General features: G+C 33.7%; 5 protein-coding genes, 1 long non-coding RNA gene and 1 pseudogene across 6 annotated transcripts in view; 4 read left to right on the forward strand and 3 right to left on the reverse strand.

Moving 5' to 3' along the window:
* Positions 1–9,818: 9,818 nt before the first annotated feature.
* Positions 9,819–13,694, forward strand: LOC118036317 (G-type lectin S-receptor-like serine/threonine-protein kinase At4g27290). Its single transcript, XM_035041992.2, has 7 exons — positions 9,819–11,238; positions 11,754–11,879; positions 12,089–12,243; positions 12,342–12,552; positions 12,747–12,984; positions 13,065–13,215; positions 13,304–13,694. Exons 1-7 carry the CDS (start codon positions 9,966–9,968, stop codon positions 13,607–13,609), a joined length of 2,460 nt encoding a protein of 819 aa, XP_034897883.1. The 5' UTR covers positions 9,819–9,965; the 3' UTR covers positions 13,610–13,694.
* A 4,328-nt stretch (positions 13,695–18,022) lies between these two features.
* LOC118036316 (G-type lectin S-receptor-like serine/threonine-protein kinase At4g27290) lies at positions 18,023–22,082 on the forward strand. The gene is made up of 7 exons (XM_035041990.2): positions 18,023–19,411; positions 19,656–19,796; positions 20,154–20,311; positions 20,614–20,824; positions 21,162–21,399; positions 21,480–21,630; positions 21,727–22,082. Exons 1-7 carry the CDS (start codon positions 18,127–18,129, stop codon positions 22,030–22,032), a joined length of 2,490 nt encoding a protein of 829 aa, XP_034897881.1. The 5' UTR covers positions 18,023–18,126; the 3' UTR covers positions 22,033–22,082.
* Positions 22,083–22,853: 771 nt separating this feature from the next.
* Positions 22,854–28,251, reverse strand: LOC118036322 (G-type lectin S-receptor-like serine/threonine-protein kinase At4g27290; annotated as a pseudogene).
* Positions 28,252–42,733: 14,482 nt separating this feature from the next.
* Positions 42,734–43,748, forward strand: LOC140955275 (uncharacterized). Its single transcript, XM_073407511.1, has 3 exons — positions 42,734–43,070; positions 43,167–43,309; positions 43,722–43,748. Exons 1-3 carry the CDS (start codon positions 42,734–42,736, stop codon positions 43,746–43,748), a joined length of 507 nt encoding a protein of 168 aa, XP_073263612.1.
* Positions 43,749–44,531: 783 nt separating this feature from the next.
* LOC140955617 (uncharacterized) lies at positions 44,532–46,397 on the forward strand. Its single transcript, XR_012169919.1, has 3 exons — positions 44,532–44,640; positions 45,569–45,650; positions 46,238–46,397. It is a non-coding gene; the product is annotated as an uncharacterized lncRNA (long non-coding RNA).
* Positions 46,398–46,829: 432 nt separating this feature from the next.
* On the reverse strand, positions 46,830–50,484 carry LOC118036326 (G-type lectin S-receptor-like serine/threonine-protein kinase At4g27290). Its single transcript, XM_035041998.2, has 7 exons — positions 49,122–50,484; positions 48,794–48,925; positions 48,464–48,579; positions 48,176–48,386; positions 47,833–48,070; positions 47,602–47,752; positions 46,830–47,522 (listed from the first exon to the last, which is right to left on the reverse strand). Exons 1-7 carry the CDS (start codon positions 50,410–50,412, stop codon positions 47,217–47,219), a joined length of 2,445 nt encoding a protein of 814 aa, XP_034897889.1. The 5' UTR covers positions 50,413–50,484; the 3' UTR covers positions 46,830–47,216.
* Positions 50,485–69,554: 19,070 nt separating this feature from the next.
* LOC118036325 (G-type lectin S-receptor-like serine/threonine-protein kinase At4g27290) overlaps positions 69,555–72,089 on the reverse strand; it is a 3,916-nt gene continuing 1,381 nt past the window's right edge. The window contains exons 1-7 of the mRNA XM_035041997.2: positions 71,821–72,089; positions 71,521–71,652; positions 71,190–71,305; positions 70,902–71,112; positions 70,559–70,796; positions 70,327–70,477; positions 69,555–70,247 (exon numbers count right to left, since the gene is read on the reverse strand). The exon at positions 71,821–72,089 is cut by the window's right edge and continues 1,381 nt beyond it. Coding sequence (XP_034897888.2) covers positions 69,942–70,247; positions 70,327–70,477; positions 70,559–70,796; positions 70,902–71,112; positions 71,190–71,305; positions 71,521–71,652; positions 71,821–72,089 — 1,423 coding nt within the window. The 3' untranslated portion in view covers positions 69,555–69,941. The remainder of the gene's footprint in view (positions 70,248–70,326; positions 70,478–70,558; positions 70,797–70,901; positions 71,113–71,189; positions 71,306–71,520; positions 71,653–71,820) is intronic.

Consider the following 72,089-nt stretch of genomic DNA (forward strand, 5'->3'; position numbering starts at 1 on the left):
AAGGTTAGTCTATCAAACCTGCAATCTAAGTCGTGAGACCGAGATATCACAACAAAAAACAAATAAAAAATTACGCAACTCAAATCCCAACCAATCCCTTATAGAAAAATGAAAATAAAAAAAGAAAATAATTCAATTATAAAAAGAACAAAAAAAGCCCAATAAAAACACAGATAAACATACCAAACTTAAAACCTATAATTATAAATAATATTATGATGCATGATAATTTTTTTAAAAAAAATATATTAAATAATTTTTAAATTTTCTTTTACTTTTAACATTTACATATCAAAATCATTTAAAAAACATCAACTTTATTTTTTTTTCATGTGAAACTCATTTGTGAGGGTAATACTTGAACAAGCAAACAAACTCATCACCGTTTTCCTCCTTATGAATCGATAAAACACATCACTCGAGTATCAATGAACAGTCCTTTGACCTTTATTGAAATTCAAGAAATCAGAAAAGATGTTTAAGCACTTTAACTTCACAAGATTGGTCAAGACATCAAACCAGCGTAGAATTGGGATGCTCAATGAGTGCACGGTTGGAATTTAGTTCTCTAGCTTAGAAGATCGCCGCAATTTCTCTGTGGGTTTTTACACTGAAAACTGTACCCATTTCTTGGAACCCTACAAAGGGTGATGATTTTGTGACACTTGCTGACATACATCAATAATATATCGCCAATCATATGATGAGACACAGCTTTTTTATAATGAATTACTTGTCCAGATTTTGGGTAGAAAGGCATAACCCTGCACAGGAAATACCCTGTTAAAGCATTGAAATGACGAACACCGTCTAAAAAAAGTCAAATTATCAATACAATTTCTTAAATAGTATATATATAGAAACAACTTTTATTCAATAAGAAAATCATTTTGGCTTTTCCATTAGAGCTACGGAATCAGGGGAATAAAGATAAAAAGAAAATTAGATTATTTATTTTGGCTCTATCTTTATGCTTGTGTGTCTGGGATCTTAGTACAGGTATTTTTATAAATTATACTTAAATTGTAAAGATATTAGATCAAAATTTTTAACAAAATGTAATTAATTACAATATTAAACACTGCCTCAGTCACCTACTTCTCGTGGCCATAAGAAAAAATGCATCTCTTTGGTTAACTTCATATTCACTCAAAAGGGCGTTGGAGTAAAAAAAAAGAAGAAGAAGAAGAAGAAAGCATGCGATGATGGGTGTAAAAGCATTGTGAAAATGTTGACAAATCTATGTTTTTATTTCTAGAAAAATACACAACAGCGCTTCCATGTGTCTATCTACCAATATGATATCAGCAGTTTGGTAGCACTAATTGGGCATATAAACAAATACCATGGCGTGATTAGGATGTGAGTCAATTAGTTGGAGTGGTTATGAGTAATGCTTGCTCTTACGAATTCCTGGAAAAATAGACAAGGACCTGAAGAGACTTTGTTAGGTTTAGGTCTCCTAAAGTGATTTGCTTTAAGGTAATTTCTTGGTGTCTGTGGAAATTAAACAAAGTAATGGGCGTCGTGGAGTCCCAGAAGTCTTCCCTGAAGCTATTTTTAACTTTCAATTTGAGAATATTAGGAGTAAAGAAGGGTGGAGGGCTGGATCGAGACGGGATTTTCAATCCCTTTTCCACCATCTTTCAAAGAGCAATGCTAGAGATCATGCATTCATTTGTATCAAATTAACTTAGGGTTTTCAAAGAATTTTTTTAATATTTAAAGAAAAGGGCAGGTAAATATCATAATCCACTGTCGCTCTCTCTCATTTCCACCTTTTGTTTTTAATATTGCGCGTGGGGTAGGATTGGAATCTTTCTAATTAAGGTTCATGGTAGTCTGTCACTCTTCGTCATTCGTAGGGTCATCTTATTGTCAATCGCCTATCACCTTAGATACGAAAGAAAAGAATTTTGTTTGTTTTTGAGGACGATGATACTGGTTGCTGAACGTGTAGGACCTGTCCAGTTTTTCTTGTTTTGTCACAACACCACCACGAAATTGGAAAAAGTCGATGCAATTTTCCATTAAGGAAAAACTTGTGTCCACAATAATTATACCAACTAAATAGCGGATTATTAGCTGAAATTGGAAAAAGATAAGAAATAAACTAACCACATGAAAATTCCATAAGAAAAGATCATCTATTTTTATAAAAATATTTACATGGCAATTGTGTAAGTGGCCTATAAATTTGATATTATAAAGTTATCTTATATAAATAATGTTATATTTTGATCTTGTTACTTGTTTTCTTAATCGAAGTAACAAAATGACAGACATTATATATATAACATGAACTATATGAAGGTATTTGAGTGATTAAAAAATTATTTATCACCTTGGGTGAATTAGGGGAAATGTTCCTTTTTTTCTCAAATAGGCCAAGGTTGAATGAGATTTGAAAAGAGTTGCAAATCTTATTCAAACAATCAATGAATATTATGTAAAGAAAAAACATGATTTAACATGATAAACATACTTTATTTTTTAATGTTAAATCGAAACATTATTAATAAAAAGGATATTAATTACACTAAAAGATTAAGTCAAACCACTAACAACTTTTCTAATATTTGGAGAATTATAATACACTATTAAACGATGTATATGATCTTTATATATAGATTATTTAATTGTTGAATTGATAATAAATTAAATTATTTAATTTATTTAATTAGAATTATAATTTATATTTGGACCAACATATTAGAAACCTAATAGGTCACACACATTAAGAACAATTAGTCAGAAATTAAATTAAGATGATTTAATTAAATATGACTTAATTAAAATATATTTTAGAAATTAATGACTAGAATTTAATTAATACATTGATTATATTTCTGGACCTAGAAATATCAAGTAAGGACTTGATTGAGTTAATTTCTAAAATTTTCCTGAACTAATATATGAATATTATTCAAGGGATAAATTGATATTTTATCAATTTATAAGGTTTTTTAGATTTTTCTATAAATAGTAAGTTATGATTCTTATTTTAATGGTTGTTTGTTAGATAAAAAAAACTATGTAAGTCACAGAATAGAGAACTAGTACTCTAGGCATAGCAATCCCTCACTCCTAAATAGAGATTTAAGATATTTCTCACTGGTGGTTCTTGTGAATTAATGTTGGAGGCTGGACAATTGAACGACTTGTGGTTTGTAACAACCCAGTTTTAAAAGAATTATTCTAAGCTGAAAAGGTAGAAAGTGATTAAGGTCTTACAAAAATTGAGTTTTTGGATAGGAGCTTGTATAAAGGAAATTATACTGTCAGTTTATTAATGTAATATGATAAATTATTAGAATTATCAAAATGAGTAAAAATGTATTAATTTGTGGGAAATGACAAATTAAGCAAAAAGAAAACAAACTTCTTTTTATAAAATGGATTGTTATGCAATGCGAAGTTTGCATTATAAATTGAATTTGAAATGAGGAAATTTTCCTATTCAAATAATAAAAATTATACCGGTACGTTAGAAATTGGGTAAATTATGATGAAGTTTTAGATACAATTAAATATAGTAAATTTATATAATTGACAATTAAAAGGAAAATAAGAATTTTTATAATATGGATATAAATGCAACGGAATAATTACATCATAAATTAAAAATGGAAATGACGATTCGTAAGAAAAAGTTTGATAAAACAATTGCTCTTTTTTCATGTATATGATATTGTAAGAAGGTTCAAGATTGCATTAAAACTCACGCTGTGTAAAAAAAAAAGTATTAGTATGTTAACAAAATATTTCATTTATCCCGCACTAATTGGTTGAATCTTGGATTGAACTATTGCTCCAAGATTGTTAAATAAAAGTAGTGAAAACATTGGATGGATATGAAAGACCTCATTGTCTTTTTTTTTTTTTTTTACCATGGATTTAGAGAAGGTAAAAGGGAGTTAAAGATTTTTGTAACTCTCTCTTCTTCCTCCGAGAATCTGTTTGATAAAACCAAGTCTGACTTATCGGAAAACAAAAAGATTCAATAAATTCTACCTATAATTATAATATAGATTCAAGGTTTGAATATATATATATATATATATATATATATGAAAGATATATATTTTCAAACCTTGAATCTATATTTATCATTCCCCTCTTTCTTCTTTATCTTCATACCTCTCCAAACAAAGCTACAACTTCCAGGTTTTTCTGGATCGAGTTGTTTGCTTCTTAGCTGAAGTTTCTCTTCTTCTTTTTTTAGCTCCCTTTTCCTCTTTTTCTTCCTTCCCCTTTCTACTCCTTGATCCCTTCCTTTTATAGACAGATTCAGGTCTTTTAGATGGGTTTGCTAGGGTTTTAACAAACTAAAACCTAGATGGTTTTCTCATAGAACCAATGGTTTTAGGTTTAGGTTGATTTGTAGAAAACTTGGAGACCAAGGTGAGGTGTTTTCTACCTTTAAATTTAGAGAAAAAGGTTTTCAAACCCTTTATAGGAACCATTTAGGATTTTCTAAGTGGGAGCATACGAAAAAGTTCAATAGTTTTATGTAAATTGATGTCCTTGTCAATGCTTACTGAGTTAGTCATTTTTATAGCTTTGCCGGAGCAACATTGACATCAACGTTGCTTGAAACCACCTGAACTTTGTAGAATGGATGCACACTTTTCAATCGGATTCATACTTGCTTCATTTGGAGGCTTGTAGCTCTACATTCAAATGTTTGAAAGTGCCTTCTCGAACAATGTCATGGTTGAAACTATAATATTGACCGACTCAGAACAAGATATAATAGAGATTAATGGAGAATATGATATGTAAACGTTTGATTTTAAGGACACAGGATTATAGTGGGGGTGTTTCTCAGTTGAATGGTGGTGGTTGCAACTTTTAGAGTGGTTAGAAACATCACATTCATTCATCTTAAAGTGCCCACCCTTTCAACCAAAAATTGATGAAGAAGATGCATAATACCTTGAACGACATTGTTTTGACTAATTCCTACAAATTAAAGTTTTTTTATTTGAGAACTGGCAATTTTCAATTTGATCCTTCTTCTTCTAATTTTGTTTGATTTTACCTGTAATTTCCCTCTAACTTCTTAATTTCATATAATTGCATTCCTGATAGATTCATTTGTCAGCCCTAATTTTGAGCGCCTTTCACAAGTTGATCATTGGTCTCTGCTTTGTTCAATTAGATCCCTAGATGACCACTAAACTTTCAATTTTTCTCGATTTGACCCCTGATTTCACATGATTCTAATTCCATAAGTTTTGTGTGTTTTGCAAGTTAGTCATTGGTTCATAAATTGTTCAATTAAGTCTCTATTTTGTCACTAGATTTTTAATTTTATTTAATTAAACCCCTGATTTGACCAATTAAACTTTTTGAAATCGAATTTTGGTTCCTAAACTTCATTTGTTTCAATTGACATCAAAATTGACTCTCCAAAGTTGTTTTCCTAGCAATTAAACCATCAATAAATTTAATTAAATCTTATAAAATTTCAATTAAGTCCTTAAACACTTAAACCATTTTATTGATGAGCCCCTTTGTCAATTAAAACCTTGGGTTGCTAATTTGGACATCTTTGTCTATTAGCTTTCACTTGGTGTTCTAGTCTTCCATCATTAAACTTGGAAAATAAATAAAGTTGGATGGACAAACTAACTTTATAAAAAAATTAGATTTAAAAGACCTCATTGCCTTCTTTTTTCTTCTTCTTTTTTGACCATGGATTTTAAAAGTGTAAAAGGGAGTTAAAGATTTTTGTAACTCCATCCTTTCCCCCTACTTTCCTCTAAGAATCTGTATGCTGAAACCAAGTCTGACTTGTCATAAAACAAAAAGATTCAATAAATTCTACCTTTAATTATAATGTAGATTTCATTATACTGTTTTTTTTTCTTAAAAAAAATATAAACATGTGAGTGAGAGGTTTTCCTGATTAATTATTTTTTAGATGATAATGTCAACTCGAATTTTAAGTTTTAAATGAAGTATGATTACTCCTATTAATAAATACATATTCTTTAGATAAAGTCGACGTGACATTAAACACATTGTTTTGATAACTAAAATTGAAAGAATCCGTTTTTAAAAATAAAAATGTTTTTAAAACGCCATATTATGAAAAAAAATATATATAAATCATTATATCAACACTTTTATTTAAAACATTGAAAATATAGTTGTGTTTTTAAGTATTTTTTACTTGAAAATACCTTAAAATATTTTTTTTTATTTTTTTAAATTATTTTTAATATTAGCGAATCAAAATGATTTAAAAATATTAAAAAATATATTAATTTAAAATAAATAATTTTTTTTAAATACTTTTAAAATATTAAAAACAAACATGATATAATATTAATGATACAAATACTTCTATTTTAACTTTTGAGATGCGGTAACTCTTCCATCTATTTTCATGACAGAACTTCATTAGCTTTTCATTTAGCATTGATCAGTCGGGGTGCTCCACGTGGCATGGATTTTTTTAAAATTAAAAAAAAATCAATGGAGATTATTTGTAATAAACGAGGAAAAAAAAGAAAAAAGAAACCAAACTTACTACAGCCCATTATTTGTAATGAACGGGAAATATAATTTTCGAAAGTGGAAAAAAATCAATCAAGATTATTTGTAATATAAGGGGAAACGTCATAAAGTAACCACCATTTCATTATAATAAAAAAGGAAAAAATAGTTTTTAAATTAAAAAAATCAAGATTATTTGTAATAAAAAGAGAAGAAAAAAAAACATACTGTTGAAGCAGTGTTTCTCAAAATAAATTTTTTAACAGGTTCCAAGACCCTGGAGATTCAAAAAATCACAAACAAAGGCAATATATAGTGTTTGGAAAGTGGTTTTTTTAAAAAATTAAATATTTTATTTTAAAAAAATTAATTTTTTTTAATATATTTTTGAATTATTTTGATGGGTTAATCTAAAAAATAAAATTTTTAAAAAATTATTATTTTAATATTAAAATTTATTAAAAAAAACAGTGATATAATCACACTTCAATAAATTCATCCCAGCGCACAACTATCTAGTGCTGGCTGCTTATCACCTACTAGGCTCCTACAACCGACTACGTGTAATATAAGGCGAAAAAAAGAAAAATAATCTTCATGATTAAAAAAGTAAAAGCCTGTTATTTTTTCATGCCACATGGTAGCACTTGATTGGTCAACGTAAAGTGAATTGAAGGTCGTGAAGAGCAGACGTTATTGAAAGTTAATAGTTCAGAGATAGCAGTGATTTATTTATTTATTTTTGCAGTATATAATAGGTTATAGGAAGAGGCCAGCTGTCCAACTGAAGAAGTTAATGAGACATCGCAGGAGCCACCTGTCCCAAATGTCTTATACCAAAAATTAGATTTAGTTACAATAGTTTTTATTTTAAGATTTTTTATAAGTACGTTTTTTTTAAAAAAGTATTAAGTTAAATATTTTGATATATATTTTTATAATTTTGATGTATTTTTTTTAAAAAATTGAAAAATAAATTTATTTCAATATATATTTAAATAAAAAATGCTTTTAAAAAATATCTTATCTTAAACCAGAGGAATACATTCAATGATTTTAGACAAAAGAAAGGTTAACTGTAAATGTCACAAACACCTTTTTGCTTTTTTCTCTCTTCTGATAAATGTGAAGTCTTTTTCAATGCGGAAATAGAAATATGAAAACAATGAAAATAAAGTTGCCAAAATCAGCCGACGTGTAACACATGCAGTTGTGATGCGAATCATCTTTATATTGTAAGGACACCAAGATAATGACACCATTTTCATGTAAAGCTTCGAACAATTTTTTTCTTACCAAAAGTTGACATTATTATGGTTTGTTCCCCAGGTAGCATCATACCGCTTGGATTGGTAAGTACTAAATTGTAGGAGTGATTATTTTTTATTAAAAAAAAATAATTAAATTAATTTTTTTTTTAAATAATCAAATTTATTTTTTTTTAAAAGAAACCGGTTCAAACCGACTGGTTTTGATTCGATTCGGTTTTTTAAACTAGTTTGGCTCGGTTTTTTCTGGTTTGACTTGGTTTTTTCATTTGACTTGGTTTTTTCAGTTTGAGTTTGGTTCGGTTTTTTCAGTTTCAGGCTTATAAAATCAAAACCGAACCGGTTAGTTTTTTAAATTCTAATCAGTTTCATCGGTTTTTTTTACGATTCGGTTTTTTTCAATTTTTTTTTGTTTTTTCAGTTTAAATAATTTTTTAATGTTTTTACTCATCCCTGCTAAACTTTAGATCATGCAATAATGATACTATTCTCTCCTTCCAAGTTCTTTTTACATTATGGAACATTTAATATTGGAATAGTTTTTATTTTGTATTTAGCTTAAAAAAATCATTTTATTAGTCCTTTTTTATATCGTGTGGTTGATGTTATTAGTTTTATAAAAGTTAAAATAATATTTTTTTTCATTCATGATGATATATTTTTTTAATTTATTTTAAATGCAAAACCTCGCAAAAGTTTTAACAAAATATATATTTTAAAATATTTACTACTTTTTAATTTTTTTTAAAATCACAATAGCAAGAAAATAAAATATGTATCTTTATACTTAATGTCTTGATAATATAAAAACTCAATCCAAAATTATTTTAAAGATGTATCTCTATTTTTATTTTTTTTTAACTAAATATATTTTTATTTTACTGTATATTTTTATTTTTTCTAAAATACCAACCAAACAAAGTTTAAGGATTGGGAATTTGAAAATCTGTCCACATGCAGTCGCTAGCAGCTAGTCTTCCATTCCTTATCTCTGGCTCTATTTCTAAACTTGCTGTGGATCCTTAGAGTGTACATATGGGCTGCATTTTTGTTTTTTCCTTTCGATTCTTCTAGCTTGTAATAATTAAAAAAAAACAAATGTCAGATTTATATTCAAAAAAATGATGAAAAACTCAGAGCATGGTGGCCTGGGCTCCGAATTTCCAAACTCCACTCCTCTAGTCCTCCTGCTACTGTAGCTAGTCTTCTTTTAAAGGAAAGAGATATATTTCTTAGAAACTGCTTTAAGTCTTATGAAGGCACCAATTATAAAAGAAATTGTTCAAAGTCGTATTAAAAATGGAGTTAATTTTGATGCATAAGTAATTTTTAAGATATCCTTATTGCTAAAAAAATATATTATGCATTTGGAAACGTAGGCCAACCCACGTTTCCAACAAATTTATTTTTTTTATAAAAAAATATTATTTTTTTTATATTTGGAATCATTTGGATTTGCTGAAAAGTAATAAATAATTATTTTGATATATTTTGATATAAAAATTATTTTAAAAAATAATTATTATTAAAACTCTGAAACTGATGATCAAAACTTAAATAAATACAAGACATGTTTTTTAGACAAGCACTATCTAGAAAACGAATTAATAAATATATGAAAATATAGATGGATTCTTTTCCAAGCATAACAAAAAGTAGTCTTTATTTAATTTGTATATTAAACGTGATGAAATCTATATTCAATGATTTGAAATATAGACAAGCATGCACCATGTAGAAATTAGCTAATTAACATAATGCAATGAAGGTGAATTTTATCTTCTTTTTTTGTGATGGGAAGAATAACAAAAAGTAGCATCAACATGTTCTTTAAGCTCATAATCATAAGCTGCAAAAATGGACATTAATTTGAATATGAGGTATTAGATGAAAGAGACGATTAATAAAGGCTGCAAAATGGTACAAGCAGCCTAAAAGAAGTGTTTAGCTAGTCAAAGAGTTCTAGACCCTTTGGCCCACCTTTCACCCTTTCAAAACTCATCAATTCATTTCTGTTCTCACTTCTCACATGTAAAGCAGGTTGACTAATGTGACCAAGATCTTGGGCAAGAAAGGAAAGAAGAATCAAAATTTGTACTGTAAAGTTAATTTTGGCACCCCTACCACATGAGACTATCTTTAAACTAGAAGCAGAGCAGCTCATTAGTTAGGCAACCAAAGGAAAAAACCATGAAAGGCATTGCTAGACTTTCCTTCTTCTTCTTCTTCTTCTTCTTCTTCTTCTTCTTCACGGTTTCTAATGGTGCAGATATCGTAGCTGTAAACCAGACAATCTCAGATGGTGAGACCATAGTTTCAGCTGGGAACAGCTTTGAACTGGGTTTCTTCAGCCCCAAAAGTTCAAGTTTGCGTTATGTAGGAATATGGTACAAGTTCTCTAATGACACCGTGGTTTGGGTCGCCAACAGAGAAGCACCACTCAATGACACATCTGGAGTTTTGCAAGTTACCAGCAAGGGGATCCTGGTCCTCCATAATTCAACAAATGCTGTTTTATGGTCTACTAACACATCAAGACAGCCCCAGAATCCAGTGGCTCAGCTTTTGGATTCAGGAAATCTTGTTGTTAGGGAAGCAAGCGACACCAACGAGGATCATTACTTATGGGAGAGTTTTGACTACCCAGGTAACGTGTTCTTGCCAGGCATCAATTTTGGCAAGAACTTGGTTACTGGCCTTGACACGTACTTGGTGTCATGGAAAAGCTCTAATGATCCTTCATTGGGTGATTCAACAACTAGGCTTGATCCCGGTGGATATCCACAGATTTATATCAGGGTTGGTGAGAACATAGTCTTCCGATCAGGACCATGGAATGGTGTTAGATTCAGTGGGATGCCTAATTTGAAACCGAACCCGATTTACACTTACGGGTTTGTTTACAACGAGAAGGAGATCTGTTACAGGTATGATCTGACGGACAGCTCAGTTGTTTCGCATATGTTGCTGACCAATGAAGGAATTTTGCAGCGTGTCACGTGGACCAATACCACAAGGACATGGAATCTGTACTTGACAGCCCAGATGGATAATTGTGATAGGTATGCAGTATGTGGTGCTTATGGAAGTTGTAACATCAACAATTCTCCTCCTTGCGCGTGCTTGAAAGGGTTTCAACCAAAATCTCCTCAAGATTGGGAAACTGGGGATTGGTCTGGAGGATGTGTTAGGAAGAATGAATCAATTTGCAGGGTAGGAGAGGGGTTTCAGAAGGTACCAAGTGTGAAATTGCCAGATACAAGGACATCCTCGTTTAATTGGACAATGGACTTTGAAGAATGCCGGAGGGTGTGCTTGATGAATTGTTCTTGTACAGCTTATTCAACTTTGAATATCACAGGTGGATCTGGATGCTTGCTTTGGTTTGAGGAGCTTCTTGATATCAGAGAGTACACTCAAAATGGGCAAGATTTTTACATTAGATTATCTGCCTCTGATTTAGGTATGGACCTTTCATTCTTCTTTTCTTGGCCTGTTAGATTATTGTGTTTCTTTCTTTCACAAGTTAAACAAATGTCCATAGCGGTGCAGATGCTTTAGACCTATGGATACCTTTTGATTTCTGGGATGAAAAGGCCAAAGAACATGGTTGAATGCACATGGGATTTATTTTTTATTTCTTCTTTCTTGTCATTGATGGTTGGAATTAGAACCCGCATCATGTCTAATTCCACCTTCGTTTCTTTACTGATTATGTATTTTCGTAGGAGATACAAACGTCCTGAGAAGACCCATGTAAAATTGTATTAGCAAGAACTCAGTAGTTTATTATTATCTCAAGTAATTACAGTACTTTATACAACCGTCCTGAAAAGACCCATATAAAAGGTTTTTCTCTCTTTCAAATTTGGTAATTAAAATCCTAATTGAGGTAGTAGAAAATCTTATAACATTACAATTGTTTCGTTTTTCTCTGCTTAAAACTGGTTTTACAACTTGTCCACATTGGTTACGCAGAGCCAACCAGCAGACCTAAGAGGAAGACGCGAGTGTGGATTATAGCCATCTGTTCATTGGTTTCTGCAGTTACCATTCTAGGCGTTGGCCTGCTGTTTCTGATGAGGAGGAAGCCTAAGACAGTAGGTAATTTCTATCAAACCCTGTTATTGCAATTCTGATTGTTGATTGATTTAATAGGAAAAGGAATATTGCATTGGATATTCTGCAAAGCAGCTACTCTTTGATATACTTGATGGCTTCCATATCGTTCTGGCCCTTTCCAAAACCAGATGATCATCATGGTGGAATATGTAGAAATGTATGATTCATGCAGTGCATTTCCCATTTCACAGGAAAGATGGTTTCAATGAGAGAAAGAGACATAATTGATAGCACCGATAAAGATCTAGAGCTGCCAGTATTTGACTTCGCAACCATAGCAATTGCCACTAGCAATTTCTCAGATGACAATAAGCTTGGAGAGGGTGGATACGGACCTGTCTACAAGGTAAAGCTTCTATTGACAGAGCTTTCTGTTAGTTCACTCTATCTTCCAGAGTCAATTTTGAAATGAGATTATAATGACGAGTCCAAAAAACCTTTCAGGGTACGCTTAAAGACGGGAAAGAGGTAGCTGTAAAGAGGCTTTCAAAGACTTCCACACAAGGACTTGATGAATTCAAAAACGAAGTTATATGCATTGCGAAACTTCAACATCGAAATCTCGTGAGACTTCTTGGCTGCTGCATTGAATCTGAAGAAAAAATGTTGGTCTATGAATACATGCCCAACGGAAGCTTGGACACCTTCATCTTTGGTATGGCAATCTGAAGACTTCAATCTAACTAGTTTTCACTTGTCTACTAATCGCATATCAAAAGCTGAAATTATCACTTTTCACTGCCAACAGTGCTACAATAAAATTAATTTTGTCATGGTGAGAGATATCGATGCTGTGAAAACATGCTGTTGTTTGCCTTACTGGATTAAAATTGATCAAACTTTTTTCAGATAAAAAGCAGGGCAAGTTATTGGAATGGTCTATGAGGCACAACGTTATCAATGGGATTGCCCGTGGACTTCTTTATCTACATCAAGATTCCAGGCTAAGGATCATCCATAGAGATCTTAAAGCCAGCAATATATTGCTGGACTTTGAAATGAACCCAAAAATCTCAGATTTTGGCATGGCCAGGAGTTTTGGTGGAAATGAAATTCAGGGAAACACAAAAAGAGTGGTTGGAACATAGTAAGCATTTTAGACAGGCTGCATATTATCAATTCTCGCTGCTTGCAACATTAGTAACTTTGTTCAACAATTTCTTGCAGTGGCTACATGTCTCCAGAGTACGCAATCGATGGGCTCTTTTCTATAAAGTCCGATGTATTTAGCTTCGGTGTTTTGGTGCTAGAGATAGTAAACGGGAAGAGAAACAGAGGATTTTTTCATCCAGACCACAAGCACAACCTTCTTGGTCATGTAAGTATCAAATCTTTATACCCCCCCCATATTGAACGCAGGCTAATTTCTTGGTTGAACCTGAAATGAATTTGGTCTTCGAATTCAGGCATGGAGACTTTACAAGGAACAGAAGTCATTCGAGTTGATCGACGAATCCTTAAACAACACCTGCGATTTATCTGAAGTCATGCGAGTGATCCATGTCGGTTTACTGTGTGTGCAACAAGCTCCGGAGGACAGGCCTACCATGTCAACTGTGGTGCTAATGTTAACCAGTAACATTACATTGCCAGAACCAAAAGAGCCTGGATTTTTCACAGAAAGGAAGTTATATGATCAAGAGTCTTCATCTAGCAAGGTTGATACGTGCTCCGCAAATGAGATTACTATTACACTGTTAACTCCTCGATGACAGACAATTTTGTGTTTTATTATTATTATTATTATTATTATTCATGTTTGTATAAATTATATCAATGAGAGGTGTATATTCTTCATTTCCGTGCCAGTCCTTTCTCCCTCAGGAAACGTTTTGGGGCAGAAAATATCACCTTACTGATAAGGAATCCAGCTTCTACAAGGGTTACAAAGACTAGACCCGTCAGAAGAACATAAAATATACTTAATTTGATCTGTAGCGTGCAAGAAGGTCAAGAATCCAGTTGAAGCAAGCTCCACCATCGAAGTCTCTTTCATCAGCCTTTAAGAGTTCACTCACTAACCCTACTATACGTCATTAAGATTGATTTAATTTATCTTTTAGGTGCTCATGCAAGATAGGTCTGGATCACTATAATATAAAGTTGGATTGTGCGTGATTCCTATAATCACGCGGTTTCGTGCTCATCTTCATTTTTGATCGCTTGTTTATTAAGCAAGCATAGAAAAGGGATCATGGAGGCCTCCTGGAAAGTTTGCACAAGACAATTACTAATTTACTCTAAGAATAAAAACAATTGGCTGGCTAACGAGGGGCTTCATGGTCTTTTTCTCCTCTTCGAAACAGTTAAAAGATTAAAATATCCTTGAAAAAACAAAACACGAAACATGAGGCCTTTTCGTATCATAATTGTTTTTGCTATTTTCAGTTTGCATGAGCTGCAAATCATTCTTTCAACAAATAATAAATATTATAAATAAAAAAAGTGGTTGGGAAATGCTATGCATGCGCCAATACCTGTGCCTTTATAGCAATGTGTGTGACGGAGTTTTACGGTAAAAAATAGCCATCTGTAGTGTCTCCTTAGAGTTTTATATATAGCATAATTTTCGAATCTAGTTCGGCTTAGCAAGTTCATCTACAGCTAAAATTGGATCAGATTTCCAAAAAAAAAAAAAAAAAAAAAAATCTGATATAACATGACAAGTTGATTAGGTGATCCGGTTGATTCAGCAAAACTTAATAAAAAAACCGTGTTGCAACTCGTTGATTTTTTTTTACTAAAACATCGTCGTTTTGATTTAAAAAAATAAAATTGACCCTAGCGACCTGATCAAAACTTGAAACCCAGGCCTTGGACCGGACCGGGTTTAAAAACTATGCTATATAGAACACCTTACCTTTTAAAATTCAATTGTCTTTTAGTTTATATTTGTTTTAATTTTAGCTCTCATTATTTTTATTGTTATTTGCATTGGTTTTTATGCTTTTTAAAATGTTTTTTACTCAATTTCATTCTTGGTTATTTTACTTTATTTAATTTTTATATCTAATTCGATCCTTATTCTTTTGATTATAATTTTTTTTTTGAGATTTTTGCTTCGTTATTTTTTCATGTATGTCTTCTACAGATTAATTCTAGTCTCATGATTCAGGTCGTTAGTTTTGAATATTAACCCAATTTAAGTGTGTTCTTAGTTAACTCGGGTTGTCATGGTTTTTTTTTTTTCTCTCTCAACATTTCTTTTAAATTAAACCTTTTTTTCTTTCATTGTTATCATTTAATATTAAATTATTGACACTTAAACTTTATGATTTTTTGATTTTTTTTATGTGGGGCTATCTCGGGTTTGAGTAAATTAAGTTAACCTGAGTAGAATCAATTTTTTCTTTTAAATAAAAAAAATAATTAATCAAGTTGACTCGAATATTTTTTATATTTTTTTAATTTACTGTTTGACATTAAATCATTAGACCCTAAATTTTGTGATTTTCCTGTTTTTAAGGCCGAATTATCTCAATCACTTATCAATTGTTAATCAAATTACACATGATTTAAGTTATTATTGCACCTGTGCTGCTATATTGCATGACACCTGTCTAGTTCTTGTCACTGGGTAAGGGATCATAAGATTATGGTATGATGCGTTTTTTTGAGAGTAACCTGATCTTGCTCTTTAGACACAGCACTAGGAACTGGAAAGGAGGAATTAAAATAAAGCCACTTGTTTTTTATTGCATATCTTAGGCTCTTGTAAATTAGTATATTCATTTGATCCATGTTAACCATGGCCTTCATCCCCACAAGGGACCACTATTTTTTTTTATTTTATTTTAATCTCTGTTGAAATCATGAAATCGTCCCCCCCCCCCCCCCCCCAAAGGAAAAGAAAAAGAAAAGAAAAAGAAAAGAAATAAATCAATAAAGAGGGGAAAAAAGGGTAACAAGCAAAATCGTGTATTTCCCATCCAAGATGAGTAAATACTGTTAACATTATGATTAGTTTTACATTACTATTACTCATGCAAAATATAATTATATTAGTTAGGAATTTTTTATAACAGACCACAAATTATAGGGGTCTTTTCCGTAGAAGTCAAGGAAAGTTTAATCCTCTGCCTACTGCTATACAAAGGCAATTGTATTGATGAGTTACTAACTTGAAATACTGAATACAAACGTTATGAATGAAATCCATACAGTGAAACTCATTTTATCAAATACTTGACGGACTAAGTAGAAATTCTCAAGGAACAATATTCGTTTTCTTTGGATGATTTCGGCATAATTGAATCAAGATCTTATAAATATATATATAATTAAAATTTAAAATGATCAAATAAAAAAACTACAGTTCTAAGAAAATCCTAGTAACCCAAGAGGCTTAAAGCAAGTAGATTGGTTAAGGTTTCAAGTTAAAAGAACCTAAGATCTACATTATGAAAAACGGTGAAGAAAAGGCAATATATAAATTGTAAGAAAGATAGAAAAGTAATAAATAAATAAATGAAGTAAAATATAATTAAAACGCATAAAGATAAGTATAAAATATATAGTGAAAAGGCATAAAATAAAGTAGTAAAGTATAACTGAAAAGTGTATATATATCAAATCATGTGAATTACAAAAAAAAATAGTAAAAATTAAAAGGCATGTGCATGAATAACTGTATATTCTCTTATAATTCACCGCTGATTGAAGTAGTATATTTTTTTAGTAATTTTTATTTTAGTCCTTATCTTTTTATTATGCATGATTTGGCTCCCATGAGCCCAAATCAACCTCTTAATTGCATGTTTTTTAGGAGGGAGTCTTGAATTGAAAGTTAATGGACTTAAGTGAAAACCTCAGATAACATGAAAGACGGGTTGAAAGTTTTGTTGAAATATTCATTTTAATCCATCATATTTTTTAGGTATTAGTGTATTGTTTTTTTTTTCTTTTTGATTTTTATCCTTTTGATAATGTTTTTATTTTTTTCAATTTAATTCTCAAATTTAAAATTTATTATCGCCTTTTGATTTATTTTTTATTGCAATTTTAACATTCATTTTTTATTGTATTTTTTTTTTTGGAATTTTTTATCTTTTGGTCTTATAACCCGGGTTCTGGTTTAAAAAGTTAACAATAATTGATTTTTTTGTCTTATTTTTTTATATTTTTCTTTCTATAAAATTATCCTATTCTTATTTAATTTTTACTTTGTTAAGAAATAAGATCATTGAGTTATTTTTAGAATATTATAAATATATATTTGTTTAATATTAATAAACGTTAATATTTTTGTATTGAATCATTGTTTTTTTTTTCTTGTTTTGTTTATTATTAATATCTTCTTTTTCAATGATATTATTAAATTAACAAAGTTTATTAAACTCATTCAAGCTCAAGCCAATTACCTGAACACAAACAAACACACACATCTTTTTTTGATATATTTTATGCCAAAACAAAAATTGACTCACAATCATTAATAACAATAATAATGCAAACAAGTACACCGTTGATTTTTTCAAATCCATTTTATTTTTATTTTTATCCTGGCGGAAAATCTCCAAAGTCATGTCCACACCAGATGTTAACTGCGAATGATGTTTGATGGTTAACTAGCTTATGACATTGTTTTTACGGCCACTTTTTCTCAATGGCATTGACGTTGTTATCTTACCGATCACACAATGACAAAGACTAGCTCATACTCCCTCCAAGATTGGCCACTGTATTAAGCAGCCCTTTTGTCCATCCAGTTTGCCATTTTATTACAAAAACACAGCATGATCTTGGACATGGTGGCTTCTCTTTTCCCATTGATTGATCTTTGAATGCCTTCATTATGCCTTGATTATCAGCTGCAACCTTCCCTTCAAACTCCTTTTGTTTATTCCAGTGTTGTCTGAAATATCATGTTCTGCAGAGTCAAAGTCTTGAGAAACGATTAAAATTAGATTAGCAGTCTGAAAAACAACCACTTTCTGGTCATAAATGGGGACAGACACAACACATTCAAACACAGAAATTCCAAAAAAGAAGCTTGATTGGTCACAAGTCTCACCAACCAAATAACAAGAACCTTTTTAGCTCCATACGAAAGTCAGGCGTTTACTTTTTATTTAAAATTTTATATCAGTTCCCCCCCATCTTCCTAACCTGACATTAATCAACGCAAGAGGTGAATGCACTATCTTCAGTTTTTAGTTTTCTCATTCTCAATCAATATTATAGAATTATTGGTCCTTGAAGGTGTAGAGAAAAGTTAAATGAAAAGACGATGAATTCTTCATTCATGGAAGGCCAAAGTATTTTGTTCCTTTTGTCTATTGTTTTCTTCTTATCAATCCCCTCTACAGCAAAAGACACCATCGATGCCACTCAATCACTAGAAGACGGGGACACCCTGGTCTCATCAGAAGGCCATTTTGAGCTGGGTTTTTTTAGTCCTGGAAATTCCAGAAATCGGTACGTGGGAATATGGTACAAGAAGATATCTAGCTTTACGGTAGTATGGGTTGCCAACAGAAATACTCCTCTAAATGATTCATCAGGAATGTTGAAGTTTGTTGACCATGGAAATCTTGCCATTATCAATAGTACAAATGGCACTATTTGGTCCTCAAATATATCAAGGGCAGCAATCAATCCAGTTGCACAACTTCTGGACACAGGAAATCTAGTTGTGAGGGCTGAAAATGACAATGACCCTGAGAATTTCTTATGGCAGAGTTTCGATTATCCAGGCGACTCGTTTTTACCAGGCATGAAATATGGTATAAGCTTCGTGACCGGCCTCAATCGATACCTGACATCCTGGAAGAGCCCCAGTGATCCTTCTACAGGTAAATATACAAATAAGCTTGATCCAAATGGATTGCCACAGTACTTTTTATCTCAGGGTTCAGTTGACCAGTTCAGGTCAGGACCCTGGAATGGACTGAGGTTTAGCGGTATGATAAATTTGAAGCCAAACCCAATTTACACATTTGAGTTTGTTTTCAATCAAGAGGAAATATATTACAAGTATCAAATCGCCAACAGTTCAGTTCTTTCGAGGATGGTGTTAAGTCCTGATGGTGTCCTGCAGCGTTTCACTTGGATTGATCGAACTCAAGATTGGAACCTATACTTGACAGCAAATATGGATAACTGTGATAGGTTTGCATTATGTGGTGCACATGGTGTTTGTAACATCAACAACTCCCCAGCCTGTGATTGTTTGAAAGAGTTTGAGCCAAAATCCCTGGAAGATTGGACAGCTGCAGATTGGTCACAAGGATGTGTTCGAAAGGTCCCATTGGATTGCAGCAATGGAGAAGGTTTTATAAAATATACTGGGATTAAAGTGCCAGACACGCGGAAGTCTTGGTATAACAAAACAATAAACCTTGAAGAATGTGAGGAGGTCTGTTTGAAGAATTGTTCTTGTACAGCTTACGCGAATCTGGATGTTAGAGATGGAGGAAGTGGGTGTGTTCTGTGGTTCGGTGACTTGATTGATATCAGGCAATACAACGAAAATGGGCAAGATATCTATGTAAGGATAGCTGCTTCTGTAATAGGTATGAGTTTTTCCTCTGTTCTTGAATCACAGAAAGTTTGCGTTTCCACCAGATTTGAAGTCAGAATCTCTGAAGTGAAACTCAAAAACATAAAAATATGTTAATGCGAGGAAAAGTAGTAACCAAGTATAAATTGAGTCCCTAAGAAGATATGTGTGTGCTATGATTTATGCTGACTTTTGGATTTCATTTTTTATCATGTTAATGCAATTTTCTTTATACTTCTTGATTCTTTTTATGGCAGATAAACTTGTCAAATCCAGAGGGAAGAAACGAGTAAGGATCATTGTTATTCCCGTATCACTAGTGGCATTTTCCCTCCTAGCCCTTTGTCTGTTCTTGCGTTTCCTGAGGAAAAACAAGAAACAGCAGCTAGCAAGAGAAGGTAGCCTATTATAACTATACTACAGTAAACTTTTCTTTAGCTGATAAATTGTAGAATTTGAAGGCTTTAGAGTTAGGCCTTCAAATTTATTCCCTAATGTACTTCTTTTCCCACTTCGTCTTGGCCGTCAAACTTTTGACTACAATCAATTTGCTGTGCTCTGTCTTTAAGCTATTCAATTGGTTCACTGTGGTGAAGTTGGATATATGATTCTTTTTCTACAAAAACTGCTGTATGCTTCGTGCTTACCTTGATTTTCATAATACCTTAGGTTTCTACTACATGTTGGTTCTGCCATGCATGGTCTATGTTTTCAAGGTACTTTTTAGCTCATCTTCAATCTATTTCATCTTGCAGGAAATGTGGTAACCAATCCAGAGCAAGACTGCACCAAGGAAAGCAGAAATGAAGATTTAGAACTACCACTGTTTGATTTGGCTACATTAACAGATGCAACCAATTGCTTTTCGATAAACAACAAGCTTGGACAGGGTGGTTTTGGACCAGTCTACAAGGTATCAACATTAAGACTGCTTTCAGCTCCTCGGATAAATTTGATGCTCTTAGATCAATATCATACATGGCACCAGAACTGAGAACCTGTGGACATGTTTCAGTTACCGGTTTTGCTTACATGGCCTTCACTTACAATTTAAAATCATTAGCCTTCAGATAGTATACTCAATTCTCCGAATTTATTGAGGTGAAATATGTCAGAAATCAAGAACTAGAGGATATGAACATCCACGAATCATGTAATAGAATTCGATCTCTTCTCTTCATATTATTTCGCAACTGATATATAAAATTGTTTCAGGGCATACTGCAAGATGGACAAGAAATAGCAGTGAAGAGGCTATCTAAAAGGTCAAGACAAGGAATAAATGAGTTCAAAAATGAAGTTGTATGCATTGCCAAACTTCAGCATCGCAACCTTGTGAAGCTTTTAGGATGCTGCATTGAATTAGAAGAAAGGATGCTGATATATGAATACATGCCAAACAAAAGCTTGGACTCTTTCATTTTTGGTTTGTTCCCCTCAAACCTTACCCTCTGGTAGTTTACTTACAACCTCTTCTGCATTATTGTAAGAATTTTTAAACGTAAGCACAAAAGTCCTCCCAAATTTTTGACCTATATAGTTCCATTCTAGAACATTAGGACAAAGGTCATAATCAGAATGATGGCACTAGTTGAAAATCTCATCATTTTTCTAGATGGTTCTCTAGCCATTTTGGAATTTTTGTCAACAAGTGCAGCTATATATTACAAGGAAAGTCAACGCTCTATTATACTCTTTAGGTGGATTAATTAGTTGAGAAATGTTTCAACATCAGAGATTAACTGGGATAAATAACTGTGTAGATAAAAGGCGAAACATGTTGCTGGACTGGACTAAGCGCTTCCCCATTATCAATGGGATTGCAAGGGGACTTCTTTACCTTCATCAAGATTCAAGACTCAGAATCATACATAGAGATTTAAAAGCAAGCAATATTTTGCTGGATTATGAGATGAATCCAAAAATTTCAGACTTCGGCATGGCTAGGAGTTTCGGAGGGGATGAAACTAGCGCAAACACAAGCAGAATTGTTGGCACATAGTAAGGATCTTTCTGAATTTTAATTTGCTGTCATTTACAGTGCCCATAAATCTGTAAAACTTATTCAATGGTTTATCTAGCGGTTACATGTCGCCAGAGTACGCAATCGATGGCCTCTTCTCAGTGAAATCGGATGTATTTAGCTTTGGTGTTTTGGTACTAGAGATAGTGAGTGGAAGGAAGAACAGAGGATTCCGTCACGCAGAACACAAGCTCAATCTTCTTGGACATGTAAGTGTTATGCCAGTATTATTTTACATGTTCAAATTACTTAAATGTTTTAGCAACATTCAACCTGACCTGAGGAGATATTTGAATGTTGTTCAGGCATGGATGCTACACAAGGAAGGAAGACCCATGGACTTGATTGATGAATCTATTGTAGACTCATGCATTATATCAGAAGTCTTGCGATCAATCGAAGTAGCACTATTGTGTGTTCAAAAAAGTCCTGAAGATAGGCCTAAAATGTCAAATGTGGTTCTAATGTTGAGCAGTGACATTGTTTTGCCTCAGCCCAAGGAGCCTGGTTTTTTCACTGAAAGGGATCTGTCGAACGATTCTTCGTCAACAATCAAGAATGAAATCTCTTCAGTAAATGAATTAACCTCCACCATGTTAGAGGCTCGGTAAAACTTGTGATAGTTCGGAGATATTCAACATTCTCTCTCTCTCTCTCTCTCTCTCTCTCGCTATTTCTTTCCTGAGTACGGCTACGCACTTTGGATCTAAGAGAAACAAAAGATGGTTGCATAATGATTAACTCTTTTCAACTGCAGGAACCGTCTTCCTTTAATCTTTCATCTAATATGTGAGAACAGGGAAATGTCAAGAAATCATCTCTAGCCTTGTGTTAAATAAATTTCCCAGAATCAAAATGCAAGCACATAAATGGAAATATTGAGAAAAAAATTATTTCATGTGAAATGAAAAAAGCATACCAAGAACACAGAAAGTATGCAAGTCCAACAAATGCAGCAGTTGTTCGAGAAAAAACGATACTGGATTTTTGATCTAGTTAACTGATGAACTTCCAGAGATTAATTTGAATAAATTCTCCCTTCTTTCCAATTACATTTTGTGTAATTTCATTGCAGAATTTTTAATTTAAGAAATCCTATTTCACTACTTATTCGGTACTTGGTAGAACAAAATCTTCTTCGAAACATAGAAACATCAAATTCTGCACTTATCTCTTCTTTCAGGATCTGCCAACCTTGACCTTCCTTTTTCCTTGGGTAAGAAATAACGAAATTGAATCTCAGATATTGTTAATGAAAATGAACACAAACTGATATCTGAAGAATGTAGAAGAAAATTAGCACATCATTTTTCATAGATTACAGACTACATGTCTACATAATATAAATGAATCATCATCCATATGGTCAAGAAATAATCCATAATAAAATCCATCCAGAAAGCTTGCATCACTGATACCCAGAAACATCGCACCTTGTTAAGCTTTTCTCAAATGATCTATGGCAGGAGCAATATATGAGTGTATTTCTGAAGTCATAGCAGGAATAGAAAGTGACACCTTGTCCACTGCTCGTTGGAAGTTGCCCGCAATTGCTTGCTGGATTCATGCAAATGTAACGCATTAATATAATATTGTCTCTGTCACTCTTCAATATTATGTCCACTACACTGAAACTAGAACATTGGGCAGAAAGAACTGTCACCCTTTTAATTGCAGAAGGCTTGGAGTTTTATAGCTTGTTGCTTGATTGAGCAGGCAAAATATCCATTGAATGCCAACTGAAGATAGCCTACCGCGCTTGTAACAGTGTTACTGTATGTAATGTTTTGATTTAAAGGGATAGAAAAAGGCTAGAAAGCCCTTGAAGGCTTAGATGTAGGAATAAATTAAATAAGGGGTATTATGGTAATTAAATAAAACTTGATAAGTATAAATAAGAAGTAAAAAAAAAAACAAAAGAAAAGAGGGATCTGATTTTGAGAGAAAGAGAATCGGCAGGAGAGAGAAAGGAGAAAGAAGAAGAAGAGAAAGGAGGGGAAAATAAGAGAAAAAAGAAAGGAGTTGGAGGAAATAAGTTTAAAGGTAAGATTTAAGTTGTTAAATGTATAATTATGTGTTGATTAAGCTTTAATTTCAGTTTTGATAAATGTTAGGGTTATGAAGTTTGTGTTTTGGGTTTAATTGATGAATTAAATTGAAGGTTAGGGGTTGATTGTTGTGAGTAATTGATTATCAAGTTAAATTTGAGAGATTGTAGATAAAAATGATGATTTTGAGTTATGGTTTTGTTTAATGGTGAATTTGTGTTAGAAATAAGGGGATAACAGTAGGTGATCTGTTGAAATTCTGGGTTTGAGGTTGAAGATGACGAAAATTCAATTTGGTCCCTCAATTAGCGAAAATTACAGTTTAGTCCCCGAACTTTGGAAACTTACAAATTGGTCCCTGGAGCATATTCCGAGATTCTGAACAGAATAACATATGAATTATGGGCAGAATTACTGTATAGATAAGAGAATTTAACACTTTCAATTTAGTCCTCCAATTTGATAAAAAGTACAATTTGACCTTAAAGATTTGGTAAAATTCCAGAATGGTCCCTGTAGCATAATGGTACATCCTGGACAGAATTGAGGATTAATTAAGGTCATAATTTCAGTATATTCATGGATTTATGAAAAATTTTAGTTTGGTCCTCCATTAAACAAAAATTAATATGAATTGGATCATGCTTCTTGATAATATATTGTCTAATTGGAGGACCAAACTGAAATTTATCATAAATCCATGAATATACTGAAATTATGACCTTAATTAATCCTCAATTCTGTCCAGGATGTACCATTATGCTACAGGGACCATTCTAGAATTTTACCAAATTTTTAGGGTCAAAGTGTACTTTTTATCAAATTGGAGGACTAAATTGAAAGTGTTAAATTCTCTTATCTATACAGTAATTCTGCCCATAATTCATATGTTATTCTGTTCAGAATCTCGGAATATGCTCCAGGGACCAATTTGTAAGTTTCCAAAGTTCGGGGACTAAACTGTAATTTTCGCTAATTGAGGGACCAAATTGAATTTTCGTCATCTTCAACCTCAAACCCAGAATTTCAACAGATCACCTACTGTTATCCCCTTATTTCTAACACAAATTCACCATTAAACAAAACCATAACTCAAAATCATCATTTTTATCTACAATCTCTCAAATTTAACTTGATAATCAATTACTCACAACAATCAACCCCTAACCTTCAATTTAATTCATCAATTAAACCCAAAACACAAACTTCATAACCCTAACATTTATCAAAACTGAAATTAAAGCTTAATCAACACATAATTATACATTTAACAACTTAAATCTTACCTTTAAACTTATTAATTTCCTCCAACTCCTTTCCTTTTCACCTTATTTTCCCCTCTTTTCTCTTCTTCTTCTTTCTCCTTTCTCTCTTTTGCCGATTCTCTTTCTCTCAGAATCAGATCCCTCTTTTCTTTTGTTCTTTTTGTTTACTTCTTATTTATACTTATCAAGTTTTATTTAATTACCATAATACCCCTTATTTAATTTATTCCTACATCTAAGCCTTCAAGGGCTTTCTAGCCTTTTCCTATCCCTTTAAATCAAAACATTACAGTAACCTAATTTGCTGAGCAAGATTGGTTCTTGTTTGACGATGTATCCTTTTCAGATGGATTACTTACCATAAAAAAACCAGGCTGTTTAGGCCGAGGCAAAGGATTTTCACTTCGAAGCATTTGAACAACAGATGACATGTCTGGCCTGTCTTCTGGTCGTTGTTGCACGCATAGTAGAGCCACATGAATGAATCTTAAAGCTTCCGAAGGTGTGCATGAATCAGCAAAGCATTCATCAATTAGTTCCAAAGGAATCCCATTAAACCAAAGCATCCATGCCTGGAAAGAATCATGGCAACAGGTCAGTAGTCTGATTTTACCCTAAGGTGCATATGATTATCGCTTCTCAGGACTACTACTAATACATTCCAGAGGGAGGCCAAAAAACTCGTAAAATTAATGCAATATGTCAATTAACCAGATAGTTGAGAGGAACCAAACCAATACATATCACCAGTCTTTTTGTTTCCAAACACTTACATGCCCAAGAAGGTTTTGGTTGTAGTCTGGGTGACAAAATCCTCTGTTTTTCTTTCCACTCACTATCTCTAGGACTAGGACACCGAAGCTGAAGACGTCAGATTTGACAGAGAAGTGTCCATCCAATGCATATTCAGGAGACATATAACCACTGCAAATGTATATTATACCATGAAAGGAATTTCTCCAAATACACAAATGAAAATCAACTAAGGAAGTACAGGACACTTACTATGTTCCTACTACCCTCTTTGTATTGGCCTCAGTTTGATCTCCACCAAACATTCTTGCCAGGCCAAAGTCTGAAATTTTTGGGTTTAACTCATTATCCAGCAAAATGTTGCTGGCTTTGATATCTCTATGAACGATCCTCAGTCTAGAGTCTTGGTGAAGATAAAGAAGCCCTCGAGCTATTCCATCAATGATGTGAGTACGCTTACTCCAATCTAGGAATTTTCTTCTTGCTGGGTCTGGCCAATTTGTCATACATATTAGTCGGGTAACTAGATGAAACCGAAAGAAAATAATAAAAAGGTGATACAACTAAAATGTGTTGATCAGGAAAGTGGACAGGTTCATACCAAAAATAAAGGAGTCTAAGCTTCTATTAGGCATGTATTCATAAATCAACATTTTTTCATCTTCATGAATGCAACAACCGAGCAGCTTGACGAGATTGCGGTGCTGGAGTTTAGCAATTAATAGAACTTCATTTTTGAACTCATTCAATCCTTGGCCAGAACTCTTCGAAAGTCTTTTCACCGCTATTTCCTGTCCTTCTATCAATTCACCCTAAATCAACGTCATTCACATAGCTCAGTTAGTTTTTCCATTAGAAGATAGCTTGATTGCACATGTTGAGTGCTTTTAGCTTACCTTGTATACAGCTCCAAAACCACCTTCTCCCAGCTTCTTGCTGCTAGAAAAGTTATCTGTGGCGTGCTCAACTGTGTTTAAATCAAACATTGGCAACTCCATGTCTTCTTCTTTCCTATCTTCGAAGTTGCCATTCTTGCTGTGCTTTCTCCTTCGGATATAGAAGACAATTCCTAATATTAGAATGCTTGAGCCAAGTATGACAGCGCCACCAATTACTCCTGCGTGGGTCTTCTTCTTTCTTTTCTTTTCCCCGGTTACTCCTGAAATCTAAGACTATTAGTTGGTTGGAATTTTGCCCTGTTCAATACTATAACTTAAACAGAAGTTGAATGATCTTTGAGTTAAATTTTTTAGAATAAAAAAGAAAATGGGAAATCATATCAACCAAGTTCAGACAGGGAAAATGGTGCTGTTTCTTTTTCCATAGTTGATGAACCAGATTTGAAGAGAAATAATGGTTGAATTTCTATCAATGTTGGTGCTATGTCCTTACGATTAATAATTAGTTGCCAACTGAAGCCATACCTGATTGTGAAGCAGCTAGCCGTATATAAATATCTTGCCCACCCTCAGCTAATCTTCTTGTGTCAATCAGGTCACCGAACCATCGCAAGCAGCCACTTCCACCTCCTCTGATATCTAAACTTGCATATGCAAAACAAGAGCAGTTCTGAATACACAGCCCCTCACATTCCACCAGACTAAAGCTATCGTCATACCAGGAAGAAGATGTGTCTGGCAGTTTAACACCTGTATAGTTCTGAAAGCCATCCTTATCGGTGCAATCAAGTGGAGTTCTTCGGATACACCCACCCGTCCAATTTTGTGAATTCCACCCACTTGGAGACTTGGGAATGAATCCATCCAAACAATCACATACAGGAGAGCTATTGCTATAGCAGCGAGCATTTGCACCACACAAGGCATAATTTTCACACTGATCTACCACAGCTGTAGCAAAAATATTCCAATCATTTGTTTGATGACTCCATGTGAAGAGCTGCACAAGACCTGAAGGATTCACCGTAAGCCTGGAGAAAACTGAACTGTTTTGGAGCTCAAACTTGAAATAAACCTCATTCCGATTAAATACAAACTCAAATGTATAAATTGGGTCAGGCTTGAGCTCAGGAAACCCAGTAAAATACTGGCCATTCCATGAACCGACCCGGTACATTATTCTAGTTTCCTTCCTAAGAATTAGCTGTGGATAACCCTGAACATCTATGCCTAAAGTAAATTGACCTGGAGCAGGATTTTCTTTGCCTTTCCAAGATGACAAAAACCTGTTAAGACCAGTAACTAAGTTACTTCCCAGTTTCATTCCAGGCAAAAAGATGTCACAAGGATAATCAAAACTTTGCCACAGAAAATTATCTGCTTTATTATCATTTCCATCTCTCACGACTAGATTTCCAGAGTCCAAGAGCTGTGCAACTGGATTCTGTGCTGTTGTTGATGTATTTGATGACCAAACAATATTGTTTGTGCCATTGAGAAGGACAAAGAATCCCTTGGCTAGTGAGGTTTAGAGTACCAAATTTATTGGAAATTGGAATTCCTCTGTTGGCCACCCACACAACTGTCCGAGGAGACTTCTTGTACCATAAGCCCAAGTATCGACTTGTTGAACCTGCAGGGGTAAAAAATCCAAGTTCAAAGCTTCCACCTGTTGAAACTAGAGTCTCACCATCTCTTAGGGATTGAGTTGTGTTCATGGCGTCTAGTGCAGAGGAGATTTTTAAGATGGAGAAGAAAAGCGAGTACACGAAAATTACTTCCACAACTCCCATTGAACTTCGAGCTTCCATTCCGAGAGAAAAAAAAAAAAACTGAAATCAGTTCTTTAGTTCTTTGCTGACAAAATGTGCAATAATTTTTAGAACAGTGGAGAATAAAAAAAAATGTATTATTAACAAAAAAATGTCAAACAATAGACTAATTTGCTGATTATGATGATGACCTGCTTGTTTCTTATTTGACCAGGCTTCATTGAGGAGCAATGTTTGAGTTGAAATGCAGAGTTAAAAGTCAAGCAAGAAATTGTTGAATAAAAAATAGTCGACGTGAATGATATGATGATAAGTTGACGACAAAATAATTGACTTGTCAACGAAATAACAAGATTGGAAAATAAATATGAAGACTAGTCTAATGTAGGAAGCAAAAGTTCGATTTTGATGAACAGTAAGCTTGGACAGTTCACAAGGCATCTGCTTCAGGGAGGTGCCCTAATTGCCATGTTTTCATTGCCTGATATATATTAGCTCCATTGCTCTTTTGGGGAATTGTGAAATTGTTAGAAAGCAAGAACGGATGCCTGCAATTCAGTAGTTGATAGCATGATATTTTCTAGCCTGCCTCTTCCTAGCGGAAAATCCTAATCGGGGAGAGGCTTGTAACTGTTGATGTTGTTCACGACTCCATTAAAATTGCACGACTTAAATTTCTTTTCTCCAAGAAGAAATTCCAAGACTTAGTATATACGTACACTTAATTACCAAGCAAGAAAAGAGGGGAGCCAACCATAACATTTTCATCAACGAGAGCAATTCGCCAGAAAAAACCAATCAAATGTCATAAAAAACAACCAAAAGCCATGAAAACTAGATGAAACCATTCAAAACTATTACGACCTGAATCTTGGATCCAAGGCTAGTAACGCAGCATTGTAAGAACATGCATGTCATAAAATAAATATATAAAATTTTCACAGTATTTTATAATCATTTAAAATATTATATTTTTCAAAACTAATAAAATTAAATAATACTTTAAAACTCCTTATCATCAAATTAAAAAAAAAACAAATAATCCATAATACTTATTACATTATCAAAATCCAAACTTAATTAAAACAGTGTAATAATAAAGCGTCTAAGATATAAAATTAAAAACTAAAAGCTAAACCTTGCTGAACAAGCAAGGTATATCAATTTAAAACTAAAGAAGTAGGAACACTCAACAAAGTCCACTAGCCAACATAAAACTAAGAACCTGAAATAATATTAAAAATAATATAGGAGTGAGTTCAACCAACTCAATGAGGGAATAACATTTAACATATATATTAAATATTAATAGTTTGTAAGTCGATATATCTTGATATAAATATACATATTAAGCTTATTGACATAAAATATAGTAATATATGTCAGAGATCATATGACACCTGAAGATAACTAGATGATAATTGAAGGTAGCTAAAATATTATTTGAAAACGGGTAAACCTAGGATATCTTACATTAAATAGATAGAAAGATTTTTTCCTCTCTCTCTGAAATAATGGAGAGAGGGATGTTAAGGCTAGGGTTGACAATGAACGGTGAGGATTAGATAAGGAGAATGTGGATGACTTGTGTTCTTTAGTCAATTGAGGGATGACATGGGCAACGAAGGGTATTAAACGGCAGCACTTAGGCTAGTAGAGAAGACTTGGTCCAAGATCATGCTAGATCTTTTACAACTTATCAGAATCAGTCCATTCCAAATTCAAGTTTGATGTTTGTTTTATTTATAGGACCAGGAATAAATCATGATATTCTTAAAGCACAACCAAATTTAAATATATACTAGAAACAAGTCCCGCGCTACATAAACTAAGAACCTGGAATAATATTAAGAATAATAGATATTCGTATAATTATCAAAGTAATGTATATCATATCAAATGGAATCTAGTTCAATAAAATGCGAGTGCAAATTCAAGAACAGATGAGTATTTGGAAAATAAAATAGCATATATAAATATTTAAGAAATTAACTAGTTGTATTCATCAAATAATCAACATATATACTTATTTATATTATATGCATTTTAAAGATTATCTCACTCACCCGAAAAACAACAGCAAAAAACAATGGATGCAGAACCAGAGACTATTCAAGATTGTAAGGATGAACGTTATCAGAACCTATAACGGATACGTAAAACACAAAAAAATGACTCAAAGCAAAATATAATTATAAAACCAAACTAAATCACATGATTGATCTCGAACATAACCTAAACTGATTGAACATAATAGACCCGATAAAACTCAACTACCATGTCAACCGGTAGACCACTATCATAGGCCAACCTGTTTCTTTAGTCCAAATCATTGGTCGATCGTCAGAACCTTCAAAATATAATTCTAACTTTTCTATCACAAACAAAATAAATTCGTAGTATGATCATGAAAACCAGGTCAAACACAAGGGAAATTTTTTTTAATCTTCCTACAATATTCTAAGATAATAAAACGGGGGATTTGAATAAAAAATTAAAGAAACAAAATTCTGATTATAAAAATAATAAATTGATATGTCATTAACTCAGTTCAAGGGTCCACACATCCTTTCCTATAAATATGTTGATCATCAAAGTAAAATAAATATTTTTTCATGTCAAGCAAATAAATTCGATATCCCTTAAAGTTTAGGGAAATCAATGAGATTATAAGTAAATTAATTAGACAAAGTTCTGAAATCAATTTCTTACCATCAAGGAAATTTAATATTTAAAGTAATTCTCATTCACTCGATAGTAGCCTTAAGAGTAAAGTCTGTGAAATTATTCTAAACAAACATTCAAAAGCTTGACCATTTAACTTATATTATTCTGCCCTAAAAAAAATCAAGATGAGAGTTTGCAACAATCAAATTAAATTATTTTGCTTCTTACTCTAGTCCCTAACAACATTTACGAATTGAAAGAAACTAGAAAGTTTACATGTTATGTCAAACTTTGGGCTTGAGTTTGATGGGCCACGAATATAATAGGTCTTACAAAAACACACAACCATATATATACACTCCTTAACCCTCACTTTATTTTTTTCTCTCCTTATATTTTTTTTTCTCTACACACATATTGACTTAACCATTGAAGAGTTTTATGCTCCTTAAAGAACTTATTTTGTCACCATCAATCAAACCCATAAACATAGTTATAGAAACTCTATTTTTTTATGTGACGTTTTTTTTTTATGAATGCACCGTGGCAAGTCCAAATCATTGGTCGATCGTCGGAACCTTCAAAAATATAATTCTAACTTTTCTATCACAAACAAAATAAATTCGCAGTATGATCATTAAAACCAGGTCAAACACAAGGGAAATTTTTTTTAATCTTCCTACAATATTCTAAGATAATAAGACGTGGGGATTTGAATAAAAAATTAAAGATAGAAAATTCTGATTATAAAAATAATAAATTGATATGTCATTAACTCAGTTCAAGGGTCCCACACATCCTTTCCTATAAAATATGTTGATCATCAAAGTAAAATAAATATTTTTTGATGTCCAGCAAATAAATTCGATATCCCTTAAAGTTTAGGGAAATCAATGAGATTATAAGTAAATTAATTAGACAAAGTTCTGAAATCAATTTCTTACCATCAAGGAAATTTAATATCTAAAGTAATTCTCATTCACTCGATAGTAGCCTTAAGAGTAAAATCTGTGAAATTATTCTAAACAAACATTCAAAAGCTTTGACCATTTAACTTATATTATTCTTCCCGAAAAAGAAAATCAAGATGAGAGTTGCAACAATCAAATTAATTATTTTGCTTCTTACTCTAGTCCATAACAACATTTACAAATTGAAAGAAACTAGAAAGTTTACATGTTATGTCAAACTTTGGGCTTGAGTTTGATGGGCCACGAATATAATAGGTCTTACAAAAACACAACCATATATACACTCCTTAACCCTCACTTTATTTTTTTCTCTCCTTATATTTTTTTTTCTCTACACACATATTGACTTAACCATTGAAGAGTTTCATGCTCTTTAAAGAACTTATTTTGTCACCATCAATCAAACCCATAAACATAGTTATAGAAACTCTATTTTTTATGTGACGTTTCTTTTTTTATGAATGCACCGTGGCAAGTCCAAATCATTGGTGGATCGTCGGAACCTTCAAAATATAATTCTAACTTTTCTATCACAAACAAAATAAATTCGTAGTATGATCATGAAAACCAGGTCAAACAGAAGGGAAATTTTTTTTAATCTTCCTACAATATTCTAAGATAATAAAACGGGGGATTTGAATAAAAAATTAAAGAAACAAAATTCTGATTATAAAAAAAATAAATTGATATGTCATTAACTCAGTTCAAGGCTCCACACATCCTTTCCTATAAATATGTTGATCATCAAAGTAAAATAAATATTTTTTCATGTCAAGCAAATAAATTCGATATGCCTTGAAGTTTAGGGAAATCAATGAGATTATAAATAAATTAATTAGACAAAGTTCTGAAATCAATTTCTTACCATCAAGGAAATTTAATATTTAAAGTAATTCTCATTCACTCGATAGTAGCCTTAAGAGTAAAGTCTGTGAAATTATTCTAAACAAACATTCCAAAGCTTGACCATTTAACTTACATTATTCTTCCCGAAAAAGAAAATCAAGATGAGAGTTGCACCAATCAAATTAATTATTTTTCTTCTTACTCTAGTCCCTAACAACATTTACGAATTGAAAAGAAACTAGAAAGTTTACATGTTATGTCAAACTTTGGGCTTGAGTTTGATGGGCCACGAATATAATAGGTCTTACAAAAACACAACCATATATACACTCCTTAACCCTCACTTTATTTTTTCTCTTCCTTATATTTTTTTTTTTCTCTACACACATATTGACTTAACCATTGAAGAGTTTTATGCTCCTTAAAGAACTTATTTTGTCACCATCAATCAAACCCATAAACATAGTTATAGAAACTCTATTTTTTATGTGATGTTTTTTTTTATTAATTCACCGCCTTACCGCAATCAACATGTTAGTCTATCTTCTTGTCATTGTTGCACTGATAATAAGGCCACATGAATGCATCCTAAAAGCATACCCGGATTGCTTGAATTAGTCGAACATTCATCAATCAGTCAAAACAATGTTTCTTTAGTCCAAATCATTTGTCGATCGTCGGAACCTTTCAAAATATAATTCTAACTTTTCTATCACAAACAAAATAAATTCGTAGTATGATCATGAAAACCAGGTCAAACACAAGGGAAATTTTTTTTTAATCTTCCTACAATATTCTAAGATAATAAAACGGGGGGATTTGAATAAAAAATTAAAGAAAAAAAAATTCTGATTATAAAAATAATAAATTGATATGTCATTAACTCAGTTCAAGGGTCCACACATCCTTTCCTATAAATATGTTGATCATCAAAGTAAAATAAATATTTTTTCATGTTCAAGCAAATAAATTCGATATGCCTTAAAGTTTAGGGAAATCAATGAGATTATAAGTAAATTAATTAGACAAAGTTCTGAAATCAATTTCTTACCATCAAGGAAATTTAATATTTAAAGTAATTCTCATTCACTCGATAGTAGCCTTAAGAGTAAAGTCTGTGAAATTATTCTAAACAAACATTCAAAAGCTTGACCATTTAACTTATATTATTCTGCCCTAAAAAAAATCAAGATGAGAGTTGCAACAATCAAATTAATTATTTTGCTTCTTACTCTAGTCCCTAACAACATTTACGAATTGAAAGAAACTAGAAAGTTTACATGTTATGTCAAACTTTGGGCTTGAGTTTGATGGGCCACGAATATAATAGGTCTTACAAAAACACAACCATATATACACTCCTTAACCCTCACTTTATTTTTTTCTCTCCTTATATTTTTTTTTCTCTACACACATATTGACTTAACCATTGAAGAGTTTTATGCTCCTTAAAGAACTTATTTTGTCACCATCAATCAAACCCATAAACATAGTTATAGAAACTCTATTTTTTATGTGACGTTTTTTTTTTTTATGAATGCACCGTGGCAAGTCCAAATCATTGGTCGATCGTCGGAACCTTCAAAATATAATTCTAACTTTTCTATCACAAACAAAATAAATTCGCAGTATGATCATTAAAACCAGGTCAAACACAAGGGAAATTTTTTTTAATCTTCCTACAATATTCTAAGATAATAAGACGTGGGGATTTGAATAAAAAATTAAAGATAGAAAATTCTGATTATAAAAATAATAAATTGATATGTCATTAACTCAGTTCAAGGGTCCACACATCCTTTCCTATAAATATGTTGATCATCAAAGTAAAATAAATATTTTTTGATGTCCAGCAAATAAATTCGATATCCCTTAAAGTTTAGGGAAATCAATGAGATTATAAGTAAATTAATTAGACAAAGTTCTGAAATCAATTTCTTACCATCAAGGAAATTTAATATCTAAAGTAATTCTCATTCACTCGATAGTAGCCTTAAGAGTAAAATCTGTGAAATTATTCTAAACAAACATTCAAAAGCTTGACCATTTAACTTATATTATTCTTCCCGAAAAAGAAAATCAAGATGAGAGTTGCAACAATCAAATTAATTATTTTGCTTCTTACTCTAGTCCATAACAACATTTACAAATTGAAAGAAACTAGAAAGTTTACATGTTATGTCAAACTTTGGGCTTGAGTTTGATGGGCCACGAATATAATAGGTCTTACAAAAACACAACCATATATACACTCCTTAACCCTCACTTTATTTTTTTCTCTCCTTATATTTTTTTTTCTCTACACACATATTGACTTAACCATTGAAGAGTTTCATGCTCTTTAAAGAACTTATTTTGTCACCATCAATCAAACCCATAAACATAGTTATAGAAACTCTATTTTTTATGTGACGTTTCTTTTTTTATGAATGCACCGTGGCAAGTCCAAATCATTGGTGGATCGTCGGAACCTTCAAAATATAATTCTAACTTTTCTATCACAAACAAAATAAATTCGTAGTATGATCATGAAAACCAGGTCAAACAGAAGGGAAATTTTTTTAATCTTCCTACAATATTCTAAGATAATAAAACGGGGGATTTTGAATAAAAAATTAAAGAAACAAAATTCTGATTATAAAAAAAATAAATTGATATGTCATTAACTCAGTTCAAGGCTCCACACATCCTTTCCTATAAATATGTTGATCATCAAAGTAAAATAAATATTTTTTCATGTCAAGCAAATAAATTCGATATGCCTTTGAAGTTTAGGGAAATCAATGAGATTATAAATAAATTAATTAGACAAAGTTCTGAAATCAATTTCTTACCATCAAGGAAATTTAATATTTAAAGTAATTCTCATTTCACTCGATAGTAGCCTTAAGAGTAAAGTCTGTGAAATTATTTCTAAACAAACATTCCAAAGCTTGACCATTTAACTTACATTATTCTTCCCGAAAAAGAAAATCAAGATGAGAGTTGCACCAATCAAATTAATTATTTTTCTTCTTACTCTAGTCCCTAACAACATTTACGAATTGAAAGAAACTAGAAAGTTTACATGTTATGTCAAACTTTGGGCTTGAGTTTGATGGGCCACGAATATAATAGGTCTTACAAAAACACAACCATATATACACTCCTTAACCCTCACTTTATTTTTTTCTCTCCTTATATTTTTTTTTTCTCTACACACATATTGACTTAACCATTGAAGAGTTTTATGCTCCTTAAAGAACTTATTTTGTCACCATCAATCAAACCCATAAACATAGTTATAGAAACTCTATTTTTTATGTGATGTTTTTTTTTATTAATTCACCGCCTTACCGCAATCAACATGTTAGTCTATCTTCTTGTCATTGTTGCACTGATAATAAGGCCACATGAATGCATCCTAAAAGCATACCCGGATTGCTTGAATTAGTCGAACATTCATCAATCAGTCAAACAATGTTTCTTTAGTCCAAATCATTTGTCGATCGTCGGAACCTTCAAAATATAATTCTAACTTTTCTATCACAAACAAAATAAATTCGTAGTATGATCATGAAAACCAGGTCAAACACAAGGGAAATTTTTTTTTAATCTTCCTACAATATTCTAAGATAATAAAACGGGGGGATTTGAATAAAAAATTAAAGAAAAAAAATTCTGATTATAAAAATAATAAATTGATATGTCATTAACTCAGTTCAAGGGTCCACACATCCTTTCCTATAAATATGTTGATCATCAAAGTAAAATAAATATTTTTTCATGTCAAGCAAATAAATTCGATATGCCTTAAAGTTTAGGGAAATCAATGAGATTATAAGTAAATTAATTAGACAAAGTTCTGAAATCAATTTCTTACCATCAAGGAAATTTAATATTTAAAGTAATTCTCATTCACTCGATAGTAGCCTTAAGAGTAAAGTCTGTGAAATTATTCTAAACAAACATTCAAAAGCTTGACCATTTAACTTATATTATTCTTCCCTAAAAAAAATCAAGATGAGAGTTGCACCAATTAAATTAATTATTTTGCTTCTTACTCTAGTCCCTAACAACATTTACGAATTGAAAGAAACTAGAAAGTTTACATGTTATGTCAAACTTTGGGCTTGAGTTTGATGGGCCACGAATATAATAGGTCTTACAAAAACACAACCATATATACACTCCTTAACCCTCACTTTATTTTTTTCTCTCCTTATATTTTTTTTTCTCTACACACATATTGACTTAACCATTGAAGAGTTTTATGCTCCTTAAAGAACTTATTTTGTCACCATCAATCAAACCCATAAACATAGTTATAGAAACTCTATTTTTTATGTGACGTTTATTTTTTTTTTATGAATTCACCGCCTTACCACAATCAACATGTTAGTCTATCTTCTTGTCATTGTTGCACTCATAATAAGGCCACATGAATGCATCCTAAAAGCATACCCGGATTGCTTGAATTAGTCGAACATCATCAATCAGTCAAACAATGTTTCTTTAGTCCAAATCATTGGTCGATCGTCGGAACCTTCAAAATATAATTCTAACTTTTCTATCACAAACAAAATAAATTCGTAGTATGATCATGAAAACCAGGTCAAACACAAGGGAAATTTTTTTTAATCTTCCTACAATATTCTAAGATAATAAAACGGGGGATTTGAATAAAAAATTAAAGAAACAGAATTCTGATTATAAAAATCATAAATTGATATGTCATTAACTCAGTTCAAGGGTCCACACATCCTTTCTTATAAATATGTTGATCATCAAAGTAAAATAAATATTTTTTCATGTCAAGCAAATAAATTCGATATGCCTTAAAGTTTAGGGAAATCAATGAGATTATAAGTAAATTAATTAGACAAAGTTCTGAAATCAATTTCTTACCATCAAGGAAATTGAATATTTAAAGTAATTCTCATTCACTCGATAGTAGCCTTAAGAGTAAAGTCTGTGAAATTATTCTAAACAAACATTCAAAAGCTTGACCATTTAACTTATATTATTCTTCCCGAAAAAGAAAATCAAGATGAGAGTTGCAACAATCAAATTAATTATTTTGCTTCTTACTCTAGTCCCTAACAACATTTACGAATTGAAAGAAACTAGAAAGTTTACATGTTATCTCAAAATAATTCAATAAGCTTGAATAACAATCAATGGCATAATTCTGGATGAGGAAAAATAAATACTTGAATTTGAAAGAATTATAATGATAACGTTACTTCTCACAACTTGCTAATGGAGATGATGTGTATTCCTCTTGAACCAAAATTAGAAATTAATTCATAGTTGCTGAAAAAGTAATAAAAATAAAGAAAAAAAACATTGTAGATAAGAAGAAGAGGGTTATTTCTGTGTGTTTTTTGGCCTTTATTCCCTCCCCTAACTATTGTCTTTCATTAGAATTCTTCTCCTGATTAAGAGTCCTTAATGTTACTTCATTCCTTCCTTGTTTCTCTAGTCCTTAAGATTGGTTAAATCCCTCAGAAGTTATGTTGAAAATAGACTTTACTGCTACCATAACTCTACTGCAACTTAGACCTTTTTTTTTTTACTTGGTTTCTGCAATATCCGACCATCCTAGCTGTATTATTTCATTTATGACATTTTAGAGGCTTGATCTGCACCTTTCATAGGTCATAAGGTCCACTGTTTTTATATTAGACTCTCAGCTGTAGTGGGATGCTCAACATCGTTAGTTTCCTCATCAAATTAGAAGATCAATCTTGTCATTTAGCTTGCATCCAGATTGTCACCTTCAAAACGATTTTATCTGACCTGACATCCTTCATAAACATTGTTTTCCTAGATGTGTGGATGATTTTGGGCTTTTGAGTTGCATGATTTCAATGTCTGAGACTTAATATATGCCGGTTTGAATCTATAGTATGAAAACAGATAATCCTATTACAAGTGGGATTTTGACCCCATTTTTTTATTTAGCCCACATTCATATTCTGAAATTATAATTCGGTGAAAACCTGTCACATGAAGCAAGGTCCAAAATATAAAATGTAGAAATTCTTATCTTTTAACAATTAATTCACAATGTCTCTTAGACATGTCAAACTCATAAAAATAACTTTCAATAAGTTCAAAATACATTTAAAAAATAGTGTAAAAAAAAATAAAAACATATTTATATTTTCAGTCATCCGTGCCTTAAAACAAGGCATTATATCATTTGATTGAGAGTTCTAATTTGAAAGCAAGTTTAGTTAGTACTGTCATAATAACATTAATACTACTCTTACATATTTGAAAATTAAAAGAAATTAATCCGGTTAATTATAGAAGGCTTAGAAGCTTTTTGTTGAGGTGTTTGGAAATGTGATAGTACGTAGTTGTTTTTTAATGTGTTTTTTTACTTGAAAATGCATCAAAATAATGTTTTTTTTAAAAAAAATTAATTTTCACATCAACACATGAAAACGACTGAAAAAACACCAAAAAAAAATATTGATTTGAATCAAAGAACAAAATAAAAATAAAATTCATTTTTTTTTCAAAAACGTTTTTTGAAATGAAAAAATAAACAAGCACTGAGAAGATGTTTTGGAGTATGGTAATGATTGTTTTTAAAGTGTTTTTCGTTCGGAAAAATATTAAAATAATTTTTTTTTATTTTTTTAAATTTATTTTTGATATTAGCATATCAAAACAATTCAAAAACAACAAAAAAATAATTTAAAGAAAAAAAAATTAAATTTTAATAAAAAAACAAGTTAAAACTCACTCTCAAACAATGATTAACGAGGACATGTCTTTGGATGTGCCACTTTACATTGTTTAATATAAACACTCATAATAAGATCATATATTATCATGGTTTTACATAAGCATACTAACTCAAGAAGATCAAGGTTATGGCCTCAGTTACAAAATCCTTTGTTTTTTTCTTCTTCTTATATACATAGTTATCGATCCAAATAGATTTTACTAAGTTAGATTTTGTTTTATTTAATATTTAGCTCACTTCTTAGATAATTGATAATATATGAATATTTTCAAATTCAATTCAAACCTAACACACACATATATATATTATTTGAATATAATATAATATAAACATATTTATATATTAATATGATATGTACACATATTTATAACATCTATAATCTTACCATTTATATTAATGATGATGCACACTTTTTTTTAAAAAAAACAAGAAACAAAAAATCTCTAGGCATGATTGGATAGCATTTGACTAACAATGTTAGTAAAAAATAAGCCACTCTTTGGATCTCATCCCAAACGGTGCTAATTCGCTCCATTTGGTTCTCAGGCCGCCACACCACACTGTTTGGGCTGAGGCCTAAACGGTAACCCAAGAACGATGTTTGGGCCTTAACCCAGTGGCGGAGCCACAGTGGGTCAAAAGGGGGCAATTGCCCCCTTAGTTTTTTTTTTTCTTTTTTTTTTCTTTTTTTAATGAATTATTGCTACAACTACGGAAACTAAGGAAAGTTACTGTTACGGGGGCTAATGTGATTGTTACAGTTACGGAAAGTCAAAAGTGTGTATATATATATATATATATAATTACAGCTCCCAAATATTTATATATATATATAATTATAATTTACAGCTCACTAATTTTCTCTCTTTCACTTTTGTTTATTTATCTTCTCCTTCTCCTGTAGGGTTTTTTTTTTCAGCCGCCGTTCCTACCTCTTCTAGTCTCCTGTATACAAATTTATCATCAATTAAGCTTTTTTTGCCTTTTGCTTTATACTTTAGGTAAATTTTCTTTATCTTTTCTATTTATTTTATTGTCTAATTTTAGTTTTATTCTTTTATAATTAGTTATTAAAAATATTAGGGTTTATGATAATTTATGGGTTTTGTTATGAATATGTTCTCTATAAATATTTAAATCTGGTAATTTAATCAATTAAGTGTTTCTTTTCTTATTATAAAAAAATAAATTAATATTCATGCAAAACCACTATTCTTGACATCTCTTGCATTGATAGAGTAGTTTATTGAAATTTAATATTTTCACATGATTTATTTGTAAGTAAAATATCAAGTAGAAAACATGTTTTTCAAGTATTGTTCCTCTTACACATACACTAAGCATTGTTCCTTAATTAAATGTCTAGAAATAATTAAGTATAATTTAATCAACATACTTATTATATGCATTTATATACGAATCGAAATAGGTTTTGATTTTGATAAATTGACATGTATTTTGTTATTAATTTCATATGAAAGATTTAGAATTATTGTGTAATTCAATTGACTTTTGTTTAATAGTGAATTATTGTGTACTTGTGTTAATTATTATGTAGACACTAATGATGATAAAAAAATCCAGCAGGTTCATATTAAATTAACATGTCACTGGACAAGTATTTCAAGCGTAAATCCCTTGAGGATGAGGAGTCAATCAAAGCTTCAAGTCATGTAACTCAATCAAGTTCAAAGAAAAGTCATATTGAAATCAACCCCGACACTCTTCTTGCTGACCCTGGCTTAAGAAGACCAATTTATGAGTACCATATAAATGATAGGGATGCAATCCGAAGAGCTTATCTACAAAAAGGTCCTTGTCAACCTTCACACTATGATTTTCCTCAAAAACAATTTGGGAATATATCAACACTACGACGCTTTAATCTGGCTTGGTTTGGTGCATACCCAACATGGTTAGAGTACAGTATAGCCAAAGATGCTGCTTTTTGCTTGTATTGTTACCTCTTCAAGTTAAAAGGGGGTGTTGATTCGTTTGTGGGTGATGGGTTTTCAAATTGGAAAAAAGGGAAAGATTTGATCTTCATATTGGAAAGTCTAATAGTAGTCACAATGCAGCTCGGATAAAATGTGAGAATTTGATGAATGAAAAACAAAGTATCATGTCTTTGTTGTCTGAGCAGACAGTAAAGAGTCAAAGTGATTATCGAACTCGATTGAATGCTTCAATAGAGTGTGCTCGTTTTTTATTGCACCAAGGACTTCCATTTCGTGGCCATGATGAATGTGAATGTTCAAGCAACCAAGGAAATTATCTAGAGCTCTTGCATTTCCTTTCCAGAAACAATGAAGCTATTAAAAGAGTTACTTTCAGTGAAGCTCCTAAACATAACAAATTGACTTCTCCAGATATTCAAAAAGACATTACTCAAGCTGCTGCTGCAGAGGAGATTACAAATGTGATTATCAAAGATCTAGGTGAGTCATTATTTTCAATTTTAATTGATGAGTCACGTGACATATCAATCAAGGAACAAATGGCAGTTGTTATACGATATGTAGACAACAATGGACATATAATTGAACGTTTTCTTGGCATTCAACATGTGTCAGATACAACTGCTAGTTCACTCAAGGCAGCTATTGAAGCTTTGTTTTCTAAGCATGGGTTAAGTATATCAAGATTGCGTGGTCAGGGATATGATGGAGCTAGTAACATGCGAGGTGAATTCAATGGCTTGAAAGCACTTATTCTAAATAACAATCCAAGTGCATATTATGTACATTGTTTTTGCTCATAGACTTCAATTGACTCTTGTGGCTGTTACGAAGAAGCATAATGAAGTTGGAGATGTCTTCAATTTTATTTCTAGCATTATAAACATAGTTGGAGCATCATGTAAAAGGATGGAGGTGATTAGAGAAAAACAATATGCTAGAATTATTGAAGGACTTGAAAATGGGGAAATTTCTAGTGGACGAGGCTTGAATCAAGAAACTTCTCTTAGAAGGTATGGTGATACTCGTTGGGGCTCCCACTATATTACAATTATTCGTTTACTTGCAATGTTTTCATCAGTTCTTGATGTGCTTGAGATTATAAGGGAGGATGGGATGAACTCAGAACAGAGAACGGAAGCGATTGTTTTTAACAGGTATTATGGAATCATTTAATTTTGTGTTCATGCTTCATTGTTTGAGAAGGATACTAGCAGTTACTAATGAGTTATCACAAGCATTACAAAGAAAAGATCAAGACATAGAAAATGCTATGAGTTTATTGAAAACATCAAAAGAACGATTCAAATTGATGAGAGAGAATGATTGGGAATCTTTACTGGAAGAAGTGTCATCTTTTTGCATCAAACATGATATTGATATTTCTAAACATGGATGATGAGTACAAGCTTCGTGGGCGTTCAAGGCGAAAATCTCAAGGGATTACAAACTTACACCATTTTCGTTATGAATTGTTTAACAATATCATTGACATACAACTTACTGAATTGGATGATCGTTTTACCGAGACGAGTATGGATTTACTTCTTTGTGTGGCATGTTTAAGCCCAAATGACTCTTTCTCTACTTTCAACAAAGAAAAGCTTATTCGTCTTGCTCTTTTTTATCCTAGTGAATTCTCTATAGTGGATCTTATGGTACTTGGTGACCAACTTGATACGTATATTATTGATCTACGTGGTGATGATGAGTTCTCTGGTATTGAAGGTATTGCTAGTCTTGCAGAGAAAATGGTAAAAACAAAGAAGAATTTGATATTTCCATTGGTATATATGCTTATCAAATTGTCATTACTTCTACCAGTTGCAACTGCTACAGTGGAGAGAGTTTTTTCTGCTATGCATATTGTCAAGAGTAGATTGCGGAACAAGATGGGAGATAAGTGGATGAATGATAGTTTGGTTGTATACATTGAGAAAGATATCTTCGATAAGATTGATAATGAAGCAATTATGAAGCGGTTTCAAAATATGAAAACTCGAAGAGAACAATTATAATTTAAGTTTTTTCATTTTAAAAGTATTTTTGTATTAATTTTACTTGATATGAATTAATATATATGTTTTGAATTGATATGAATTAATATATATGTTTTGAATTGATTTTTAATACATGTCTATATAATATAGTATTTGTTAATAATTTGCCCCCTCAATTAAAAATCTCTGGCTCCGCCACTGCCTTAACCTGAATGGTGACTCATCCAGCTTGACTCAACTGAACCTTTTTCTCCTCCCATCTTTTGCATTGTCCAATATGCATATACTTTTTTTAGCCCCCAGAAGTTAAAACGCAGCGCCGCATACACGCAACTTTTCTATATTTTTACTTCCAAATTATCTGCAAACTCTTATGCAGGTCAGTCGCTACATTTTTCATCAATGACCACAATGTGGACATGCCCCATTTTAAATGCAAATTCATGTGCTTTTTGTTATTTTTCACCAACATGTTATTAATATTCACCAATATTTTCATCTAATTATGATATCATTCATATTCTAAGGTGAATTCATGTAACGAAGATATATAATAAAAAAGTTCTCAAACTCAACATTATCTCTTCAATAATTCATTATATAGGAAGAGTTCCTTCTCCCACAAGGAAAGATTGTTTTCCAAGCAATTCTCCACCACCGTTCAAGCCTAACAACCAAGCTCACCTACATTTCAATTCCAGGCTTAAGATTGTAGCCCATGAAAAGGTTAATTTATGTAAGAAGTTTTTTCCAACTTCATCAATTAATATTTTATATCTTGAATAATAATTAGTACTTAAATAATTAATATTAATATAGATACTCAAAATTTGATGGAGAATATATGAATATTAAAAAAAAACGATTTAAATAATAAATAAAGTATAAATACAATAGAAACTCAGTCCATGAGCATCCATTTATATCCCTAAAGTTGAACCTAGATCCATGTAATAAACCTCATTGTTGTTGAACATAAACTCATTTGTCGAAATTGGATCGAGGCTTCGAAATAGGATCCTTTTTTATTTCCATTTTTGTAATGTTTTTGAAATTAATAAGATAGGATATTACAACAAAGCTCTTGAAGGCTTAAAGAGAGAGTATAAATAAATAAGGGTATAGTAGTAATTGGATAAATAGTTGATATATATAAATAGGAAGTAAAGAGAGAGAGAGAGAGAGAGAGCTGAGATTGAAGAACAAACCGTGAGAGAGAAAGGAGAAGGAAGAAGAAGAAGAGAAAAGAGGGGAAAATAAGGGAAAAAGAAAAGGAGTTGGAGGAAATAAGTTTAAAGGTAAGATTTAAGTTGTTAAATGTATAATTATGTGTTGATTAAGCTTTAATTTCAGTTTTGATAAATGTTAGGGTTATGAAGTTTGTGTTTTGGGTTTAATTGATGAATTAAATTGAAGGTTAGGGGTTGATTGTTGTGGGTAATTGATTATTAAGTTGAATTTGAGAGATTGTAGATAAAAATGATGATTTTGAATTATGGTTTTGTTTGAATGGTGAATTTATGTTAGAAATCAGGGGATAACAGTAGGTGATCTGTTGAAATTCTGGGTTTGAGGTTGAAGATGATGAAAATTCAATTTGGTCCCTCAATTTCTAAAAATTACAGTTTAGTCCCCGAACTTTGGAAAATTACAAATTGGTCCCTAGAGCATATTCCGAGATTTTGAACAGAATAACATATGAATTATGGACAGAATTAATGTATAGATAAGAGAATTTAACATTTTCAATTTAGTCCTCCAATTTGACAAAAAGTACGATTTGACCCTAAACAATTTGGTAAAATTCCCGAATGATCCCTAGAGCATAATGATACATCCTTGACAGAATTGAGGGTTAATTAAGGTCATAATTTCAGTATATTCATGGATTTATAATAAATTTCAGTTTGGTCCTCCAATTAGACAAAAAATACAATTTTGGCCCTAAAAATATGATAAATTCCAGATTAGTCCCTAGATGTAATATTAGCTTTTTCAGATTAGTTTGATAAATAATTAAGGGTTACTTAGTGAATTATTACCAATTTTATTAGTTGTTTTATTATGGATTAGATTTCGGGAAAACCGTTAGATTTTGGGTTTTTAAGAAAATTGACTAGTTAGTTCAAAAACATATAGGGTTATGGAATACACCCTTAGTTAAGTGTATTAAATAGGTTAAATGTTCTTTCGATTCGTTCTTGAATATGTCTCCTTTGTATTCAGATAATCCTGATATTCTACCGACGGGACGTCAGTAGGATTTTCTTCAGTGTCTGCTTTTGGCTTCTGTTTGCTTTTGAGTCAGGTGAGTGGATAATTTTCCATATGCATGAGAAATATTATAAATATTTGATTTGTTAATATAAATTGGATCATGCTTCTTGATAATATCTATATGCTGAATATTATCCTTGATATGATAAAGCATGATCAATTATTGAATCTGATTTCTTGATATGAACCAATAGGAATTGACTTCTAAATTGATAGCTCCTCATTTGATTGATGTGATGAGTTGAGCTTTGAGATATGAATATGTTTGTTTGATTATGATTATGAACCTATGGTATGTCAGTCAGAATACCCATGCTAACAGGGTAGTGTTAGTCTTTGTGCACATCGTATCTGAACCCTAGTTGGTCGGGGAAGTCACCAACCTGTGTGGACTGATCATCCCACAGTATGAAGCCTCATGCTCATTGCATTTTGATTTTCTGACGAGTTTTACCATATGATATTCTTGTTATGGCCTATTTGATAAATCTTCGTATAAGAACTAAAGCCATACTTGTATATATATTTTTCATTGTTGTATTACCTCGTGTGTGTATATTGAATGTTATCTACTCACTGAGTTGTTAAACTCACCCTCTCATTATTTATCATTTTCAGGCTTATAGCTTGATAGCAGGTTACTTTTGTTGAACCTTCCGAACCTGCCTTTTGGTTGTAATTTGTACCTTCCTTTTGTGTCAAGTTGGTGCTCCAAAACTATGAAATGATATTAACTCTTGTATTAAGACAGTTACATTATATTATGAAGTTAGTTTGTTGTTAAATGCTGCGTTAAACTCTGATTGAGTTGTTTAAAGGATTGTATGTAAGTTTGGGTTCGCATAGGCTTGGAACCTTGGAGGGGAACCTTGTCTATGTGCCGGTCATAGATCCGGAATTCGGGTCGTGATAATTTTAGAACTAACAAGTGGCTTGCTAATCTATTAAAGTGAAATAAATGCACACATGAAAGATTTGGCGCCAGTTTGCGCTATTTCCTTTTGCATGAGCATCCTTCAAGTATTTTTTATTAGTGTCATCAGTTTATTTGAAGCTGGCTACTTGCTAGAACTTAATCTTTGACAGAATGTACAAATGTTTTCTTTGGTTACAAAAAATGTATAGATGTTGCAATGTGATGTTAGTGTCCTTCCTTCTAAGAAAGTTCTCAGCTCTCATGTTCGAACCTTCCTTTTGCAACCAAAATATATAGAGTTCACAGCCACAAAGAATGCTAGTCGCTTACTAGAAATAATAGTCAATAAAACGCATTACTCAAGAACTTACAACTTTTTTTTATTGATCTTGTAAATTGAAATTGAAAAATATATAGATCTTGAGTCCAGATCCGTGCATTACATTTGCTGGCTCGAAGCAAACCAGTACCAATATATATTGTGCAGTCCAGAGATGTGAATCCTCAAGCATTCTGTATTTCTGTATTCGCACGAGTACTTGCAGAGGACTTGTAGACAGGTGAAAATAATACATCAACATAATTATAGCAGAAAATATTTAATTTCTGTTATATGCCTTGGATTTAGCTAGAAATATATATATATATATGTTCTTCCTTTTAACCATCAGAGCCAATCTTCTACCGTGCATCTAGCTCTGAAATAGTTAGGTCATTTATAGATGATGATTCATGATTTCCTGATGAAGAGTCCACTGCGGGCATATTCCTTTCCGTGAAAAAACCAGGTTGCTTTGGGTCAGGCAATGGATTCTCACTCCCCAACATCAAAACCACAGATGACATATTTGGTCTGTCTTCCGGCTTTTGTTGCACGCATAACAGACCCACATGAATGCATCTCAATACTTCAGCTACAGAATACGGGTGATCTGACATATTGTCAAGAAGCTCCAATGCCCTCTCTTCCGTCCACAGTTTCCATGCCTGGAAAACAAAAACTTGTTATGAGAAACATTGTTAATACATAATTAAATTAAATTAACATGTTTAATTTTATCCTTACATGTCCAAGAAGATTATGGCAGTGATCCGGGTGGGAGAATCCTCTATTTTTCTTCCCACTTATTAGCTCCAAGACTAAAACACCGAAGCTGAAGACGTCGGATTTCAGTGAGAAACGCCCATCAACAACGTACTCAGGGGGCATGTATCCACTGCGGAAAAACATTATCAGAAAAAGTTTAAATGTGCGGAGACTATACATTGTAACAAAACAGGTGTAGAGTGTACTTACTATGTTCCAACCACTTTATTTGTGTCTGCTTCAATTTGGTCTCCTCCAAACAGTCTAGCCATTCCGAAATCTGAAATTTTGGGGTTCATATCCTTATCTAATAATATGTTGCTGGCTTTGAGATCTCTATGGATAATCCTTAGTCTAGAGTCTTGATGAAGATAAAGTAGTCCTCTAGCAATGCCACCGATAATGAGGTTACGTCTCTGCCAGTCCAGGAATTTGTTTCTTGTTTGATCTAATCAATTTATCATAATGTTATGTTATTCTGATGTATAAATGAAACATCATAGAACAAGCAATCTAACTGCAAGAAACTCTAACCAGTTTATGGGGTACAAACCGAAAATAAAATAATCTAGGCTTTTGTTGGGCATGAATTCATAGATCAACATTACTTCATCTCCTTGAATGCAACAGCCAAGAAGTTTAACAAGATTTCTGTGCTGAAGCTTAGCTATCAAGATAACTTCATTCTTGAACTCTGTCAATCCTTGCCGAGAACTTTTTGAAAGTCTTTTCACTGCTATTTCTTGCCCATCAATCAATGTACCCTGCGAATCGTTATTTACTGAAGTTAGAATATCTCATAGTAGATGATCACTCAGCTTTGAAGCACGTTGTTATATACCTTATATACCGGTCCAAAACCACCTTGTCCCAACTTGTTGTTGCTTGAAAAGTTATCCGTTGCTTTCACTATGGTGGCCAAATGAAACGATGGCAACTCCATGTCTTCCTCTATTTCTGAATAGCAGAAGATTGATCAGTTGTCAGCAATGATAAACGAACAGCTTCTCCTTATCAAAGCTAATTGACTAACAACATGATCTAACAAATGCTTCATTTTGTTATCGATGACTAACATAAAATTCTACAATAGTAGTAATCTACCATGCATACTATATATATCAACAAGGTCCATGTTCTGGAATAAGAAGAATTGTCCAAAGTACACTACCTTGCTTTCTCTGCTTCTTTCTCCATATATAGAAGGTTAGTCCTACCGTAAGCACTCCCGCAAGGACTGTGGAACCGAGTATGATTCCTAAAAGCTTCTTCTTACCAGAATTTGTGTTTGACGTCGTCTGATCTGAAAACCCACAATAAACAGAGAAAGGAGTTCTGTTTTATTTGTAAATAGAATGAGGAAATGAGGACACGAAGTTAGGAAAACATTTAAGGAACATACAACTTCTTCATTTCAAAAAAAAAAAAAAAAAAAAACAGAGAGAAAGAGTGAAAAAAATACCTTGCTTGAGAATCATGGGAAGAATATTGAAAAATACCTGTTTTCAAAGGAGGTGGCATCCTTATGTAGAGGTCTTGGCCCCCAGTACTAAACTCTCTCATATCAACCAATTCACCAAACCAGAGTATGCAGCCACTGCCTTCTCCTGTGATATTTGAATTTGCATATGCCGTACAACTGCAGTTTTTTAGACACTTGTCCTTGCATTCTACTAGACTCATGCTTGTATCATACCAGGAAAGGGATGTATCCGGCAACTTAAGCCCTGTAAAATTCTGAAAGATGTCCTGTGTGCAATTCAATGGACTCCTTCTAGCACACCCTTCACTCCAATCTGTAAGAGATTTGCGTTCAAATCCTTCCAAGCAAGTACAATTGTGGGATTGATCGACCATTTTGCAAATCATATGTGCACCACATACTGAATAATTGTCACATAGATCTCTTGGTGCCGAATATATTGGTGTCCAATTATTATTTTGAATTGAACGTAGAAAGCGTTGCACGAATCCTGACTGATTCACAATTAACCTCGTCAACAATGAACCCGGTCTCAGGATTTCATAACTATAATCTGCATGAGTCTTGTTCAAAATAAAATCATACTTCAAGAACTGATCTGTAGGCAGATCAGGAGTCCCGGTGAATCTTTTTCCATTCCATGAACCCAGCCTACAGTGCGTCAAAGTTCCATTCTTGATGACTAGCTGTGGAAACCCCTGACGATCTATCCCAAATGAAAATTGGCCTGGACCAGGATCGTCTGCGCTCTTCCATGATGTCAGGTTTCTATCCACACCAGTTTGTGAATTCCCTCCGATCACCATTCCTGGTAGAAACGTATCACAAGGATATTCAAAACTCTGCCATAAGAAGTTATTATCCTTCCCATCTTGCACAACTAGATTTCCTGTATCCAATAGCTGCATAACTGGACTCTCAACATTTGTTGTTTTGTTGGATGACCAAATTATTTTGTTGTTTCCGTTGAGAAGAAGCAAAACTCCTTGCTGGGTGAAATTTAGAAATCCAGAACGATCCTTAAGCGGAATTTCTCTATTGGCAACCCAAATAACTTTTTTATGAGCTTCATTCTTGTACCATACTCCCAAAAATCGATTCATTGAATTTCCTGGGCTAAAAAAACCCAGTTCAAAAGTTCCATTTGCTGAAACTAGAGTACTATCGCCATCTTTAATGGATTCATTGGAAGTGATATTGTCTTGTGCAGCAAAGGCTAGTGATGAAAAGAGTAAGAAGATGCAAACCAAAAGCATTGTAATGCTAGTAAATGAATTAATAAGGCCTGGAGGCATAGTGATCTCCATTATTATCAAGCTTGTAGAGTAGTGGAAATAGCCTTATATGGCATGAACAGCAGTACAAGTGGGGGTAGGGAGTAAAAGCTTAACAACTCACTGAAGTTGACCCATAGATCTATCGCACCTACATGAATTTATCCATTTTTATGAATGAATTAATTCATTGATCAATGGAGAAAGGGTAGAAGTCTGTCATATTATTATTACTATTTCACTACTTCATATAGCAACTCCACCTATTTGTTCTGCTCCAAATTTTAAGACAAACATTTACTGAAATTTATTAAATATACTAGGATTGATACAGATGATATGTTCTTAAGATCTCTCGAGAAAAGATTTATAAGATTTAGCGTCAGTTAATGTATAAACTAACTCTAACATAACTTTCCCAGTTGGATAAAAAAAAAAAAATCCTTCAAATAGCTGTTGCTCTAATGTCGACCTGCACTGCCGGGGGTCGGAAAAGGATTGAGTTCACCCAGGATAATATATTAAATTTATAATTCAGGTTATGAAAATAAAATAATCTAATAGAAAAAAAAACAAAGAAAATTATAAAGCCTATTTAAAAAAAAATCAATGTCAAATAATAAAATCAAAAAAGAATATAAGTAGACAAAAAAATTATTAACAAACGTTAATTTTTTAAACCTGTAACTTGAATTATTAGACCAGAAGTACCTTACCTGATAAAAAGTGTAGAAAGAAAATTTGCATTTTCTAGTAAATGAAAACTAATTAGACGAGTCTTAATAATAGAACACTCTTTTTTATATAATTGATTATAAATCATGCTTTTTTTAGGAAGCCAATTATCATGATCCAAACCTTGGATTCATGACCGATACATAAACAAGGCTCCTACTAGGTTCTTTACGTATGCAAACCTAAGCATACATACAAACTTCTCTTCATATTAACTCAATTAGAGTAACGAAACAATGATAACAATATAAATCAACATCTTTATACAAAAGTTAATGCAAATTATGTAATTGTAGAGCTCTAACTAGACATAACGAAATAATGTTAATTGCAACAAAGAGCAGGTTCTAAAAGTCCACAAAAGCGACCTATTAACGAAGCTATAAGCCTAAAAATAATAAATAACAAGAGGATGAGTTCAATAACTCACTGAGTAGATAACGTTCAATACACACATATAAGGTAAGACATTAATGAGAAATATCTATACACAAGTTTGGCTTATGCTTTTATCAAAGAGTTTTACAAAGAGATCATAACAAGAAATATCATATGGTTTGTTAGAAAATCAAAATGTAAGGAGCATGAAGCTCCAAAATATAAGACAATCGGTCGCCATAATTTGGTGACTCTATTGACTAACTAAGGTTCAGAACTATGTTGTGCACAAAGAGTAACACTACCGTGTTAGCATGAGTATTCTAACTAGCATGTCATAGGATCATAATTAAATAAAACATAATCATTTCTTAAAAGCTCAACCCATACAATCAATCAAATAAGAAGTTGTCAATTCAGAAGAACACAATTGCTCATATCAAGAAATTAGTCTGAAAAGGCTGGACCATTCCATCCAATTTCATAGAAGGGGCCCAATTTCATATTTTTTGGTCGGCTTGGCGATAGGCTTCGCTTCTACGACTGCCTCCCCAGTCGTTGCAAACACTGAGCGAGAATGGTGACGAGGCTCATAAAGAATGTCATTGCGCGGGGATGCAATTCGCCAAGCCAGGGCAAACAAAGCTGGCCGGCCCTACCGGATTAGGAATGCGAAGGCCTCTCCTTTTTTTTCTCATTTTGTTTGGGCATACCTCTTCCGTGCGTTTTTCTTGTGGCGGAAACAGAACAACAGGGAAAGACCCAGCTGACCTTCCCTTTATTTATATTAAAATTGAAGCTTGAGGGTGAGCTTTATTTAAGAGAGAATGGGGAATGAATAGAAAGGCTTTCGTTTCCGTTCTTGGTTGGGGGGCTTTCTTTCGGGCTCCTCTCGATCTTATTAGTAGTTAGGAAGGGGGAAAGGGTCTAAATCAATGGACATTAATGAACCATCATTGATCATGTTTTATCATAGACAAGTGATAATAAGTAATATATAAATTACCAAGAAGCATGATCAATTTTATATTAATAGTTAAAATATTTATACTACTCTTTTAGCATATGGAATATTATCCACTCACTTGACTCAAAAGTAGTTAGGATTCAAAAACAGATATCAATGGAAGTCCTATTGATGCCCAATAGGTAGAGTATTAAGAGTATCTGAATATAAAAGCAAATGTACTAAAAAATGACTCAAAACAAAAAACACAAGAGATTACATCTATAAGATTTGAGACCAAACATAAATATAAAAGCAAAACAGATATACCTGACCGATCTCAAACATTTACTAAACTTTTGAGCCAAAAAGAACCGATCAACCCTCAGTGTTTGATCAATTGGTCGACCAAAATCTACCAACAAGTTGACCGAACTTAGTCAGGCAAATCAAACGAAATTCACCAACCAATCGATTAAAGTTAATAAGCCTACTGGTCAACCAGTATATCAGGATTTTAAATTCCTAATCCACTAGTCTCCTAATAATGACACATTTTAAATTCTAACTTAAAACCCAACATATTCAGCCCATAATAGTTTAACACATAAAACTTAACCTATAACACTTCAATTAATGCATAAATCTAACCCTAAAACATAAAATTCAAAACCCTAAACCTTAACAAAACCAAAATCAAAGCTAATTACAATAATTACACATTAAAACATAAATCTTACAATAATTACAATATTTATACTTGTCAATTGGTTATGCAATTACATCAATGCCCCTCATTCCTTTATACCTGAAATCTAACCCTTGGAATTCTCTTAGGATTATGTTGTATGAATGAGGGAAGAAACAATTAAATACATTTTATATCTTGATCATTGTGATCAAGAGTGATATTTTATTGCAATTTCTATAATTGGTGCCTGTTGGAAGAAATAAATTTAACACTTCAATAACTATAAGTTTTCCTTTTGTTTAGTAAAATTGCAAAGATGTTGAGGTTATTTTAATGACTAAGAGGCATGCCATGGAAATTAAAGCTCAAACTTTCCAATTACATGATGAAAAATTTTTAATGTGGTTTAAAATACATGTAAGTATTTAATAATTCATAACTCATAAGAAAAGATTTATTTATGTTATGACTCTAACCATTAATGGTCATTAATTAACGTTAACCAGGCTTTCAAATCAGATACAATGCTGGTCAACTGAAATTCCTTTCTCTAGGTCCTCAAAGAAAGGTTAGTGTTATAATGGATAATTCATCAATGAATATATCTTTCATACTAGAGTAAGGTGAGGGTAAAAAAACATATAAGAGCATCTCCAATAGAGATGCTAAAAGGAAGGACATAATATATATATATATAGGCTTTTTAATGCTTATTTTACATGCTCTAAAGAGAGTGCTAATTTTTTTTTTAGCATTTCTCTAAAAAAACTACTATTCCTACATATCTTGCAAAAATGCTAAATCACTATTCATTGTAATAATATTTTTTTTGTACTAGCTTTTTTTTCTTTGATTTTTTTTTACATCTATGTTTTTTTAGTTTGTTTTTTATGAGATTATCATGATCTCATGATCCGTATCATGATTTTTACGAGTTTACCTAGATTTACTCGTTATTTTTTGTTTTTTCTTTTCTTTTCAATTTCATTCTTTAATATTGAGTTGATTGAGAATTGTTCGGGTTATTTTTAGACTTGTCAAGTCAACTGAATCATATTATGTTGTTAAAATAGTTGTGTATCAAATATATTAAAATACAATTTTCTCTTCTAAATGGTTTTTTTACAATTGGAGTGCACATACGCAAAAAAGGAAAAGAAAAAAACTATATTTACACTATTTAAAAAGTCATATTACCAATTTGGCTCTTCTAAATAGCATCTCTCATTGGAGATACTCAGATATTGGGGTTTGTGTCAAGGGTTCAACTTCCAATAAAATTGAAGTCAATTATTATGGCATGTTATAAAAGGTTATTGAATTGTGATATCATAGTGAACAATATATAATAGCTTTATTTAAAAATGCTAGTTGTATGGTATCGATAGAGGAATTAGCGTAGATCCTCGACATGGTATGGTCAAAGTAAATAAAAGAGATCAATTATGCAACATCAATGATGTTTTTATTTTTTCTAAACAATGGGAACAAGTGTATTATACATACACTCCTTTATTTGAAAATGATCATAATAGAGTTGATTGGTTTTTCATTGTGAAAACTAAACTTAGCAGTCGTGCTAAAGATGAAGTAATTGAAGATGATAACAATGAAGTATCTAAGTGAGATGATGTATGTCAAATAGATGATATAATTAATTTATATCGAGTTGCTTGTTCTACCAAGTTAGAAAATATAAATTTTCATGTTGTTGAGAATACTTATATTGATGTTGACGATTGAAATGATATTTTGAGTATTAGTAGACATAATGAAGTAGAGGAAAATGATGAGATCAACAAGCTTTGGATTCAACAAAGAAGATGATAAAAATGAAAAGGAGGATTCTAATTAAACGATATTACATTGATTTAGATGTAATACAATCATCATATAAATTTGTTGCAACTCTATAATGCATTGTATTTTTTATATTTGTTGTGGTTTTGGGTTTAATGTTGGCAATTGTTGGCTTTAAAATGCTTGGTATTGTTGTTATTGTGTATTTTAGGTTGGCTAAGATACTATAACAATAAAAAAAAATTTAAAAACAAATAGTGATGGAATTGTGCACGGTGAAGAAATCACCAATAGACATGCAATTTCAATCAAACATTCCAAAAGGTTTTAGCAATGGAAGTGCAATTTTATTGGAAAATACTAGGAGGTTTAAGAAATGGTGATGGAATCACTAATAAATGTGATTTTGTCAAAAATGTCTTATAGGTTTTAGAAATGGCGACAAAATTGCCAATGTAATTGAAAAAATATTAAAAAATAATAATTAAATATCCATTAGTGATTATGTCGACATATGTTAACATGTTAATATGTTGACGGAATCGACAATGAAAATTTCATTGATGATTTTAGGTTATAATTTGATCGCTTTTTCTCTCATTTTCATCTTTGTTGCTATAATTATCCCAAAAGTTGTCGCCCCCTCTCTACCACCTTCTCTCTCTCTCTCTCCATCCTTAATGCACTCATCACTAAAAAAAGTCATCATCGCCCACCCCGTTCTCTCTCTCTCTCTCTCTCTCTCTCTCTCTCTCTCTCTCTCTCTCTCTCTCTCTCTCTCGTCATCGCCCATCCTCAATCTCTTTAAGGTAAGTCTCTCAGTCTCTAAAGTGTTTGTAGTTGCCAAGAGAATATTATTATTGCATGTGTATGCTTTTAATTTTGTGTTGTGCATTAAATTTTTTGTAATTATTATTGTTATTATTGTGTGTGCATTTTTCCTACAATAAACATACTAAAAATTTGAGTAATTATTATTGTTGTTGGCAATTGTGTTGTGCATTATAATAAATTTTAATCGTGATTCTATAATTTTTAATATTTATTTTGATTTTTTTATGTATTTTTTTTTACAATTAATATAATTCGTTTTATTACTGTTTGTTGTTATAAACCTAAACATAATTGTTATATTAAATGTTTAAGCCCTAGATGATAATGATGATGATGATGATGATGATGATAGTAGTAGTAGTAGTATAAAGTATTGAATAATTGGAATAGCTTCTTTAGACTTAGAAAGTGCGTTTTTTAAATGTAGATTATTTTGGGATGTGTACTCCATTATTCAACATAGAATTTAGATTTATTACATTGAAATTGAAAATTAACTCATATAATATTTAGAGATACTGAGAAAAAGTTTAAAGAGATCTATTGTTGTTGTTGATTCAACCAATAATAGTGTTGGTGATGTCCATAATCATGTTATTAATTTAGGTGTCGATGATGAAGAGACACCTAATTAACATAATATCAATAGAGGCTCATCCACTTTAGGCTGTAGAATTGGAGTCCCTTCTTTAAGAGATTCTAACATTATCATGCTCCTCATTCTAAGTTCTTTTTGGCTCATGATTTTACTTCCCTCTACCTCCATCTGTGTAGCGGTGTATATATTTTGTAAAATTAAAATTAATAAAATTTTGATGTTCAATAAAATTGATAATATTTGGTTTTATTGTGATTTTTATTGGTTTTTAATTTAACAATTATATAAAAAAAAATTGTAATTTTCTAATGGATTCACTTACAGACAAAATATATCATCAGTGATTCCATCTACAATTAAAACCCTATTTCATCGTAAAGTTACAGAATGATTAAGAAGTTTTAGAATCTCCGATAGAGTGTAATGATGAATATTGTTTTGCCAATATTGTCGCTTAATTTGTTAGCAATAGTTATATTTCACCGATGGAATTTGCAACTGAATATTTCATTGGTAATTGATTTACTGATAGAATGATCGACAAAATCTAGTCACTGCATTTTATTTTATTTTGAGCCAATATTTCATTGGTATTTTTGTCTATAATTTGTAGCGTCGACAAATAACAAATATGCAACAAAATTTTGATTGGCAACATGTTTTTGTTGGTAACTCTGTTGGCAATATAAATGACTAACGGAATGGTGTTTAGTCGCCGATATAATATTTTGTCATTATGTTTCAATTTTTTGGTGGCTATAGCGAGAATAAAAGGAATAAAACTACAAAATGTGACTTATCATTTAAATTCAATAAATTTTAAATCTAAACCTACTTATATATATATATATATATATATATATATATATTTGGTTATGCTTTAAGAATATCATGATTTATTCCTGGTCCTATAAATAAAACAAACATCAAACTTGAATTTGGAATGGACTGATTCTGAGAAGTTGTAAAGATCTAGCATGATCTTGGACCAAGTCTTCTTCTCTACTAGCCTAAGTGCCGCCGTTTAATACCCTTCGTTGCACATGTCAACCCTCCATTGACTAAAGAACACAAGTCATCCACATTCTCCTTATCTAATCCTCACCGTTCATTGCGTCAACCCTAGCCTTAACATCCCTCTCTCCATTGATGTAACTTTCAACAACCTTATTTTGAATCGCTAAAATATTATTTGAAAACGGGTAAACCTAGGATATCTTAATTGAAATTTGAACAAGAAATTCAAAATGATTCGAGATCCTCCTCTTAGGGATAAAATTCGCTTCACCTTATTTTGTTTTTTAAAATAGTACAGGACATACCCACTTTCCCGGCTAGAACAGGATTTACAAGCAAAATGGCACCATAATATTACACCTAGCTTGATTGGATTGATCCCATGCAGCTCAAAACAGTGGTCTGCTATTGGAAGTTCTTGTTCATCATCATAATGATACGTGGGGTCATATCATCAATGTTTCAGCTTCCCATGACCTTCGAGCTTTGGAAATATCGGATCCTAATAAATTCTTAGTACAATGTTAGGTCCCCAGCGGGACAGCAAAGTCAACAACTACTACCCTTTTGGATCAAGAGGGAACATTTTCTTGCAATTATTAAATGCTAGCAAGGGTTGGTGGAAGCTTACCCTTAACCCTGTTAGGTGTGTTGCCATTTAATGTGCCTAACATTGACTTTGACCATCCACCTTTGTTGAAAATAAGGTTGGAGTTGGTGGCACCATCATGCTATATATAGGCACCATCTTGAGAGCTAAATGTGTGAGAGTTGAGAGAAAGAAAGATGTGAGAAATATAGGAGAGAGGTGGGCTTGCCCAAGGGCAGCCAGCAGTAGCTGCCATTGCAGCACTGAGAAGAGAGAAATAGAGTGAGGTTGAGAGTTGCCAAAGAGGAGATGATTCCTCCTCCTCTATTGTTGAAAATCTTGTTCTCTCCCTATATAATCAAATGACTTCTCCCGTGGATGTAGGCGGTTTGCCGAACCACGTTAAATATTGTGTCAGTCAGTGTGCTTGCCCTCCGATGAGCAAATTAGCAGTACATCACCCGGTCGGAATTCCCCAACAATTGGTATCAGAGCTTATGGTTTGAAGTGGTGTTTGATTTTTGCTCAAAAATGAAAGTTGTCAAAATGTTGTTTTGACCATCCCACTGTGTAGAGGAGGCCGAGACGAAGCCACTGGTGGAAACGGCGTCAAAATCGGACGTCGGATATGGCCGCACTCTCCATCACTCTCCGGCAAGGTGTCTGCCCACGCGCCCCACATGCCCCACGCGTCTTCTTCACCCGGATGAGTTGACCCGACCCGAATACCAGTTGACCCGACCCATGTGAACAGTAGGCATAAACAGTGACGTGACATGCAAAGGATGACATCAGCGTGATGCAAGGACGACATCAGCATACACAGTCAGCAAAGCTTTGACTAGTCAACGGACATGTCAGCACAGGGACCACCTGCCACGTCATCAGCCGCGAGCCAAGCCAAGCCGAGCCGAGCCGAATTGGAGCTGAGCTGAGCCTCGAGCCGAGGGATAGGATCCAGTGTAGCTGATCCTACGTGCAACCGGATCTGAGATTGAATCTGAGCCGTTGATCAGGCCAGAATTGTTTTGATCAAATCGTAGCCGTCTGATGTGCGATTTGGACGATTCAAGACATGTTTCCAGCTAATTTGATCATTCCGGATGCAATGGTACGGTCCGATCGTTGAGATTCGAGACCAAAATGGCGGTGGTGAATTATTAAAGAGAGATTGCCCGATTAGGAGGCATCTGAAGGTCATCATGGTGGTCGATGGAGATGAAGAAGAAGAAGGTGCACATGTTTACCCAATTATATGTGTTGAACTATTAAGTGGGAAAATGTAATGCCTTGATGGAAGGTAAAATTGGGACACTCTGGACACCCGGTTATGTGGACATTTAGAGGTGTAGAGTGAAAACTGATGAAGACCAATCTTGACGAATCTAAGCACTGGTAGTCTCGCCAGATGTTGAGAAATCAGGTATAAAACCAGGATACCCCAGATCACTTGTAAAGGAAAGCCGCAACAAAGCTAGCAAATGGTTGTATATACAAAAAGGCAGTACGGTGGATAGATACGTTCTAAGAAGTTCTGTCTAGGAGATTGGGTTTTAAGCGGGACCAGTGTGACCCCTCCAAATCTTTCCTGGGAACTTGCTTAGTTGAAGGATCATCCACACAGTACTATTTTTGTATATGTGACAGTTTGTTATGAAACTGTTGAAGACTAGCAGGATGACGGCACAAGGGGAACAATTGGGTTCCGTATGATCAAGGATCTGATGGAGTGGTGATTTCTCCAAAGAAGTTAGATTCAGTGACTGTGATTTCTCGAAGGGAGAATTGATGAAGACCCTGATAATGGAAGAGAAATACAGCAAGGGGATAAAGATTGGCACCCTATTTTGACTTGGACAGATGTTGTGACGGGATGAGCTGCTGTCAAACATAAAAGCAAAGAATAGGGAGAAATCTGGAGAACTGAAATTGCACGAGAGCACACGGAGATTGTGCAGAAGTACCCGGAGGATCCAACGAGGTACTGTTATGAGACAATAGGTGCAAGGAGAAGAAGAGTTCCCAGATGAAGCTCAGAGCAGAGACTATGAGAAAAAGTTGTACAACAGGAAGTCTCTTGTGCTCTTGATAAAGGCAACAAGCGAGGACCTTTCCAATGCATGCAAGGATGGAAAGATGAGCTGTTGCAAAGGCACCTAATTGAGGGGGTGCAAACGCCTGTGACAAAAGGCGACCGCCTATGATGAAAGGCGAAGACACCAAAGAGAGTTGGTGTGGGTGGAGCTATCAAACAGAAAGGCATAGAAGCTCCAAACATAGAAAATGAGATGGAAGATTGCGTAGAGTGCACCGCAACTCTCTCTTTCTATGTGATCAGTGGTAATGATCTCTCCCAAGTCCACATGGTGGTAGAGAATCTTGGAGCCACTAGAGACATCCCCTATGAAGGAGGATGTGGCCGTTTCATGATGACGAGTATAGACACCTCAGATGGAAGGTGTGTGGGCCAAGATTAGAGACTTGGTTCAGACCGCCCCATGACGACAGACAGAGACACCTTAGATAGAAGGTGTGAGGACCATGGTATGAGTCCAAGATCAGACCGTCTCATGACGATAGGCGAAGACACCTTAGACAGAAGGTGTGAGGACCATGATATGAGTCCAAGATCAGGTCGTCTCATAATGACAGACGGAGACACCTCAGATGAAAGGTGTGAGGACCTTGATATAAGTCCATGTTCAGGCCGTCTCATGACGAGCAGAAACACCTCGGATGGATGGTGTGAGGGCCATAAAGTGAGCCCAGATTCAAACCGCCGCATGACAACGAGCGGAGACACCTCAGAGGAAGGTGTGGGCCATGATGTGAGCCCAGATTCAAACCGCCGCATGACGACGAGCGGAGACACCTCAGAAGAAGGTGTGTGGGCCATGATAGGAGCCCCAGATTTAGACCGCCACATGACAACGAGCGGAGACACCCGAGGAGAAGGTGTAGGGGCCAGGATAGAAGCCCCAATTCAGAACGCCCCAGAGCCGATGTGATGGCTAGATATAAGTGGACAGATGGATAGCCAATGAAGTGGCTATGATGAGTATGAAGACAAATGCAGGATTGACTTTCATGGATATTGCCCCCATGCTAAAGATCAATGAGCTAGAAAGACATTTGCCTTGGACAATAAGTGTGTGGCTTGTGGAGCATTAAGACGCGACTGTTATGATGGAGCAGAGGGCATGCGCAGGTTCCGGGAACAAGTTGACTCTTGTCAAGGTGGTGAGCTCGGAGATGGCATTGTAATACTCAGAGTATGAAGATTGATATGGATCAACCTGTAATGGGCTGCCCCCATAAGTAAAGGTGGATAGCTACCCGAAATCTTGAGACTAAGAGTGAGAGACTCATGAAGAAGTAAGGCGTGGTTCCTAAGGTGGAACAGAGGGCAGACGCAACTCCTGGATGAGTAGACTCTTGGAAGGGTGGGGAGCTCGTGATCACATTAAAATACTCAATGACTGTCGCACTTGGGAATATCAGTTTGAGGGGGTGTTGTAAGCCTTGATGTAAGGCTTGATAAATCATTTCGGGCCAAGCATGGTTGATATGGTTGAAGGGGAATGTTGTTCCAGAGACAAACATTAAACACTCTTCAGATAAGATGTGACAAACCATCTGGTTGAAGTGATCCTTTGGAGTGAGCAAAGGGGTGATTGGTTGACTCTGGTGATTGAAAGGTTTGGCGAGTACCTGTAAACTTGGCCGCAGACGCTCTCGGAATGGTAAGCTTGGAAGAACTGTAGGATGCAAGATTGTGCTAAAGAAGCAAGAGGACAATTGCCCATATAAATGTCAAAGGGGGTGATTGTTAGGTGTGTTGCCATTTAATGTGCCTAACATTGACTTTGACCATCCACCTTTGTTGAAAATAAGGTTGGAGTTGGTGGCACCATCATGCTATATATAGGCACCATCTTGAGAGCTAAATGTGTGAGAGTTGAGAGAAAGAAAGATGTGAGAAATATAGGAGAGAGTGGGCTGCCAAGGGCAGCCAGCAGTAGCTGCCATTGCAGCACTGAGAAGAGAGAAATAGAGTGAGGTTGAGAGTTGCCAAAGAGGAGATGATTCCTCCTCCTCTATTGTTGAAAATCTTGTTCTCTCCCTATATAATCAAATGACTTCTCCCGTGGATGTAGGCGGTTTGCCGAACCACGTTAAATATTGTGTCAGTGTGCTTGCCCTCCGATGAGCAATTAGCAGTACATCACCGGTCGGAATTCCCAACAAACCCGCCTTGGACAAATTTAGTGAAGGGTGTTTTTTTTATATATATAAGTTTTTTCATAAAAGACTTTTTAAAAAATTTAAAGTGTAATGTCATTCAAAGGTTTTTTTTTTTTTTTTTTTACAAAAAACAAATTAAGTGTAATTTCTTTCTCTTTGCTTTACATAATTGCCGTAGCATATTGATCACATTACTTGCCATTTTTCAAGATGGCAAACTATCATAGATATTTCTATCGTTTTGCATCTACAGATAGATGTTTTTCCAATTACAATATTTGTTTTTTTAGCAGTCCATTAATGACCAAAAAAAAGCATAGAAATACAACTAAAGCCCTAAAACATGCAAAATAAAACAAAGCAAGGACTAAATTAAACTAAAAACAAACATTAATCGTATTTTTTCACGTCTATAATAAATACCGATTCTATCAACATCTTGAACCTTTAATTTTGATAATATTTCTCCAAGTTGTATACTATGTCATGGATTTCTTCTCTCTCGTTTTGCCATCCTTGATTTCTTGGCCTCTTTCCTAGTATAAATTATTCTTTTTCCAAAATCCATTAGAGGCTTTCATTTGAAGCCCATCCATACACGAGTTTGAACTTTGAACGAAACCATATGATTGTTGTGGCCAGTTTGGACGAAACCATAAAATTCATATTACATAGCAGGTTCCACTCATATTTCATCTTTGTACTCTTCAATTTATTTATTTTTATAGCAACTACTCTTTTTATATTTTAATATTGATTAAATCCCTCTTCTCTTTATTTTATTTTGTAAAGGTTCCTCCATTATAACATAATAAGTTAATTAAAACGTCAATATGACATCTTTTTGTCATAATATCAAGCTATAAATGCTTTACAACTATTATTTTGTGGGATCCATATAATAACTCTTCTATTTTTAATGTTTTATCTATTTGAGATAAAATACATAAATTATTAAAAAATATATATAACTTAATTTAGAAAGATGGGTTAATTGAGTTAATATAATTCAACCCTTACATAAAAATGAAAAGTTAAATATCATTTTATTTTTTATTTTTGATTTTAGTTTTTACATTTTATTTTTATTTTCAAATTTTTGGAATTATGATATGAAAATTTGTTAGGTCAAGGCCGTTGGAATATTGCCAATTATGTTGTTGCCTATGTCAAAGAAGATGGTTGCTATGTGAGAGTCAAAGAAGGAGGCTACAATGGTGGGTTGTTGGTGGCAGCCAACAACCATTGTCCATTGTCAAAGTTTGGTAAGTTTGGCAGCCACCATTGTTGACAAAGGAGCAAGAGGAGTTGACATTGATGCCTATAAAAGAGACATGATTTTAGAGAGCAAAATGAGAGTGAAAGTAGAGCCAAATATGAGAGAAATGTAGGAGAGAGTGGGCTGCCAAGGCAGCTAGCAATAGCTGCCAATGCAGCACTGAGCAGTAGCTGCCCACGCGTCTTCTTCACCCGGATGAGTTGACCCGACCCGAATACCAGTATGAACAGTAGATGTGAAGCCTGAGAATAAAGTATACAAAAAAAAGGGGGGGGGAGTTTATAATAATTTAAAAGTGTTGTTATATATATAAATATATATATATATATATAATAGATGGGGCTAAAATAAGAAAAAGGGAGAAAGATGGGACCAAAATGAATTAAGAAGAGATGGGACTATAAATACCCATCTCTTCTCTCATTCATGACCGGGGAGGTAACAAAAAGAAAAGGGGAGGGAAATTTTTCAGATTTTCCTTCATCAAGCCTAGGAGAAGACACCTAATTTTCTATTCCAACACAAACCTTAGAATTTCTACGTGGGAAGACAAACTTGGGCAGGAGATTTGCAAGAAGAAAAGTGACATAATTTCTAAGAGAAGAAGGGGTGGGAGGCCGGCTGCTTGTAGAGAAGAAAGGGGTTATGAAACTTTAATCAAATCAGAAATCAAACCTAAATTTTCCTCCAGGAGGAACCGCGGGAGGAGTGCAACAACAGGGAAGCGCAAGTCGAGCGTCTACAGCAGGTAGGTACTCGATACCTATATCTCCTCTTGTTAATAATTGTTGTAGCTAATTATTGAACTATATATATATATATATATAAAGAAGAAGAAGACTTGGTTCATATTGATGAGGAAAAGAAAAAGGGGGAAATGAAAGGTTAAATGACGGGAAAATAGAAATGGAGGACTAAATTTAAATTATGGTTCCTTTTGGAGGAAATGAACTGTGACTACGAATTTCGATAATGATTGTTTCTCGAAATTGATTAGCCTGTCCCTGATATGGGAGGCTAATGATGTTAGCCAAGCTGGTTAACATCGGCATTACCGATACGTGGGGGGAGAAATATGAAACTTGATTAACTATTCGGGTTCAGAATAGTTAATGATATCGGCGGGTGACGTCGATATCGGCAAAATTTATAGACTTGATTAACTATTCGGATTCAGAATAGTTAATGATATCGGCGGGTGTCGTCGATATCGGCAAAACTTATAAACTTGATTAGCTTTCCGAGGTGAAAGCTAATGATGTCAAGAATCCTTGACATCGGCATACCCGATGACCTCCTTAGGTAGCAAAGAACAGTGATTAATTATTTTGGTTCAAAAAAAAATATATATATTAAATGACATCAATAGTCATGTTAGTGTCGGCATTTTCATGAGTTTGATTAGTTGACCTCAGGATGGACAACTAAAGACACTAATGGAGGTCGTTAGTGTCGGTATAGTCTTCCTAAGGTGGGGAGAAGTAGTTATAGGAAATAAACTGGATAATCCTCAAAAGGGATGGTGGTGGTGTATTGAAATTGCATATGACTTAAGTAGGTAGATGTGCTATATAATTTTTCTTCCGTGAATTGTTTATATTTTAGTTATTTTTAATTTTATGGAAAATTTGTGTTTTGCAGGTCCCTCCCATTCACGTCAGGAGTAGAATTTAGGTTACTTATCCCTTTTGTACAAGTTAGGAACTTAAGGATCTTTCATGTAATTTTGTTATGCAGCAAACATGTAACCTGGATAGAATAGTATGCTCCTTATATTATTTTGGTTTTTGGAATATTAATGTATTAATCTATACTTGGAGAAAAAAAATTTATAGCGTAATAGCTTATGTTCAAAACGCTAAACTGTGTTGTGATTATATATTAAATTTTAGTGCTTGGATGGTCCTCTTAATTACTAATTTATGCATGTGATATGAGATGGAGATTGAGAATGAAGAATTGTCCTAAATATATTCTCAAATGAATAAAATGATTGAATGTATCAATCATGGATGTAATTATGGGTGGGATGTGATTATAATTGTGTGCAGGATAAATTATCGATAACTTGGGATCTCCCGGTATAGGGGAGACTCTGGCGAAATTTCGTTAGAAATTTCGGTGAATTTAAAAAAAAATAAAAAAATAAAAAAATTTCTCCATTTACCCCTTATGTAGGAGTTAAATAAATATATTGATTGAATTTTTGAGATTGTTACAGTAGATATGTCAACATAGTGGGACCCACCTGCCACGTCATCAGCCGTGAGCCGAGGGATAGGATTCTGTGTAGCGGAGTCTACGTGCAATCGGATATGAGATTGAATCTGAGCTGTTGATCAGGCCAGAATTGTTTTGATCAAATCTTAGCCGTCTGAAGTGCGATTTGGACGATTCAAGACATGTTTCCAGCTAATTTGATCATTCCGGATGCAATGGTATGGTCCGATCGTTGAGATTCGAGACCAAAACTGGAAGTGGTGAATTATTAAAGAGAGATTGCCCGATCAGGAGGCATCTGAAGGTCAATTGAGATGAAGAAGAAGAAGGTGCACATGTTTGCCCAAGTACATGTGCTAAACTGTTAAATGGGAAAATGTAATGCCTTGATGGAAGGCAAAATTGGGACACTCTGGACACTCGATCATGTGGACGATTTGAGGTGGAGAGTGAAAATTGACGAAGACCAATCTTGATGAATCTAAGCACTGGTAGTCTCGCCAGATGTTGAGAAATCAGGTATAAAACTAGGATACCCTAGATCACTTGTAAAGGAAAGCCGCAACAAAGCTAGCAAATGGTTGTATATACAAAAAGGCAGTACGGTGGATAGATACATTCTAAGAAGTTCTATCTAGGAGATTGGGTTTTAAGCGGGACCAATGTGACCCCTCCAAATCGTTCCTGGGAACTTGCTTAGTTGAAGGATCATCCACACAGTATTATTTTTGTATATGTAACAGTTTGTAATGAAACTGTTGAAGACTAGCAAGATGACGACATACAGGAACAGTTGGGTTCCGTATGTTCAAGGATCTGATGGAGTGGTGATTTCTCCAAAGAAGTTAGATTCGGTGACTGTAATTTCTCGAAGGGAGAATTATTGAAGACCCTGATAATAGAAGAGAAATACAACAAGGGGATAAAGATTGGCACCCTATTTTGACTTGGATAAATGTTGTGACAGGATGAGCTGCTGTCAAACATAAAAGCAAAAAATAGGGAGAAATCTAGAGAACCGGAATTGTATGAGAGCACACAGAGATTGTGCAGGAGTACCCGTAGGATCCAACGAGGTACTGTAATGAGACAGTAGGTGCAAGGAGAAGAAGAGTTCCCAGATGAAGCTTAGAGCAGAGACGGTGTGAAAAAGTTGTACAACAAGAAGTCTCTTGTGCTCTTGATGAAGGCAACAAGCGATGACCTTTCCAATGCATGCAATGATGAAAAGATGAGTTGTTGCAGAGGCACCTAATTGAGGGGGTGCAAACGCCTGTGATAAAGGCGACCACCTATGATGAAAGGCGAAGACACTAAAGAGAGTGGTGTAGGTGGAGCTGTCAAGTAGAAAGGCGTAGAAGCTCCAGACATAGAAATCAAGGTGGAGGATTGCGAGGAGTATGCCACAACTTTCTCTTTCTATATAATCAGTGGCAGTAATCTCTCTCAAGTCCACATGGTGGTAGAGAATCTTGGAGCCACTGGAGACATCCCCGATGAAGGAGGATGTGGCCGTCTCATGACGACATGCAAAGACACCTAAGACAGAAGGTGTGAGGACCATGATATGGGTCCAAGATCAGACCGCCCCATGACAACGGGTGGAGACACCTTAGAGGAAGGTGTGTGGGCCATGATATGAACCTAGATTCAGACCGCTCCACGATGAGCGGAGACACTTCGGATGGAAGGTGTGAGGGCTATAATATGAGCCCAGATTCAGGTCGTCTCATGACAACAAGCGGAGACACCTCAGATGAAAGGTGTGAGGACCATGATATGGGTCCATGTTCAGACCGTCTCATGACGACAGGCGGAGATACCTCGGACAGAAGGTGTGAGGACCTTGATATGAGTCCATGTTCAGGCCGTCTCATGACAACAAGCGGAGACACCTCAGACAGAAGGTGTGAGGGTCATGATATGAGCCCAAGATCAGACTGCCCCATGACAACGGGCGAAGACACCTTCGAAGAAGGTGTGAGGGACATGGAGCCGCATGACGATGAACAGAGACACCTCGGATGGAAGGTGTGAAGGCTACAATATTAGCCTAGATTCAGACTGCCGCATGACGACGAGCGGAGACACCTCAGGAGAAGGTGTGAGGGCCATGAAAAGAGCCCAGCCCCATAGCCAATATGATGGCTGGATATAAGTGGACAAATGTATAGCCAATGAAGAGGCTATGATGAGTATGAAGACAAATGCAGGATTGACTTTCATGGATATTGCTCATATGCTAAAGATCAATGAGCTAGAAGACATTTGCCTTGAACAATAAGTGGGTGACTTGTGGAGCATTAAGACGCAACTACTATGAAGGAGCAGAGGGCACGCGCAGGTTCCGAGAACAAGTTGACTCTTGTCAAGGTGGTGAGCTCGATGAAAGCATTGTAATACTCAGAGTATGAAGATAGATATGGATCAACCTTTAATGGGCTGCCCCCATAAGTAAAGTTGGATGCTACCCGGACTCTTGAGACTAAGAGTGAGAGACTCATGGAGAAGTAAGGCGTGGTTCCTAGGGTGGAATAGAGGGCAGACGCAACTCCTGGATGAGTAGACTCTTGGAAGAGTGGTGAGCTCGTGATCACATTAAAATACTCAATGACTATCGCACTTGGGGATATCAGTTTGAGGGGGTGTTGTAAGCCTTGATGTAAGGCTTGATAAATCATTTCAGGCCAAGCATGGTTGATATGCTTGAAGGGGAATGTTGTTCCAGAGACAAGCGTTAAATACTCTTCAGATGAGATGTGACAAACCATCTGGTTGAAGTGATCCTTTGGAGTGAGCAAAGGGGTGCTTGGTTGACTCTGGTGATTGAAAGGTTTGGCAAGTACCTGTAAACTTGGCCACAGACATTCTCAGAATGGTAAGCTTGGAAGAGCTGCAAGATGCAAGCATGTGCTGAAGAAGCAAGAGGACAGTTGCCCCACATAAATGGCAAAGGGGGTGATTGTTGGAATATTGCCAATTATGTGGCTGCCTATGTCAAAGAAGATGGCTGCTATGTAAGAGTCAAAGAAGGAGGCTATAATGGTGGGTTGTTGGTGGCAGCCAACAACCATTGTCCATTGTCAAAGTTTGGTAAGTTTGGCAGCCACCATTGCTGACAAAGGAGCAAGAGGAGCTGCCATTGATGCCTATAAAAGAGGCATGATTTTAGAGAGCAAAATGAGAGTGAAAGTAGAGCCAAATATGAGAGAAATGTAGGAGAGAGTGGGCTGTCAAGGCAGCCAGCAGTAGCTGCCAATGTAGCACTGAGAAGAGAGAAGTAAAGTGAGGTTGATAGTTGCCAAAGAGGGGATGATTCCTCCTCCTCTATTGTTGTAAATCTTGTTCTCTCCCTATATAATCAAATGGCTTCTCCCGTGGATATAGGTGGTTTGCCGAACCACGTTAAATATTGTGTCAGTGTGCTTAGCCTCCTATGAGCAAATATCAGAACATTACCGGTCGGATTCCCCTACAAAGACTAAGTATCATCAAGGTACTCGTACCTATAATATTTATCCCTAAAAGGGTTAGGTCAAGGCTAAGTTTAGGTGCTATGAAATCAATCAAGGAAAGACTATAGTTCCTTGTATGGTTGTTAAAAATATATTTTTTTAACATGTTATGAAAAATATAATGTAAATTTGAATTATAAACTTGGATTGTTTAAATTGTATGTAATTTTTTTTACTAATTATATATTGACAATTCTAGCCAAAAAATTAAATTACATTAAAATCTAACGAAAAAAGTCAACAACATTATAATTAATGAGTGATTTAAATAAAATATGAGAGAAAAAATAATATAAATCAATAAATTAATTACATAAAAAAATAAATAGACTCAGAATAAAACTTTTTAATACAAAAAAATTACTGAACTGTAGGAAATACATGTAAATCTAGTAAGAAGTTCTAATGGTTCTTTTTGGGTTAGAAGCCAGTGAGCCTCTAGCATATATAGATCTTGAACCCAGATCCGTGCATTAAATTCGATGGCTCGAAGCAAACAAGTACAGATATTGTGCAGTCCAGGGATGTGAATCCTCAAGCATTCTGTATATCTGTATTCGCACCAGTACTTGCAGAGGACTTGTAGACAGGTAAAAATAATACATCAACATAATTATAGCAGAAAATATTTAATTTCTCTTATATGCCTTGGATTTGGCTAGAAATATATATATATATATATATGCTCTTCCTTTTAACCATCAGAGCCAATCTTCTACCGTGCATCTAGCTCTGAAATAGTTAGGTCATTTATAGATGATGATTCATGATTTCCTGATGAAGAGTCCACTGCGGGCATATTCCTTTCCGTGAAAAAACCAGGTTGCTTTGGGTCAGGCAATGAATTCTCACTGCCCAACATCAAAACCACAGATGACATATTTGGTCTGTCTTCCGGCTTTTGTTGCACGCATAACAGACCCACATGAATGCATCTCAATACTTCAGATACAGAATACGGGCGATCAGACATATTGTCGAGAAGCTCCAATGCCCTCTCTTCCGTCCACAGTTTCCATGCCTGGAAAACAAAAACTTCTTATGAGAAAAATTGTTAATACATAATTAAATTAAATTAACATGTTTAATTTTATCCTTACATGTCCAAGAAGATTATGGTAGTGATCCGGGTGGGAGAATCCTCTATTTTTCTTCCCACTTATTATCTCCAAGACTAAAACACCGAAGCTGAAGACGTCGGATTTCAGTGAGAAACGCCCATCAACAACGTACTCAGGGGGCATGTATCCACTGCGGAAAAACATTATCAGAAAAAGTTTAAATGGTGCGCAGATTATACATTGTAACAAAATAGGTGTAGAGTGTACTTACTATGTTCCGACCACTTTATTTGTGTCTGCTTCAATTTGGTCTCCTCCAAACAGTCTAGCCATTCCAAAATCTGAAATTTTGGGGTTCATATCCTTATCTAATAATATGTTGCCGGCTTTGAGATCTCTATGGATAATCCTTAGTCTAGAGTCTTGATGAAGATAAAGTAGTCCTCTAGCAATGCCACCGATAATGAGGTTACGTCTCTGCCAGTCCAGGAATTTGTTTCGTGTTTGATCTAATCAATTTATCATAAGGTTATGTTATTCTGATGTATAAATGAAACATCATAGAACAAGCAATCTAACTGCAAGAAACTCTAACCAGTTTATCGGGTACAAACCGAAAATAAAATAATCTAGGCTTTTGTTGGGCATGAATTCATAGATCAACATTACTTCATCTCCTTGAATGCAACAGCCAAGAAGTTTAACAAGATTTCTGTGCTGAAGCTTAGCTATCAAGATAACTTCATTCTTGAACTCTGTCAATCCTTGCCGAGAACTTTTTGAAAGTCTTTTCACTGCTATTTCTTGCCCATCAATCAATGTACCCTGCGAATCGTTATTTACTGAAGTTAGAATATCTCATAGTAGATGATCTCTCAGCTTTGAAGCACGTTGTTATATACCTTATATACCGGTCCAAAACCACCTTGTCCCAACTTGTTGTTGCTTGAAAAGTTATCCGTTGCTTTTACTATGGTGGCCAAATGAAACGATGGTAACTCCATGTCTTCCTCTATTTCTGAATAGCAGAAGATTGATCAGTTGTCAGCAATGATAAACGAACAGCTTCTCCTTATCAAAGCTAATTTGACTAATAACATGATCTAACAAATGCTTCATTTTGTTATCGATGACTAACATAAAATTCTACAATAGTAGTAATCTACCATGCATACTATATATATCAACAAGGTCCATGTTCTGGAATAAGAAGAATTGTCCAAAGTACACTACCTTGCTTTCTCTGCTTCTTTCTCCATATATAGAAGGTTAGTCCTACCGTAAGCACTCCCGCAAAGACTGTGGAACCGAGTATGATTCCTAAAAGCTTCTTCTTACCAGAATTTGTGTTTGACGTCGTCTGATCTGAAAACCCACAATAAACACAGAAAGGAGTTCTGTTTTATTTGTAATCTGAAAACATTTAAGGAACATACAACTTCCTCATTTAAAAAAAAAAAAAGAAAAGAAACAGAGAGAAAGAGTGAAAAAAATACCCTGCTTGAGAATCATGGGAAGAATATTGAAAAATACCTGTTTTCAAAGGAGGTGGCATCCTTATGTAGAGGTCTTGGCCCCCAGTACTAAACTCTCTCATATCAACCAATTCACCAAACCAGAGTATGCAGCCACTGCCTTCTCCTGTGATATTTGAATTTGCATATGCCGTGCAATTGCATTTTTTTAGACACTTGTCCTTGCATTCTACTAGACTCATGCTTGTATCATACCAGGAAAGGGATGTATCCGGCAACTTAAGCCCTGTAAAATTCTGAAAGATGTCCTGTGTGCAATTCAATGGA

This window comes from Populus alba, chromosome 1 (assembly GCF_005239225.2).
Source record: "Populus alba chromosome 1, ASM523922v2, whole genome shotgun sequence".
Classification (NCBI taxonomy): Eukaryota; Viridiplantae; Streptophyta; class Magnoliopsida; order Malpighiales; family Salicaceae; genus Populus; species Populus alba.

What these genes read in the sequence shown, in the direction of transcription:
- LOC118036326 (XM_035041998.2), bottom strand. Translation starts at nt 50,412, where the DNA reads ATGGAGATCACTATGCCTCCAGGCCTTATTAATTCATTTACTAGCATT. An exon ending in AAAGAAGCAGAGAAAGCAAG is followed by an intron (nt 48,580 to 48,793) that starts GTAGTGTACTTT and finishes TCTGCTATTCAG; the next exon opens with AAATAGAGGAAGACATGGAG. An exon ending in GCCATAATCTTCTTGGACAT is followed by an intron (nt 47,523 to 47,601) that starts GTAAGGATAAAA and finishes TTTGTTTTCCAG; the next exon opens with GCATGGAAACTGTGGACGGA.
- LOC118036317 (XM_035041992.2), top strand. Translation starts at nt 9,966, where the DNA reads ATGAAAGGCATTGCTAGACTTTCCTTCTTCTTCTTCTTCTTCTTCTTC. An exon ending in GAGGAAGCCTAAGACAGTAG is followed by an intron (nt 11,880 to 12,088) that starts GTAATTTCTATC and finishes CCCATTTCACAG; the next exon opens with GAAAGATGGTTTCAATGAGA. An exon ending in AAAAGAGTGGTTGGAACATA is followed by an intron (nt 12,985 to 13,064) that starts GTAAGCATTTTA and finishes AATTTCTTGCAG; the next exon opens with TGGCTACATGTCTCCAGAGT.
- LOC140955275 (XM_073407511.1), top strand. Translation starts at nt 42,734, where the DNA reads ATGGATGATGAGTACAAGCTTCGTGGGCGTTCAAGGCGAAAATCTCAA. An exon ending in TGAGTTCTCTGGTATTGAAG is followed by an intron (nt 43,071 to 43,166) that starts GTATTGCTAGTC and finishes TACTTCTACCAG; the next exon opens with TTGCAACTGCTACAGTGGAG. An exon ending in TCGATAAGATTGATAATGAA is followed by an intron (nt 43,310 to 43,721) that starts GCAATTATGAAG and finishes ACTCTTATGCAG; the next exon opens with GTCAGTCGCTACATTTTTCA.
- LOC118036316 (XM_035041990.2), top strand. Translation starts at nt 18,127, where the DNA reads ATGAATTCTTCATTCATGGAAGGCCAAAGTATTTTGTTCCTTTTGTCT. An exon ending in GATAGCTGCTTCTGTAATAG is followed by an intron (nt 19,412 to 19,655) that starts GTATGAGTTTTT and finishes TTTTTATGGCAG; the next exon opens with ATAAACTTGTCAAATCCAGA. An exon ending in GTTTTGGACCAGTCTACAAG is followed by an intron (nt 20,312 to 20,613) that starts GTATCAACATTA and finishes AAATTGTTTCAG; the next exon opens with GGCATACTGCAAGATGGACA.